General features: G+C 43.0%; 1 protein-coding gene across 1 annotated transcript; it reads right to left on the bottom strand.

The window, feature by feature from the left end:
• Positions 1-25,307: 25,307 nt before the first annotated feature.
• LOC129696755 (brain and acute leukemia cytoplasmic protein-like) lies at positions 25,308-52,129 on the bottom strand. The gene is made up of 3 exons (XM_055634899.1): positions 51,650-52,129; positions 34,151-34,332; positions 25,308-29,683 (listed from the first exon to the last, which is right to left on the bottom strand). The coding sequence occupies exons 1-3, from the start codon at positions 51,807-51,809 to the stop codon at positions 29,570-29,572; spliced, it is 456 nt and encodes a 151-aa protein (XP_055490874.1). The 5' UTR covers positions 51,810-52,129; the 3' UTR covers positions 25,308-29,569.
• Positions 52,130-72,089: the final 19,960 nt, after the last annotated feature.

The raw sequence follows: 72,089 nt of genomic DNA, 5'->3' as shown, positions 1-72,089 counted from the left end.
CTTTTAGGACCAAGATGAGAAAAACATTTTTCACACAGAGAGTGGTGAATCTGTGGAATTCTCAGCCACAGAAGGTAGTTGAAGCCAGTTCATTGGCTATATTTAAGAGGGAGTTAGATGTGGCCCTTGTGGCTAAAGGGATCAGAGGGTATGGAGAGAAGGCAGGTACAGGATACTGAGTTGGATGATCAGCCATGATCATATTGAATGGCGGTGCAGGCTCGAAGGGCCGAATGGCCTACTCCTGCACCCATTTTCTATGTTTCTACACACACATGGCACAAATGCTATTGCTAACTCCATCCTCCTTATCCATCCATCCTCCATCCTGTTTATTTATTGTGTATAGACACACTGAACTTCTATCTTACGTTTTGTATTATGTTTACATATTCTGTGGTGCTGCTGCAAGCAGTCATTTCATTGTCCTATCTGGGACACATGACAATACAACTTTCTTGACTCTAGACTCCTAATAATGGCCCTGTCCCACTGTACGAGTTCATTCAAGTGCTCCCTGAGTTTAAAAAAAAATCAAACTCGTGGTAAGCACGGAGAATGTACGTAGCGGGTTCGTCGGAGCTCGGGGATGTCTCTTGGTGGCTCGTAACGCTAACGGCAGGTACTCGGGAAACACAGTAAGCTCGGGAAGACTCGTGAAGATTTTTCAACATGTTGAAAAATGTCCACGAGAGCCCCGAGTACCGACGAGCGGTTTACCGTAAATCATCGAGTTCGAATCAGTGCAAACTCGGGAGAACTCTTTGAATGAACTCGTACAGTGGGACTGGGCTTTGAGTCCCTTTCCCTGATACATGCTCCTGTGGCCCCACTTATGCTTGATCACTGTCATTGCCTGAGCTTCTTGCAACAATCTTGCAAGTAATGACTCACCCACCTAGCACATCCCACACTTTCATGCTGAAATAAACATTTTTCACATCCTTTTTCCTTTCAGAGCTTTACATTCGATAACAGAGTCAAAGATCAACACATCACTGACAAACTGAAATGTAATCAGAAGGCTTGTTCATTTTTCACACTTGATTCACAAGGTGAGAACTGTATTATGTTTGTTTGAGCCATGGATACAAATCAAATGCTTCAAGATTCAAGCTTCAAGAGATTCAAGAGAGTTTATTGTCATGTGTCCCTGATAGGACAATGAAATTCTTGCTTTGCTTCAGCAAAACAGAACATAGTAGGCATTGACTACAGAACAGATCAGTGTGTCCATATATCATTATATAAATATATACACACATGAATAAATAAACTGATAAAGTGCAAATAATATCTAATGGGCTATTAATATTCAGAGTTTTGTCCGAGCCAAGTTTAATAGCCTGATGGCTGTGGGGAAGAAACTATTCCTGAAAGAATATTCTGTATGTTAGCAATAATTTCTTGATTTGTGTTTGATTAGTCAGAAATTTGTATCACTTCCTCCACCAGTTTCAATTTCATCATAGAGCCATATGGGACGGAAACAGGCCATTCGGCCCAACTTGACCAAGATGCCCCATCAATGCTAGTCCCATCTCCCGATGTTTGGGATACATCCCTCTACATCTTTCCTAACCATTTACCTTTCTAAATATCATTTGAATGTTGTCATAGTACTTGCCTCAATTCCCTCCTCTGGCAGCTCGCTCGTCTCATATACCCACAACCCTCGGTGTGAAAAAGTTGACCCCCAGGTTCCTAATAATTCTTACCGCCACGTCCTCTCATGCGTTGCATCTGTAGAAATGAGCAAGACTCAATGGGGACATACCAAATGTGGTTAGACCAACTCAGATTGATGATGATATTTACACCCATGAACTTGGTTGTTGAAGCTATTGGAAAAGTTTATTCGGGATGCTATTAGTAAACTTCTGAGGGAGCAGGATTAACCTACACTTGAAAGAGCAGGAGTTGATCAAAGTTAGTCAGTGTAGCTTAGTTGGTGGAACTAATCTGATTAATTTGAGTTTTTTGAAGAAGTAACAACATATATTGATAAGGACAGTGTGTTGATGTGGCCCTCTAGCCCAGTGAGTTTAGGCTGACCATCACACATGCATCCCTATACTAATTCCACCCTCTCCTATTTTATTCTTACCATATGCTCAGTTTCTATTACTCATCTACACACTAGAGGCAATTTACAATGACCAAGTAACCTATCAACCCACACATTTATGGAATGTGCGCCATCAGGGAGGAGGTACAGGAGCCTCAGATCTCGTACTAGTAGGATGAGGAACAGCTTCTACAATAATACAGTAGGATGAGGAACAGCTTCTACAATAATACCATCACATTGCTGAACTCGGAGTCCCGCCGATAGACTTCTCCAGTCTCTCCGTCCACATTGTTTGATTATTCTGTATTTTTATTTCTATATTGCACTATTACTACGGACTGACGCTAAACTGCATTTCGTTGTACCCATACTTGTATTTGTGCAATGACATTAAAGTTGAATTGAATTGAATTGAATTGAATGTGGGAGGAAACTGGGAGTAAACCTATGGGGGTCACAGACAGAACATGCAAACTCCACACACCAAGCAAGCCCTGAGGTCAGGATTAAACCCATGTTGCTGCAGCTGTGAGGTAGCAGCAAGTATCACTGTGTTCCCCATTAAAAAAAAAATAATAATTTCAAAATAGACTTTATTCAATTGATAAATATATACAATTCATGAACAAAAAATTCATCCGACATTTTCGGAGATTATACAAAACTTTTTCCGTACAATATTTTGACATTTGTCAAATTCCACCAAACCTGTCCCCCACCCCGTGCCACTCTGTGGCCCCTGTCCAAGTAATACATATATACAATGTGTGCACAGTTCGAAAATTCCATCCGGTATTATTGTAGGCTATAGAGATTGTTCAATACAGTTTATGTCTTTTAAATTCCACAAAAATGTCCCCCACCCGTGCCACTCCTGTGGCCCCCTGGTGTGGGATACCTTCCCTTAATATCATTTGAGGGGCGTCTCCACCATACCGTACTGTGCCCCCCATGTCCAGCAGCGGAAGGACCCTAGACTGTGGCCCTCCCCCACCGAGCCGTTCCCCATAAATTGAAACAAAAGTATCATCACAATTTGAATCTTAGCATCTCTCATGAGGTTACCCTCCATATATAAATTGTCCAACCATGTCTGTTCTCTTGGTTGCAGTTTAAATTTCAGCAGCAAATACTAACAAATCATAAATACTCATGAAGCAAAATTGACCCAGCATGAAACCAAAGCATGATGAACAATTGAGGGAGGTATCAATCCACTATTCTCACAGGATGACAACAACGTTTTCAACAGAAAACTTGCTTTATGAATTAATTTTCAACATAACAGCCCAATGAATGAGTCACACAATTGTTTTATCCAGACAAGGATACAACACTGAGGATGTAACTCTGCAGTAGAATGTTAAATACTACGTGGGATCTGATTTGAATTATTTCTGTACAGAAGTGGAGGTTTGCTTTGTCCAGCATTCACAGTCATGGGGTGACACCAGAGCAAGCGATGTCTGCGAAGGGCGCACAGCATCGTCAAGGACTGCTATCACACCAGCCACAGACTTTTTACCAGCAGGTTCAGGAACAGCTTCTTCCCTGTGGCTGTTACACAACTTCCCCCAGAAAAATTGCTCTATTGCTAATGTATGTACATCTATATCTATATCTATCTATCTATATCTATATATCTATAAAACTCTGGCCCCATCCGACCGACTGCCGTCCGGCGCCCTTCCTGCCTTTCGATTCGTGCCCGATACTCGCAGATGTCCAATCGGAATGGCCGATGCTCGCAGATGTCCAATCGGAATGGATTCATTTGCATGTACGGCTGCGGCTGCATTTCTTCCTTCGATTCATTGCCACGCCCAATCCAGATGCTCAATCTCCGAGATATTTTCCATTTCGGTAGAGATTTCGCTTTTCTTTCTAAGTATCCGCTCCTCATTTCATTTCTTCGTGTTGAAGTACACGTTTTTAATCAAACCCTTCTTTCCCCCCCCCCCCACCCCCAAGTATTTCAAAAAGAATCTGGCTTCTCCATTTACATGTCAGCTTCCAACACACTTCGAAACTAAGTTGCAAGACAGGAACATTCTGAACTTTTCACTGCTGCAGCAGGCAGGGAAGGTGCCATTGGATTTTTTTTTTTTTAAATCCACTGCTGAGGTAGGCAGGGCAGTGCTGGAATCTTACTTTTGGGAACGGCTTCAGTTCCATTGGAGGAGACGGGTGCATGGTGGAATATTGGGTTGGGGGATCACACCATTGGGGGAGCAGACCCAACGGGTCTGCACTTGGTCTAGTATATATATATTTTGCTGTTCCATTATTCTATGTTCGCTCTTCTGGGTGGGATGCTAACTGCATTTCGTTGTCTCTGTTCTGTACACTGCACAATGACAATAAAGATTGAATCTGAATCTGAATCTGAATCTGAATCTGAATCTAACCTGTTTGTCTTGAGTAGTGTCCCAAAGAGTCGTATCTTTTTCTGGTCACCGCTGGATTTTCAACATTTAAAAAAACAGAAGCCTACACAAAAAACATGGCCTCCCACATAATCATTTATATCAATCTTGTCCTGGCTGATACCGATATTCAGAAATGTGCACAAAAGGTCTCTATTTCAGATAAAGCCAATTTTCAAAAGTGCAACATGCTTTATTTTAAATTGTGTGAACACATTTTATTGACGTATTGCATACATCGAGCAAATTCAGTTTTATTACAGATAGAGTTTATAAATGAAAAAACTTTGGCACGGTGCAGAAAATATTTAACTAAAAACTGGAACCAGGGCAATTATAACCACCTAAACTAATCTATAAACTAAAATCTTTCACTGACCCAACTCTTTTAAACCCAAAACTACACGTCCAGTGGGAATGCTTTGATTTCAAGTTCCATTGTCAGTATATATGACAATTAAACATTCTTGACTTCTTAACTTCTTGAACATTTATTGTAAGTAGAATTTAGTCAATCTCTTCTCTCGACCCGAAACGTCACCTATTCCTTCGCTCCATAGATGCTGCCTCACCCCTTGAGTTTCTCCAGCATTTTTGACAACAATCTCTTTTCAAATTATCACTTTTGGCAGGGTTGGAGGTGGGAGGGGACTGTGGTTTGCAACAGGGAGATCCAGTAAGGTCTTGGTGGACCGAGCGTACATATTCAGCAAAATGGCCACTGGTACAGTAGCCCATATCGAGAAAGTTAAATAAAAATATATGAAAAAAACTAAAAGTGTGCATGTATAAAAAGGAATACAAATGATTAAGATAAAGTAAAAAATACCACTTACTTGAATTTATTCCCCTATTCAAGGGTGGTCCGATTCATATTGCAAACAACAGGCCCAGCATGGAATCAGAAACAGGCTGACCTGTGGAACAGAGTTATTCAGCCTTTCTCTACCTTACCACTAGCTAATGATCTGGCCTTATGTCTTAAAAATAGAAGGGAGAGATTCAGGAAGTCTGCACTGATCTGTTTAAGGGAAAGAAGGCTTTTGCATTGGTTGTTTGAGAATTATTGTTTAGAATTGACTGAGGGCCTATTTGGTTTTACAGACTCTGGAGGCTTTTGCTTTTGCTGAGAACAGTCAATTTATTTATTCACCTTTTAGAATGTGGGCCTCCCTGGAAACACCTGCATTTATATTCCTGGTGTAGGGGAGTGAACAGTCACTGCAGTTTTTCTAGTAAAAACAGTCCCACGGTGTTGTTGGGTAGAGAGTTCCAGGTTTCAACTACAACAATTCCCTTCTTCCCTATACTCCTGCCTTCTCCACTTCCTCTCTCCATCTATCCCTCCCTCTCCTCTCTCTTCTCCTCTGTCCCTCTATTCTACAAACCTTCTCCCTCCCTCTCACTCACAAGAACACAAAAGGATAGTAGTTGGCCATGTGCTACCTCAACCATGCCCCAATATTCAATATGATCATGATGAATCTACTCCAGGACTTAATTTCTCCTCTGTTGAGATTTGACGATTCAATTTGTTGTCAATAGCAAACACATTTTTGCTACAGATAGATATAGATATGCCATTTATTGTCACTATACATGTACAGTGAAACTGAAAGCTGCTCGTACTCAGTGCATACATACAATTTAGCACAAAAAACAAAAAACAGAAAAAAAAAAACAGAAGGGAGATGGGGGGGGGAATATATATACATATATCATATATACATATATACAGATGGAAGTCCGTGTTGGGCGGTGTAGTCAGTGCATGTGTGAATTTGAATTTATGGTAGATATAATTCTCGGAAAGCAACTATTCCTGAGTCTGTTTGTCCTGGATTTGATGCACCTATAGCGCCTTCCAGAGGGCAGCAGGTCGAACAGTCCAAACGCAGGATGGGAGCTGTCTTTGATGATCTTCTTTGCCCTGCTAAGGCAGCGGGAGGTGTAGATGTCCATCAGGGAGGGGAGAGGGCAGCCAATGATCCTCTGCGCTGTCCTGGTTACCCTCTGAAGCCTCTCCCTGTCTGCCATGGTGCAGCTGCCATACCATGCTGTAATGCAGTATGTCAGCAGGCTCTCGATGGACGAGCGGTAGAAGGTCAGCAGCAGGTTAGAGTCCAGGTTGTGCTTCCTGAGGACCCTCAGGAAGTGCAGTCGCTGCTGAGCCTTCTTGATGACCGCTGTCGTGTTGTCCGTCCAGGAGATATCAGCAGCGATATGGACACCGAGAAACCGGAAGGTGTTGACCCTCTCCACACACTCGCCGTTGATGTGTAGGGGGGCTAAGTCGGTGCTGTGCCTCCTGAAGTCGACAATGAGCTCTTTTGTTTTCCTGGTGTTCAGAGCCAGATTGTTTTCTGAGCACCAGGTTGTCAACTTCAGGACTTCCTCTCTGTAGGCTGCCTCGTCTCCCTTCGAAATAAGTCCGACCACAGTAGTGTCGTCAGCAAATTTGACGATGCGGTTGTTGTTGTGGGCCGGACTACAGTCGTAGGTGTAGAGACAGTATAAGAGGGGGCTTAGCACACAGCCCTGTGGGGAACCGGTACTCAACCTGCGAGTGGAGGAGAGGTGGGGGCCGAGTCTCACAGTCTGGGGCCGGTTGGTGAGGAAATCCTTTATCCAGGCACATGTGACAGTGGGGAGGCCGAGAGTGACCAGTTTACCTATGAGAATGTCCGGAATGATTGTATTAAAGGCTGAACTAAAATCCACAAAGAGCATCCGGACGTAGCTCTGCCCCTGCTCCAGATGGCTCAGCACAGAGTGGAGAGCTACGGTGATGGCGTCTTCTGTGGATCTGTTTTGGTGATAGGCGAATTGGTGGGGGTCGAGGTCTGGTGGTACATAGTCCTTGATGTGCTGGACGACCAACCTCTCGAAGCACTTCGTGATTACCGGAGTGAGGGCCACAGGACGGTAGTCATTAAGGCTGGTGATGGTAGACTTCTTCGGCACAGGGACGATTGTGGCTGATTTTAGGCAGGACGGAATAACTGCCTGGGCCAGGGAGAGGTTGAAAATTCTGGTGAAGATGGCAGTGAGCTGGTGGGCTCAATATAACTCAATTCCCTGATCATTCAAAAACAAATATGCCTCCAATTCAATAATAATTCCTCCCTCTTACCCCATCTCCTTTCCTCTTCATCTCTTCCTGTCCCATACCCCTTTCTTCTTCTCTCCTCTGCATCCCCCTCTCCCACCCTCTGCCCTCTTCCTTACCCCTCTCTTACACTCTTCTGTTCACCCCCATCCCATTCTTCATCTTTCTTTATGCGACAGTGACTCTGGGCCCATGAAATACTAAAATGAAATGAAAATAAAAAAATCCAACGGATTACCATATCGTGCATACTTAAAATAATGGTATGAGACGGTATGAATCTGTACCAGGGGTGAAAGGTCTACTATCCTTGTCCTTGCTAGTGTATTTATGACAGGTGCCATCCTCACCTTGGTGCCATTTATGTTATGTTGTGTCGTGGACTTTCTGTGTTTGTGCTTTTTTAAATTCAATTTCAATTTTATTTTTAATATGTTTTAGTTATTTATTATTTATTATTTATTTATTTATTTATTTTTAATTATTTTTTATGATGATTTTTTTTTGTGTTTTTTTTTTAAATTAAATTTTTTTTTTTTTTATGATACTGCCTGTAAGGGAAATTCATTTCGTTGTCTCAAATTGAGACAATACAAAGGTGGATGGCGGAGATCGTGAAGACAAAGTTCTGCCTTCTCAGAGAAAGCCCACAGTGCTAAACACAATAGTTTCAGAACTGAGCAAGCATTTTAAGTCGAGACATTCACATGGTGTTGCCGGCCATCACCAGTAATAGAAATGTAGTCAAAGTGAGCTGGAGGTAAGTTCCTTGGTAAATATATCTTCACTTAATGATTCATGTTACTTGTACTGTAATAGCTAATTGTTATTGTTTACACCACATGCCTTTCACAGTCCATTTGCCAGAGTTGGTGAGGTTATTATTCTGCTATTTTCTGAGAAATTCTGCAAAAAGTAAAAAGAAATTAACAGATTTCTAGTACAATGGAAACTATTATCGTGGACAGAAGCTATTCAGCTTGCCATCCCCTTTAATAAAGCAGTTATGATTATTCTCACATGTACTCTCTTAATCTATAAAACTGTAAAATTCCCAACTTCCAGCACCTGATCCCAACAACCCTCAGTTAGAAAGTTTCTTATGTTCTCAATTGTTCTATTCCAATGATTTTAGATCTAGTTTTTTCCTTTTTTCCTTTCCTTTCCTTTCTCTGAAATCCTGTTGTGTTCGATAGATAGATAACAGTTTTGATTCACTCCGTAATTTATTACACTACTAAATAAGGCACATACACTTACGGATCCTCGAATACCCCCGATTACACTCGCAAACCCCAAGTACAGGGCAGAGCACGTCGCAGGAGTTATATTCAAGATCACTTGGCACCGTTTGCAACAGGGCCCAAGGCTGAGGTTCCCTCCTTCAAATGGGCGTCCAACACCCATATATATATGCCATTTTTTATTAGTACAGACCGCACCACTGCCCCCTCCCCGAGCCAATCATAAGCCCCCCTTGTCTGCAACGTTTCTGCGCTACTAGCCACAGGGGGCGGAGGTGGTCGACCCAACTATTGGTGTTGTGTTTTGTTCACCAATGCAACCTTCCCCCCATAGAATGTCCTGGGAAAGGCTGTGTTCCCATGCAATGATCACAGGTGCAAGAAGATCAACTTGTTTTCGAGAGGCCATGGAATGTAGGGCTGCTAACTTAGCTGGTAATTCCATTTCACATTTTAGCTGAAATTGTCAGTTTAATCCTTATATTACATCGTACTACCTAATCTGAGGAAGGACATTCTTGCCCTAGAGGGAGTACAGAGAAGGTTCACCAGACTGACTCCTGGGATGGCAGGACTTTCATATGAAGAAAGACTGGATAGACTCGGCTTGTACTCGCTAGATTTTAGAAGATTGAGGGGGAATCTTATAGAAACTTACAAAATTCTTAAGGGGTTGGACAGGCTAGATGCAGGAAGATTGTTCCCGATGTTGGGAAAGTCCAGAACAAGGGGTCACAGTTTAAGGATAAAAGTGAAATCCTTTAGGACTGAGATGAGAAAAAAAAAATTTACACAGAGAGTGGTGAATCTCTGGAATTCTCTGCCACAGAAGGTAGTTGAGGCCAGTTCATTGGCTATATTTAAGAGGGAGTTAGATGTGGCCCTTGTGGCTAAAGGGATCAGGGGGTATGGAGAGAAGGCAGGTACAGGATACTGAGTTGGATGATCAGCCATGATCATATTGAATGGCGGTGCAGGCTCGAAGGGCCGATTGGCCTACTCCTGCACCTATTTTTTATGTTTCTATATAGTTTTGAAAAACTTAGATGAGATGACCTGTCAATTTCTTTTCGGAGCTGAACTGCTCAACTGCTTCTCAGAAGTGTAATTCCATATTGCTGATAATATTCGGACAAAGCTTCTCCACCCCACCTACCTTTACTGAATTGCATTGGTCATGATTTATACATTCACAATACGATCTCTTGGTTTATTCATCTACTTGATTTAAATCCCAGGTAACCTTTTGATATTTAATCACCTTTTATGGAGTTGCTCTTCCGATGTATATGTGTTTAGTTTAGTTTAGAAGCAGCGTGGAAACAGGCCCCTCGGCCCATGGAGTTTGCGCTGGCCAATGATCACCCATACACTAGTTCAATACCACACGCTCTGTAGAAGCCAGATAATCTACAAACCCATGCGTCTTTGGAAAGTTGGAGTAAACTGGAGCAGCTGGAAAAAATCCATGGGGTCAAAGGGAAAACATACAAACTCTGAACAGACAGCACCCTTGGTCAGGATCATACCTGGGTCTCTGGCGCTGTTAGGCATCAACTCCTCCACTATGCCACTGTGCAGCCCAGATGCTAAATGAATAATTCTCATCACTGTGGGGAAAGACATGAATGATGAATGATGAATCTCTTTATTGTCATTGCACATGGTACAACAAAATTTAAAAGTCAATCCCACGGTGCGATTCACAAGAGCAATATTAAATATATAAGATAAGGTAAAAATACATACATATAAATTTTTTTTTTAAATTACAGATATATAACAATTGGGGAACTCAGGGAAGTTAATAGTGTTGTCTTGAAAAGAGCCCAAATTGCAAGAGGAGGTACTGGAGGTCTTAAAATGCAATGTAATAAATGCAATATTTACCAACGGATATTAATCCTGAATACGGATTACTCTTTTCAAGATCTGGATTGTATCCCAAATTTAATTTTCTATAAATCCAAATGTTAATGTTGGAAATATGTACTATAATCTGAATGCTCTGTTACATAGTAACATCTGGTACGTATTTGACATAACCTCATTATATTTTACAGATAGTTAAAAAACAATGCAGCTTACATCTAGAAATTGATAGGATCTCCGTATCTGTTTGTCCAGATACAGCTGTCGCATGTTTACCAACGTCATTAAACAATGGCATTTTGCGCCTGAATTTGACTAATGCGTTAATTAAGCCTGTCTATAAACAACATGCTATCTACACCAAGTAACCAAGTTGGAAAATATAGACAAGAGGATTTTATATTTGGTTGCCTAGTTGAAAGCTTGTCAGCTAACGGACTGCAAATATTGAACTACTTCACTATGCTGATGCCATACCCAGCTCACTGTCATGGATCAGCCTTGTCCTGTGTCTGTCTCTGTTCCTGTTTGTAATATAAGCAAGTATGTATGGACCAGTTATAATTATAATTAATAACTGAGTATACTGTACAACATGTTCGAATGATATTTGATTTTCCTGGCATAAATAAGAGCTAATTAAGACAGAAAGGTTGAAAAGTCGTTGAGAAGTATAAGTGAGTGTAACAGATACACGACATTCAAAATTCTTTCTAAATTTTTAAAATTTTTAAAATAGACTTTATTCGGGTAATAAATATATAGAATACGTGAATCGTGCGAAAAATTCATCCCACATTTTCGGAGGCTATACAAATTGTTCAATACAGCGTTTATACATTTCTCAGATTTAACAAGACTGTCCCCCACCCGTGCCACTCATGTGCCCCCCTGGCATGGGATGCCTTCCGTTATTTTGAGGGGTGTGTGCACCATACCATGCCCCCCATGCCCAGCAGCGGAAGGGCCCTTCTTTCTAAAATGGGAAATAGGTTTGTATCATCTCCCATTAATATTGTGCCAACACCACCTTTCCCTTACTTAGTCTATTGAAACCCCCTTCAACCACATTAGACCCCATGGATTATTAATAAAATGAATTAAAACAACTATTATTTATTTATTGAAAAATTAATACGAGAGTTAAAAGAGATGTTTTTTTTTATGTGAAAGGTTTTTTCAAGAGTAAGTTGGGACATCTAAAACACAGGTGTTTGGCTTAGGAAGAGGCAGGACAGCGAATAAAAGGAAGGGAGGATTTAGCGGATGTCCTTGGTTGTCATCAATGCAAACATGGTTTCTCCCTTCTCTCCACCTCACACCCCCCCCCAGCCGTCATAGATGGATCTCTCACCCATGTCTCTTGTGTGACCTGGAGTTCTACTTAGTTTTTAGTTTTGGAGGTGCGTTTTTGGAGTGTGGGAGGAAACCGTAGATCTCGGTGAAAACCCACACGGTTACGGGGAGAACGTACAAACTCCGTACAGACAGCGTCCGCAGTCGGTATCGAACCCAGGTCTTCAGGCACTGCGAGGCAGCAACTCAACCACTGTGTCACCGTACCTCACTCTCACTCCCTCTCTTCCCAGACACAACCATAGATCCGATCTATGATCTTTGGACTCAATGATAGAGTTCTCATCATCTTGACACCAGAACTGATCAAAGGCTGCTGACAGCAACAAGCAGTAAAAAGGCCATGGGTGTACTCAGGATGGAGGCTGACACTTCTATTGTTCATGGAATGTGGATGTTGCTTGTAATGTTCGCATTTATTCCTCTCTCCAGATTGATCCTTATATCCTGTGGCTTGCTTGGGGTTTTCAGTGAGCAGTTTGTACCTGTATGTGTAGAAGGGTCTTGACTCAAAACTTCACCCATTCCTTCTATCCAGAGATGCTGCCTGTCCCGCTGAGTTACTCCAACATATGTGTGTATCTTCTGGATCAATAATCCAGACTCTGGATATTAATCTAATAGAATACTTCTAAATGTAAGTAAGACTGATATTGACATAAATCAATTGCTCTCCCACCGCTAGTTTGGGACCTGATCAGAGGGGCTCCCGCTGTCTGTTATGCCAAACAGGCTCAGAGTTGATATATTACCTCTATTTCTAGCAATGTTACAACATTTTGAGATTTTAAAAATCGTCTGCAATTTATCCCATCAGATAAAGCATAAAAAGAAGTTTAACTTGACACCTAATTCACTTTCATATCTTCAGAATTAAAAAAGTTATGGCCATTTTCTCACTCGGAAATTAGCATCTTGTTCCCTATTGCTTTTCCATTGACTTAACTCAAAAGCTGTGATTGAGGACAGTCAAAAGCCCATAACTTTCTTAAAAATTAAGAACAATGAAATTTTCAGTTATTATAGATTGAAGCATTCTGAAACAAATATAAAACATCTTACTTGGATGACCTGAAATTAAAGCTATGAAGATATAATTAGTTAGTTACCTAATTGTAGCTAATTACAAAATTGACCGTTGTGACGGAAATAGCAATAAACACCCAGACTGCCTTGAAAATTCAAAAATGTGATATTCTCAAGATCAGAACTTTAATATTATTGTATAATATGCTGGAAGTCTGTAACAGTTAGGTAAATAAATTACAATTTCTAGCAATAGACCAAGTCTTTATGGAGAAGGCCAGTTGCTAGCTGGTACATTGGCATCTCATAATCAGTGGCATCATCATACTCCTCAGATGATAACCAATAAGCAACTCTGTACACCTTGTTTTTCCTCAACTTTTCAATGTTGGCATTGTAAACTACAAGTCTTTGATCTTCAAACCACACATGACATGCCTTTCTGTCCACTTCTTTCCCATTAACAATGTCCTGTAGATTCCATTTCTTAAGAAAAGGATATATTTTTTAAATAGCCTAAGTATCCAGATAACAAACTAATCCCATTCACACAAGAATCCACAATATAACATGATTTTTAAATCTCACTGTCATGAATTTATATGCTAGATGGAAGGAATTTAATGTTTAATTCCCATAAATTAATCTAGAAACATTCACTCAATATAATCAAAATTATTATGTTTTTGCACAATACATGGGACTAAAACTGATATTTAGTATAAAAATATTGACTATGGATAGACAATAACACAAAATATAGAGCTTTTAGATGCTCTTTTGACATGATTGTTCAAAAAACGGCATTTAATTCATCTTGCGAATGGGTTTTTCTGGAACGCGATCGATTGGAACGTTGCATTTGCGGTGAATTTGAACCCCATATTGGCAGGAAAAACACTGCCGGTTCGTATGGGGCCCAAATCACATTTTCGCAACGTAAAATTTGATTAAAGCCATCCCAAGAAGCAAGTTTATATGTAAAATAGATGACTTACACGTTGTTTTGTCCCGTCATTGGGATCCGTCACATTGTAGGCGTTGAGGGCGTTAGAAGTTGCTTTTTATTTTCATCATATTATTAAATTGTCTCGTGATTAAAAAATTAAAAAATTCGGGAACGGAAGTCCGATCGATTTTTCATCAGTAGCTGGCAGCCCGAGTAAGTCGGCCTTGGACAGGCAGGCAAAAACGGCATTCTAATCCAGTCCCCCACCCCCCCCCCCCGCTCAAAGGTTCCAAAGTCGCGCACACGGCCAGTGGCAGCACTGCAGCACCGCTGAAGTTAAGTTTTGTAATATCGCTACTATTTCTCTTTGTCTGATTTGCCATATATTCCCTGTATTTTTCTCTTTTTATTCCTTTTAAATCATCGCAGATAAGAAAGAGAATCTGAAAAAATTACTGTATGATGAAGCATTAGACAAACCCAAAATCTGTTTGCTGGAAAATTGAAAATGTGATGTAGTAATAGTAGTATGTGGCAAAGAACTTGAAAGCATTAACAAGAAATCTAGGCAATCTCATGAGAGAGAACAATACAAGCTGCCAGCATCAGATGAAGAGGAGAGGGAGGGTCAGGATAAACACAAATTGTGGTGTAGATGTGGCATCAAATGGCCTGTTTCTTTGATGTTGACTCAATGTAACACCAATCAGGCCTCCCCAACCAGTCCTTGTAGCCAGTCACTTGCCAAGCCTCAAACTTCAACTCCGGACCGAGTCCATGTACCAACCTGCACCCTTATCCATTTGTTAAGATCATTCCCGAGACTCCTCCTACAGTGGAAACAGGCGTTTTCATGATTGAGTTTGGATCTGAGTTTCAAATCTGAGTTTGGAACAGGGTCCAGGGATGAATAAAATGCTAAGGTCGCACAAGGGCCATTTGAAATGGTCCATAGGCGAGAGATGACATCAGTGCCAAAATGGACTTGCAGATGATGGGTTTTATCTATGCAGTGGAGGAATAGCAACTCATCCAAACAATGTCAGACAAGCAATCTGATAACATGGGAAATGGAGACATATGTCCTGAAAAATGTCTTTGACCCGAAATGTTAACTGTTTCTCTTTCTCATCAGCATTTCCAGCATTTGCAGATTTCATTTCCTATTTCCAGCATAGGAGAAGCATCAGAGGTTTGCACGGTGCACCAAGCCAAAGGGTAACAATGTTCAAAGATATTATTATTATGGAGGAAAGAAAGATATTCAAATACTGAGAAGTTATAGGGCTGTCCCACTGTACGGGGTAATTCAAGAGCTCTCCTGAGGTTAATAAAAATCAAACTCGTGGTAGGTATGTAGAAAATACGTAGCGTCTACGTCGGAGCTCATGGACGTCTCGTAGCGGCTCGTAATGCTAACGGCAGGTACTCGGGAAACGCGGTGACTCATGTTTTTTCAGCACTGCGAAAAATGTCCACGAGAGCCCCGAGTACCAACGAAAGGCTATTACCGTAAATCAAAGTTCAAATCGGGGGAAACTCGGGAGAACTCTTGAATTACCTCGTACAGTGGGACAGGCCCTTAAGGAAGCTGATCATCAAGGGGAAATCATAAAACATAATTTTTGAAATCATTTTAAATGAATGAGATGGCCAGCTACTTTCAACAATAATCATCATCTCTAAATTTGAATTTGAACATTTAATAATGAATTGTAAAACACAGGTGAGAAGTTACCTTGCAGATGCTTATGTCAGCAAATTAATTATGTATTTGTATTTTTAATAAATGTTCTAATTGGCTGCCCACAACAAATCTTGATATCACTCGTCAACTTAATATAATTAACAAAAAAATTATGACATCGCAAAATGAGGCATTTCATTCTGAAATAAACACTAGATTATCGGAGGTGATGAAACCATCTTTTCCCAGAGTCTGGGTGCTGAATATAGGCAAAGCCATTCTGCAAATGATGCAGGACAATGAGAGAAATGGTTTGAAATCTGTTTTGTTGACATACTGTAGCGACAATCTTTAATGAGCTCCAACTGTCACAGATAAGGAAATTATGGGAACAAATATTTGGTCCTTTGATTTTTATTTACAAATATAATTTTATTTATTTAATACCCTCAGTCAAGATTGCATTTGTGGTCATAAAATTATTCACAATATAATGCAGTTGTACAGAGCCCTAGTGAGACCACACCTGGAGTATTGTGTGCAGTTTTGGTCCCCTAATTTGAGGAAGGACATTCTTGCTATTGAGAGGGTGCAGCGTAGGTTCACAAGGTTAATTCCCGGGATGGTGGGACTGTCACATGCTGAGAGAATGGAGCAGCTGAGCTTGTACACTCTGGAGTTTAGAAGGATGAGAGGATATCTTATTGAAACATATAAGATTATTAAGGGTTTGGACACGCTAGAGGCAGGAAACATGTTCCCGATGTTGGGGGAGTCCAGAACCAGGGGCCACAGTTTAAGAATAAGGGGTAAGTCATTCAGAACGGAGATGAAGAAACACTTTTTCACACAGAGAGCGGTGAGTCTGTGGAATTCTCTGCCTCAGAGGGCGGTGGAGGCAGGTTCTCTGGATACTTTCAAGAGAGAGCTTGATAGGGCTCTTAAAGATAGCGGAGACAGGGGAGAAGGCAGGAACCTGGTACTGATTGTGGATGATCAGCCATGATCATATTGAATGGCAGTGCTGGCTTGAAGGGCTGAATGGCCTACTCCTACACCTGTTGTCTATTGCCTATAATATAGAATTTATAAATCAATAAACAATGTTGTAGCGCCACGTCGACCCTGAAATGAAGGCGAGGAGCCAGGTGCTTCGGGAGGTATTTTTAATAGCGGTCTTTCTCCTTGCTAGAGGAAGATGGCACCTAAACCCTTGCCTTTGATCAACATGTCCCATCTACACTAGCCCCACTCAGACACATTTGGCCCATATCCATCTAAACCTGTTCTATCCATGTACGTGTCCAAATGTCTCTTAAACATTAGGATAGTCTCAGCCTTAACTACCTCCTCTGGCAGCTCGTTCCATACACCCAGCACCCTTTGTGTGAAAAAGCTACCTCTTGGATTTCTGTTAATTTCTGAAATATTAGTCATAAATTTGGTGCAGAAATGCTCAAAAAAAAATGCTCAGAATGCATCAGAGAGCATCTAAAACCCCTGAGCTTCCTGGACCGTGGCATCGAGGGACTTCACGCTTCGCGCTCGTGATGTGTGCAGCGCGGACATTATTTCGCATAAACATTTTTGTAATCCTGTCATGCCACCCCACTTTTTGAAAAGCTTCGTACGGGCCTGCGTTTGTTCTATTTTCTTTTCATTTTTGTCGATTCTTCTGCAAAGTTCTAACACTATTTGAAAACTGTGACATTTAGATTCTTGTGTAATAAAGCTTGCAAAATGTCCACACCAAATGTGTATCCCATTTTTGTTTTGACACCACCAAACAGCATCACGTGAGTGACTACGTGAAGACCCCGCCAGTACGCATGCGTGTCATATCGTCTATAGCATTGCGTGGTTCAGGTTTTTCATCTTCTTGCAGGAACCTCCACTTAGAGGTCCTGCTAAAAATCCGGGGCAAAGTCGGGACTAGGGGGAACCCCAGTCACGGGGATGCCTGCCCACCGACCAAGTCGCTCGGGAGACTGCAGAATGCGGGAGCGGAGGTGGATTCGCCTTTCGAGCCGCTGGTGGTGGAGCCAGCGGCTTCATTTAGGTGGAGAACCCGCTCGGGAGACCGCGGAACGCGGGGAGCGGGCGGCGGTGGATTCGCCTACCGAGCCGCTGGCGCTGGAACCAGCGGCTTCATATTGGTGCTGGTGGCACCTAGAGCAGATACCCCCCCCCCGACATTGCAAATCACACCTATCCCTTTTATAGGGACCGCGGGGATATCACGGCTGCAGTTACTGCGGGGATACCCAGCTCGCGGGGGCGGGGGGGGGGGGGGGGAGCCCTGACTGGAGAACATCGTGGAGAAGCCCTGCTATAGGGACTGCGGAGGTAAAGCTCGGGGGAGAAATACCCGACAATGGAAGCATTTCAACAGGACCACAGAGGGAACCCCATCTTTTTAGGCCACAGCCCAGGACGGCCTTCCTGGAAGATGCGCCAACCCCGTATTCAAGCTCCTCTACCTCCCAGGAGCAGGTGCAAAATTATGCACACATGGTTGAGGCAGCTCCTGGGTCGGGTTGCATAAGTCCTCCCATTCGGATGTGGAAGGATGAAGCTGATTGAGGCAACTCCTGGAAGTTCCCCATCCGGCGGTGTGAAGGTAGGGAGCCACATCATGATGTCTCCTGTCACGGATACAAGTTGGTAATATTTACACTGGTTTGAATATTTACCCTGGTTTGGGATAACATAAGATTAGTTTATACTGCACAACATGTATGGTTGGAGTAGCCTTTCAAGGCAGGCTCACAATTATGGAGATGTGGACTGATCATTGTCAACAGCCTCAAACCGCAAGTGCAGTATAGACATTTCTGAATAACTTCCATGTGATCATTTCGGCTCACAGGGTTCGGAGATAATTGAAATTTAACTGGATGAGGCAATGAGACACTAAGTGCGTTGCAAAATGGGCTAACTTCAGTTACCAGATTATTTACCAAATCACTACAATCAGTGCTTTGACTGCACAGAGCTAACAAATAACTGTTATGGCCAATCTGGATGATATTGAACATACTGAATTTTACTAAATTAGCCTATCAGCCACAAAGCTATATTTGATCAATTGGGGTTCTAACCCGTCCAGTTAAATTTAAATCATGCTGATACCCACTGAAACTATTGATTATTGGAATACAATCAATCCATTTATTTGTCTGGGATTGGGCTCTTTGACAAAAGATTAGACATCTGCTATTCGCAGCTGAAACTATCAAAGTCACAATGGTGGACAAACAGTATTCAGCATTGCTCCACTAAACCTCTCATCTGTAAATCTTCAGTCATTCACAAACTGATGCTATTGCTCAAAGATGGGGAATTTACTAATACCATCTCCAGTTACGGAGGCAGATGGGGTTAGCACGAGTTATCAATTGTTCAGTCATGGTATCAACTGCCAATGGACACCAGTTGTGTTCTGTGCATTAAATAGTCAATAGTCAATAGTCTATTTATTTGTCATTTGGACCCCTGGAGGTCCAAATGAAATGCCGTTTCTGCAGCCATACATTACACACAAATAGACCCCAGACACAACATAATTACATTTTACATAAACATCCATCACATAGCTGTGATGGAAGGCCAAAAAACTTATCTCTCCACTGCACTCCCCCCCCCCCCCCCCCCCCCCCGCCCCCCGATGTCCGAGTCAAAGTCAAAGCCCCCAGCTGGCCATGGCGATTGTCCCGCGTCCATTAAAGCCACGCCGGGTCAGTGGTGTTAGGCCCCGCTCCAGGAGCTCTTCGACCCCACAACTCGGGCGGGAGAAGTCGCCGTTGCAGGAGCCCCGAAAAGCGGTCTCCCTCCAGGGAGCCACGGGCTCCCGGTGCCGCCGTCCACAGACCTGTCGTTGGAGCCTCCGCATCAGCAGCAGCAGCGGCAGCGGCAGCAGCAGCAGCAGCGGCAGCAGCGGCAGCGGCAGCGCTCCTCCACCGCTCCACCCGCTCCGGTCTCGGCCAGCTCCGCGACGGTGAGGTGAGTCGGCACCAGAGTCCCCGGCTTCTTCCTGTTGGAGGCCGCTCCTCGTTGCGGCCCCAACGACATCTGAGACCCGACGAGAAAAGGTCGGGTCTCCAGTGCAGGGAGAGATTCAAAAGTTTCCCCCCCCCTCCCATCCCACCCCCATCCCCCACACACACACACCCCAACATAAAATAACAAAAACTACATAAAAACACAGACAAAAAATAATAATAAAACGCGGACAGGCTGCAGTGGCCGCTGCTGACCAGAGTCGCGCCGCCCACCGAGTGTAAAGGGTGTGTGAATATGCATAATCTGCATGCACAAGTCCTAGGTGATACACTTTGGTGGTGGAATATGTTAATCACTAAGGTACAATCAAATCAAAGTATCCAGTGATAGTTTTACCTAACCGCATTTAGCACTGGTGTATTATCATGCAAATCAATGACAACACAGAATGAATGTGCGATCACAAGGTATTTAATGACATTGTGAATCGATGGAACACTAACGATCGAGATGCTTGCATCCAGGCTCAATCACCAGTTGCAAAAATACGAAGCATATCAGTGGCGAAGGGTGCATCCTCGCTACACAAGGGAGGAATGGTCTTTTATGTCTTCCTCCATTTGGCCTCATAGGACGGGTCAGGCAAAATTCCTGCTTCCGGCTTTTCATAGTGCCTGCCTGGGTGATTTACCCATGGTTCCCGCTAATGTGGGGAATGAGCATAAAACCTTACATGGTTATTTCTGGGCACTAAGATGCTGGTTCAGTTGTGATGTTGAAACCATCCTCTGCATGATATAATCAATTCATTGACTTACAGACTCTGAGAGACCGTTCCTGCGGCTCGGGTTGTCAAACCTAAAGCATTGGGAGTGCTCACTGCAAATTGCAGGAATAGCATCAAATAGCAGCATTCCTCATAGGAGATGGGAAGTATTGTTTATGCTTCTTTACGTTTAACTCAGCACGGATGACTGACATCTTGAAATTCAATCTTATGGGATTATAATATTAAGTTAATATTCCATTTACTGCGCCTGAAGTACCTCCTCATCATTTGGCTGCGGTGAACATAAACCACTCTGTCTGGTCTCACCCTCTGACATCTAGATTATGAAGGGTATCATCAATGTAAAACCTCCCAGGTCTAGGGACACAGAGATATGGGTTGTTAACATTGTGCTACGTCACTTCGCCGATAGGCACCAGCAACATCCCTGTCCTTGGTCAAACTCACTTACTAGTGGTTATGCCATGGTGCTGAGTACAGTGCTACGGGTCCAGTCATTGCTGCACTGGATAGGATGATCATATCTGTGGCTATAATAAACATGTTTTGTTCATGATTAGTCAAGCAGAGTAGACAGGGACATAAGACCAAACTAGATGTTGCATATCCCAAGGACCTTGGGTTGCGTGTGATCACGCTTCTACACCAGTATGTCAAGGTCCTTAAGAGTCTTATAGACTCTGAGTAGCTATATTGTTAGTTACATAAACCTCGTTAGAAGGAATCACTACAAACCTTCTCCAGAGGATTAAATGGGTCTGGCATATACAGGAGTGAACATTGACATTTTGAGTCTCACTCCGCCAGGACCGCCGTACCTCAGCAGCAGGGTTATGGACCACATCCTAGCGGTTGCAGGATGGTCAAACTATTGATCTGCCCACATATTCAGATCAAACTCATTGCCAGATTGGGGGTCTTTGCCAACTCTATGTTAGATATGTTTCCTCCCGGTTGAGGGAGGTTACTATTGCACTATTGTTCATTAATAGCATCAACATGTCTATATCAATGTCATGTCTGAATGCAATATTAATGTTCACTCATCATTGGCCTACTGATGCAGTGTATGACGCCTGGACTCGTTTTCCACGGCATGAAATCACAGAGCTTTAAAATCTTCACGTAGTCACTCACGTGACTCCGAAGTAAAATAGTAAGATTAAACGAGAACTTACCAGTTTGAAGTTTAATCTTTATTTTATGAGGAGTAACGTTGATGGATTACGTGCCCTCCGCTCCCAGCCCTCTATCATAAAGGTCAACCGGTATTATGGTTCTCTTATCTTACTATGTTAGGCCATTTGGAAAAATGGGCTGAAAGATGGCAGATGGAGTTTAATGCTGATAAATGTGAGGTGCTACACCTTGGCAGGACAAATCAAAATAGGACGTACATGGTAAATGGTACGGAATTGAAGAATACAGTTGAACAGAGGGATCTGGGTATAACCGTGCATAGTTCCTTGAAGTTGGAATCTCATATAGATAGGGTGGTAAAGAAAGCTTTTGGTATGCTAGCCTTTATAAATCAGAGCATTGAGTATAGAAGCTGGGATGTAATGTTAAAATTGTACAAGGCATTGGTGAGACCAAATCTGGAGTATGGTGTACAATTTTGGTCGCCCAATTATAGGAAGGATGTCAACAAAATAGAGAGAGTACAGAGGAGATTTACTAGAATGTTCCCTGGGTTTCAACAACTAAGTTACAGAGATAGGTTGAATAAGTTAGGTCTTTATTCTCTGGAGCGCAGAAGGTTAAGGGGGGACCTGATAGAGGTCTTTAAAATAATGAGAGGGATAGACAGAGTTGATGTGGACAAGCTTTTCCTTTTGAGAATAGGGAAGATTCAAACAAGAGGACATGACTTCAGAATTAAGGGACGAAGTTTAGGGGTAATATGAGGGGGAACTTCTTTACTCAGAGAGTGGTAGCGGTGTGGAATGAGCTTCCAGTGGAAGTGGTGGAGGTAGGTTCATTGGTATAATTTAAAAATAAATTGGATAGGCATATGGATGAGAAAGGAATGGAGGGTTATGGTATGAGTGCAGGCAGGTGGGACTAAGGGGGGGAAAAAAAAAATTTGTTCGGCACGGACTTGTAGGGCCGAGATGGCCTGTTTCCGTGCTGTAATTGTTATATGGTTATATGGTTATGTTCAGTTCAATAACTGTTGTCTGTGATTTCACACCGCTGCTTTGAAGATTGACACGCATGCGTACTGGCGGGGTCTTCACGTAATCCCTCAACGTTACTCCTCATAAAATAAAGATCAAACTTCAAACTTTTAAGTTCTCCTTTAATCTTACTATTTCAGTTCCTTGCTGATAGCAGCTTTAGAAACAAAGAAACATAGAAAATAGGTGCAGGAGGAGGCCATCCGGCCCTTCGAGCCAGCACCGCCGTTCATTGTGATCATGGCTGATCGTCCCCTATCAATAACCCGTGCCTGCCTTCTTCCCATATCCTTTGACTCCACCAGCCCCTAAAGCTCTATCTAACTCTCTTAAATCCATCCAGTGACGACCTCCACTGCCCTCTGTGGCAGGGAATTCCATAAATTCACAACTCTCTGGGTGAAAAAGTTTTTTTCTTACCTCAGTCTTAAATGACCTCCCCTTTATTCTATGTCTGTGGCCCCTGGTTCTGGACTCGCCCAACATTGGGAACATTTTTCCTGCATCTAGCTTGTCCAGTCCTTCTATAATTTTATATGTTTGTATAAGATTCCCCCTCATCCTTTTAAACTCCAGTGACTACAAGCCTAGTCTTTTCAATCTTTCCGCATATGACAGTCCCGCCATCGCAGAGATCAATCTCGTGAACCTACGCTGCACTGCCTCAATCACAAGGATGCCCTTCCTCAAATTAGGAGACCAAAACTGTACACAATACTCTAGATGTGGTCTCACCAGAGCCCTATACAACTGCAGAAGAACCTCTTTACTCCTATACTGAAATCCTCTTGTTATGAAAGCCAACATTCCATTAGCTTTCTTCACTGCCTGCTGTACCTGCACGCCAACTTTCAGCGACCAGTGCACAAGGACATCCAGGTCTCGCTGCACCTCCCCCTTATCTAACCTAACCCCATTGAGATAATAATCTGCCCCCTTGTTTTTGCCGCCAAAGTGGATAACCTCACATTTATCTATATTATACTGCATCTGCCACGCATCTGCCCACTCACTCAACCTGCCCAGGTCACCCTGCAACCTCCTAACATCCTCTTCACAGTTCACACTGTCACCCAGCTTTGTGTCATCTGCAAACTTGCTAGTGTTGCTCCTAATTCCCTCTTCCAAATCATTAATATATATGGTAAACAGTTGCGGCCCCAACACCGAGCCTTGCGGCACTCCACTCGCCACTGCCTGCCATTCTGAAAAGGACCCGTTCACTCCTACTCTTTGCTTCCTGTCTGCCAACCAATTTTCTATCCATGTCAACACCCTACCCCCCAAAGTAAACGATTGATATGTGGTTATAAGATTATTTGGCTAAATTGTAAGAGCTTAACTCTCTGACAAGCAAATTTTAATATATTAAGTGTAGTTGTTTCAGCTGATTTGACTCCCCTTTGTAGCATAGATATCCTGATTGATACAATTGAAAGACATAGAGCTTCATATGGAAGAAAAAACCCCATTTTATTTAGCAATACAACATGTGAATAAGGAGATTGAAGGTACCTCGTAATATTTGAATCGTCCCACTGAAGGAAATGTAATCAAAACTGATACTATATACATAGTATGAACTACAGATTACTATCTAAATGGTGTCAAGTTGGGAAAAGGGGAAGTACAACGGGATCTGGGGGCCCTTGTTCATCAGTCTATGAAAGTAAGCATGCAGGTACAGCAGGCAGTGAAGAAAGCAAATGGCATGTTGGCCTTCATAACAAGAGGAGTTGACTAATTGAGCAAAGAGGTCCTACTGCAGTTGTACAGAGCCCTAGTGAGACCACACCTGGAGAATTGTGTGCAGTTTTGGTCCCTAATTTGAGGAACAACATTCTTGCTTTTGAGGGAGTGCAGCGTAGGTTTACAAGGTTAATTCCCGGGATGGCGGGACTGTCATATGCTGAGAGAATGGAGCAGCTGGGCTTGTATACTCTCGAGTTTAGAAGGATGAGAGGGCATTTTATTGAAACATATGATTATTAAGGGTTTGGACACACTAGAGACAGGAAACAAGTTCCAAATGTTCGGGGAGTCCAGAACCAGGGGCCACAGTTTAAGAATAAGGGGTTGGCCATTTAGAATGGAGACGAGGAAACACTTCTTCACACAGAGAGTTGTGAGTCTGTGGAATTCTCTGCCTCAGAGGGTGGTGGAGGCAGGTTCTTTGTATACTTTCAAGAGAGAGTTAGATAGGGCTCTTAATGAGAGCGGAGTCAGGGGATATGGGGAGTAGGCAGGAACGAGGTACTGATTTGGGATGATCAGCCATGATCATATTGAATGGCGGTGCTGGCTTGAAGGGCCGAATGGCCTACTCCTGCACCTATTGTCTATACTTGTTCTACTCTTTTCATGAAGTCCTAATACTTTCAATACAGTTTAAGCAACAATAATGAGAATAAATCACAACCACCATAGCTATTGTTAAAATAATTTTAGAAGTGTAGATGCAATATGTTTTAATAGCCTAAAATTGAACAAAGGGATATATTTTCATACTTAGCATTTATGTACATGTCATAATACAAAGTTGCGTAGAATTTATCAGGCACTGGGAGGTGAACAATGTATATTAAAACCTCTTGAGATAAATTCACATTGAATGCACACTGGGCCATATCGGGTCTGAAGAAAGGTCTCGACCCATAACATTGCCCATGATCAGTCTGAAGAAGGCTCTCAACCCAAAACATCGCCCATTCCTTTTCCCCAGAGATGCTGCCTGACTCGCTGAGTTGCTCCAGCATTTTGTGTCTCCCTCCGATCACCAATTGTTTTCTCGAACAGAGACTTTTTTATGCAAGATGCTATTTCCAGTAGGTATGTTATGATTCAGTTGGCCACCTGATACAGCTGGATCCTTTGTGACAGAATGTCTACTTTAATTAAAATTTCCAGCGTCTTGATAAAAAAATGATAATGGGACAGAAAGCTCACAAAGGGATAGGAGAGCATGGCCAAGTGAAATAGGAATCGACGTGAAAGGTGAGGTGAATAATGGATTAAAAGTATTATATATGAATGCACGAATGAAGTACAGTGGATGAGCTTGAGGCTCAGCTCGAGATTGGTAGATATGACATTGTGGAGATTACAGAGACGTGGCTGCAGGAGGATCGGGATGGGAACTTAATATTCAGGGTTTTTTACATCCTGTAGAAAGGACAGACAGGTGGGCAGAGGAGGGGTGAGGGGTGAGGGGTGAAATTCAGTCCCTTGCGAGGGGTGACATAGGGACTTGCGATGTAGAGTCGCTGTGGATAGAATTGAGGAATTGTAAAGTTAAGAAGACACTAGTGGGAGTTATCTACATGTCCCCAAACAGTAGCCAGGATATAGGGTGCAAGTTGCAGCAGGAGTTAAAATTGGCATGTAACAAAGGTAATGCCACTGTGGTTGTGGGAGATTTCAATATGCAGGTAGACTAGGAAAATTAGGTTGGTTCTGGACCCCAAGAAAGAGAGTTTGTAGAATGCCTCCGAGATGGATTCTTAGAGCAGCTTGTAATGGAGCAGACCGGAGAAAAGGCAATTCTGGATTTAGTGTTGTCCAATGAACCAGATTTAATAAGAGAACTCAAGGTAAAGGAACTGCTAGGAGGTAGTGGCCATAATAATCTGCAATTTGAGAGGGAGAAGGTTAAATAGGAAGTGGCAGTGATGCAGTTGAACAAAGGGGACTATGAAGGCATGAGAGAGGAGCTGGCCAAGGTGGACTGGAAAGGGATCCTAGCAGGAATGACGGTGGAACAGCAATGGCAGGAATTTCTGAGCATAATCTGGAAGATGCAGGATCATTTCATTCCAAAGAGGAAGAAAGATTCAAAGGGGAGTAGGAGGCAACCGTGGCTGCCAAGAGAAGTTAGGGATAGAATAAAACTGAAAGAAAAATGTATAACACAGCAAAGAGTAGCGGGAAGCCGGAGGATTGGGAAACTTTCATAGGACAACAGATGGAAACAAAACAGGCAATCCAGGGTGAAAAGATGAAGTACGAGTGTGAGCTGGCCAGGAATATAAAGAAGGACAGTAAAAGCTTCTTTAGATATGTTAAGGGAAAAAGAATAGCAAAGTCAAATGTGGGTCCCTTGAAGGCAGACACGGGTGAAATTATTAAGGGCAACAAGGAAATGGCAGAAGAGTTGAACAGGTACTTTGGTTCTGTTTTCACTAAGGAAGACGCAAACAATCTCCCAGATTTATTAGAGGACAGAGGATCCAGGGAGACAGAGGAACTGAAAGAAATTTGCATTAGGCGAGGAATAGTATTGGGTAGACTGATGGGACTGAAGGCTGATAACTCTCCTGGACCTGATAGTCTGCATCCCAGGGTACTCAAGGAGGTGGCGCCAGAAATTGCGGACGTAGTGGATGTAGTGTACCTGGACTTTCAGAAAGCCTTTGATATCATCTCACACAGGGGATTAATGGGCAAAATTAGAGCACATGGTATTGGGGGCAGGATATTGACATGGAATAAGAATTGGTTGGCAGACAGGAAACAAACAGGTTCCTGTCAGAATGGCAGGCAGTGATGAGTGGAGTGCTGCAAGGCTAGGTACTGGGGCCGCAACTGTTTAAAGTATATATAAATGATCTAGATGATGGGATTTAAAGTAACTAGCAAATTTGCAGATGACACAAAGCTGGGTGGCAGTGTGAACTGTGAAGAGGATGCTAGGAGGTTGCAGGGTGACTTGGACAGGTTGAGTGAGTGGGCAGATGCATGGCAGATGCAGTATAATGTAGATAAATGTGATGTTATCCACTTTGGCGGCAAGAACAAGGAGGCAGATTATTATCTCAATGGTGTTAGATTAGGGAAAAGGGAAGTCCAACGAGACTTGGGGGTCCTTGCACACCAGTCACTGATAGTAAACAGCAGGCAGTGAAGAAAGCTAATGGCATGTTGACCTTCATAACAAGATGATTTGAGTATAGGAGTAAAGAGGTTCTTCTGTAGTTGTACAGGGTCCTGGTGAGACCACATCTGGGGCATTGTGTGCAATTTTGGTCTCCTAATTTGAGGTAGGACATCCTTGCTATTGAGGCAGTGCAGCGTCATATGAGGACGTCATATGAGGAAAGATTGGGAAGACTGGGCTTGTATTCACTGGAATTTAGAAGGATGAGAGGGGATCATATAGAGATATATAAAATCATAAAAGGACTGGACAAGCTAGATGCAGGAACAATGTTCCCAATGTTGGGCGAGCAGAACCAGGGGCCACAGTTTAAGAATAAAGGGGGGGGGGGGGGGCTATTTAAAACTGAGATGAGGAAAAACTTTTTCACCCAGAGTTGTGAATTTGTGGAATTCACTGCCACAGAGGGCAGTGGAGGCCAATTCACTGGATGAATTTAAAAGAGAGTTAGATAGAGCTCTAGGGGCTGGTGGAGACAAGGGATATGGGGAGAAGGCAGACACGGGTTACTGATTGTAGATGATCAGCCATGATCACAATGAATGGCGGTGCTGGCTCGAAGGACCAAATGGCCTCCTGCATCTAGTTTCTATGTTTCTACTTTATGTATATCAATGATTTAATGTTATTCTCACACATTTCCAAATTATGTTTCAAAAATCACCTTCAAGTATATAGTGCTCAAATAATGTATAAAGAACCAGGGCAAATTTATTAATATATTGAATATCATACTTAAATACGTGCAATGCATTTTCAAAACCCTTCTGCAAACATGGGCTCCACATTTGTACAGATTGTAAATATAATTGATGACAATAATGGGGATTTATGTAATTGATCTATGCTAATTTATAATGAATTCAAAATTGCAAGTATATGGTTCAAATGCATGAATTAGCTTACATACATTTTTTTAATAAATCTTTTTGCAACATAATTGATCATATTTTTTCTCATAGATCCGGAGTGGCAACAGTATACATTTCTTAATACAGCTGATAAAGTAAATGTTTATAACAGAATTACCTCTCAGATAGGTCATCCCCTTATCAATAATTTAAATAGCTTCAATCTTTTTAGTGGTGCCAATGAGTATTCTTGTATGTAAACAAAAATAACTTCAAGATTCCCCATTAAACACAGCAAGTGGGCAAAACGAGTAAAGTCCCTAAAAATTTATAATTTAAATTTATAACTAAAACAAACTGGAAGCTTATGTGATGCACAGAGGGAGGGGGCGGGGGGAGGGGAGAGAAAGGGAGAGATGATGTAGGGGAGTTTAGTAGGAGGTTGCCTAAACTTGTAGAATTTAAGGTCGTACAATTCTCAATGGAGAATTCAACGTTCAAAATATTATTGTCTTTAAATACGAAATTTAGAAGATTAACAAGATGGAGCAGAAGACACGGTGGCATAAGTTTTATTAATTTCTGTTAGATAATATTTAACTCTCTGGGAGCGGATCCTGTTGAAATTGATTCCATCTACCAAAACGTTATGTGTTTGGGCAACAGAAAGAAGTGAAGAATAAGCAAAAGTATTTTAACAAAGTTTAAGGAGAGCTTATCTAGGTTGCTGAGAATTTTAATTTATTTATGATTAGCAAACATTTTTTCTTTTGACTGTGTGCAATAGATTTATAAGAAAACCTGCATGCATATTTCAGGTTCTTGTGTTGTTACATGTATTCAGAATTTGTTAAATGATACATAGGTTTTGGTATGTTGATTGCAGCTCTATTCTTTTTTGAAGAACTAATCATCGCATGAATCTTCGGATATTGGATATGAAGGCACAGTTCAGCTTTGAAGATTTCTTAGCATTTTAATTCTTCGTCTTCTTGTGGTATTTGAACTTTCATAAAGTGCAAAGAGCATTGATTTTTCTGTAAGATTATTTTCAATAAGATTAATTGATTTTCTTACTTCACGCAGCTTTCCATTTGTCTTCCTTCTGAATCAATTGAAGAGTTATTTTTTGTGACATGAATGTTGACTTCATTTGCTAATATATTGTTCCCATCACTGTTTTTCTTCTACGTCAGCAGAAAACACGTCAGGTTCAAAAAGAAAGAAGAAAATCAGATTACAATAAATAACAGGAGAGATATGTTAAAAATGATTGCTGCATGTTAAGGAAAGCTTCTGTCTAATATTGATAGATTTGACATTATATTAATATATTGAAAATAAAGTATATCTGACTAGGTTACACTTTGATCTAGTTTAAGGAGTCACAATATCTTTGGAATCAGAGGATTGTGTTTCACACAAGGCATAGAATAGCCTACAGATGAAAAAGTAAATCATTCCAATCAAATTCCTGAGCCATTTTGTGCAGTGGCCCTTATTGATGTGAATGGACATTCATTGTGCCTTGCAATTGCAGGACTAATATCGGGGCAGGCCCAGTATAGATCGTAGCCCCATACATAGGGACATTGCCCCAGTGGGGGATATGGTCGTGGAGGTGGGGATGAATAAGTCTGCTTGACAGTGTTAGATATTATTCTTGTACAAACTCCGATGCTTTGTCCAGCCCCATGCAAATAATGAGTAAAAATTGCATTTGGCTACATTTTTGTAGTAGCAAGGTATGGTCTGCAAGGCTCACTCTGAGCACAGGTTTCTCTCACAACCAACAGTTCAGGACCCCAATTTTCCAATAATATAGGGGCTCCACCCGATTCAGTGACCAGCCCCAGTAAATCTGATGCTGAAACAGGTGCAGGCCAGTGCCTGACCACAATTACTTGAACTATAAGGTAGTCAAGTTAAAATTGGTATTCAAGAGAGCAAACACATGCTGTTTCAAAATCAGCAGCTAAACCCTGGAGCAGTTACAGCATTGAATCCAATTGATGGCATATTCCACTGACATGGAACTACAACTTTGCATCTAACAGATGATATAGCTCATCATTAATTTGGTGACTGAATTACGTGGATGTTTTTATAATAATGGTAGAAAAGTATGAACTCATTTTAATTCATTTTTGATCATGAATAACTGCTGAACTGATATTAACACTTTGTTGACATTGCTTCACCAACCCAATGCCATAATAACAAGTAATTTTGAAAATTACTAATCTATTGATTGAAGAAAACTGTGCCTATGTGGGTTAGTGGGATTTAATAATTGATCTTTTGGTTCAATCCACAAATGCCAGAAAATCACTTGCCATGTCCATATAACCATATAACCATATAACCATATAACAATTACAGCACGGAAACAGGCCATCTCGGCCCTACAAGTCCGTGCCGAACAAATTTTTTCCCTTAGTCCCACCTGCCTGCACTCATACCATAACCCTCCATTCCCTTCTCATCCATATGCCTATCCAATTTATTTTTAAATGATACCAATGAACCTGCCGACACCACTTCCACTGGAAGCTCATTCCACACCGCTACCACTCTCTGAGTAAAGAGGTTCCCCCTCATGTTACCCCTAAACTTCTGTCCCTTAATTCTGAAGTCATGTCCTCTTGTTTGAATCTTCCCTATTCTCAAAGGGAAAAGCTTGTCCACATGAACTCTGTCTATCCCTCTCATCATTTTAAAGACCTCTATCAAGTCCATGTCTTCCCTCCCATGCCCACATTATTCCTCATGCTTCCCTGAAGGAATTCTCCTTAGTTCTTCTTATTTTTCATCCACACAATGCCCTAGACAACATCAACAATACAGCTTGGCATCATTTTCAGCATGTACAATGAACAATCTTGTCACCTCCATGATCCCACCGTATCCACCAGTCTTTAATTCAGCACTTTATCGAATTTTATTTGAAAATGTATTAACGTCATTCAATACTTTGCCTTTTTCCTACTGGACACATCCTCAAAAAACAACCCAACATAGTGTCCCTCTCATAAACAATGTTTATTCCGTCTATGCTTGTTTGTTAAGTGCCTTATCATCACCTGTACAATTGGACAGATTGTGCTTGATCTGGCCCAATGCTCACATATGCTCCCCACGTTAATCACTTGTCTGCATTTACTTGTGTTTCCAGGAGTCCGTCAAGTTTGAGGTGTTGCTATGGCAGTCATTCCAAGAAGTGGAGGGGTCTGTGAATGTTGACGAAGACTCAACATTCGACGAGGACTTAGATTTTGAGGACCCATCCCCAGACTGTGTTAGAAGATAAAACTTTAAATAGACTTAAATAATTTTTATGTTTAAAAAATCATTTAAAGTAACCTTACATGCTGTAAACTAATTTAACGTATTTTGCACATTTGTGACTGCAAAATGCATGAAGGTATTTGTCTAGGTCATCCAACAACAATCCTTGTCACCCAGTAGTAACTCTCTGACTTGCTAGACCTGCTTTGAAGAAGGCATACTGTGTATAAATCTGTGTGGTTTGCTGCATTTGGTAGCTCTTTAGCTGGATAGAAACATAGAAAATAGGTGCAGGAGTAGGCCATTCAGCCCTTCGAGCCTGCACCGCCATTCAATAGGATCATGGCTGATCATCCAACTCAGTATCCTGTACCTGCCTTCTCTCCATACCCCCTGATCCCTTTAGCCACAAGGGCCACATCTAACTCCCTTTTAAATATGGCCAATGAACTGGCCTCAACTACCTTCTGTGGCAGAGAGTTCCAGAGATTCACCACTCTGCGTAAAACATGATTTTCTCATCTCAGTCCTAAAAGATTTCCACTTTATCCTTAAACTGTGACCCCTTGTTCTAGACTTCCCCAACATCGGGAACAATCTTCCTGCATCTAGCCTGTCCAACCGCTTAAGAATTTTGTAAGTTTCTATAAGATCCCCCCTCAATCTTCTAAATTCTAGCGAGTACAAGCCGAGTCTATCCAGTCTTTCTTCATATGAAAGTCCTGATATGGATGTTGAAGAAATGAAATTCTTTTTACTTTTGGTAAAGGACATTGGTGATATTCAGATTCCACAGTGATGGCATAAGTACATGGCATGATGGGCAAGTGTCAAGCCAGGCAATGTCAGTTACTTGGTTCATCTTCTGACTTCGGGCCAAAATGAACTAAATAGATTTTGCTCTCTTGAATAAAGAATGTAGTGAACATTCTTACACATCATGTATTTCAATTGTTCCATGCGCTCATTTTCCATTCCATATTATGATGTACATAAGGAAATAATTGCATTGTGGAGAAGTTAGGCGGTCATTCCGCAAATTCTTCAATCTCCCTGTAAGCCCTTGCAACATTAAACAACTATAGACAGCACCAAATGTGTGCAATTGTAACCACAAAGAGTACAAATGTGGGCTGTGGGTAGGCTCCTTCCAACCTGGTTGCTCAGTGAGAAGAGAGTTGGAGTGCTGGTCCCCCAAATGGCTGTGTTGGCATCAAATATGTCTGCATGCTAATTCATACCATAATCTGCTTGTCCCGACAGAACTTAATCATTGTGCAGGAAGGAACTGCAGACGTTGGCTTAAACTGAAGATAGACACAAAATGCTGGAGTAACTCAGCGGGACAGGCAGCATCTCTGGAGAGAATGAATGGGTGACGTTGAAGGATCTCAATCCGAAACATCACCCATTCCTTCTCTCCAGGGTTGCTGCCTGTCCCGCTGAATTACTCTAGCATTCTGTGTCAGAACGTCATGCACAAATGCCCACCCTTCAATGAGAATATATTTTTAACATTTGAAACGTTAGCCTGCATCATATATCCATTTCAGGAGCCGAAAGGGCAAATGTACCACCCAGAAAACACGGTCTGGTGGTACCTTATCTCATCTTATCTTTGCTGAGCAGTGGTGTGCATGGACCAGGAGAGGGCAGAGTTGGGGGAGGGAGTGGATCCCTCTAGTTTGAATCTGTTGTGGATACATCCATATGTACATTTTTAAAACAGCCTTCCAAAAGCAGCCAGATTTGACAACCTGCCCCGCACCCTTGCTCCTGAGTACAATTTCTCAGGACTTTCCATGAGTGATGAGTGGACCATCCGGAGAAAAATGTAATTTCAACCGGAACAATGCTCAAATGTTTTCCCAAGTAAACTTCAGATCCTGCCCAGTGTACAGTTCACACTTATGTCCCTGTCCCATTTAGGAAACCTCTGGAGACTTTGCGCCCCACCAAAGGTCTCCGTGTGGTTCTCGGATGTTCCTGGAAGTTTTTGTCAGTCTCCCTACCTGCTTCCACTACCTGCAACCTCCGGCAACCAACTGCAACCTCCGGGAACCGCACGGACAACTTGGGTGGGGCGCAAAGTCTCCAGAGGTTTCCGTTCAGGTTTCCTAAGTGGGACAGGGGCATAACCAACTCATCCCTGTAGTACTGTCACTCATCCTAAAGAAAAATACAAGTTGTTCCTTATAAAACTATAAGGAAACACACTTAAAGCATTTAAATTGGACGTTGAAAAAATATATTGGAAAAATTGAAGGAAAACTGTTTGGGCTCAAATCTCCTTTGAGATATTCCAACTGAGCTGGAAAATAATAATTTCAGAGTTTGCAATCGAGTTTTTGTTAACATGAACCTACCTCGCCTGTTCTAAATATACGCCGTTTCTGTACTGAAGTTCCTGGGACATGCGTTAACTGTTGTTTTCCATTGTGTGTGTTTGTTCCAACAGTAGATGTCCTTTTATGGGCACTCACTTTTTCATGTGCATTAGAAGACACAGTGACATGGGTATGAGTTTGTGTGCTTCCTTCCGAGGTGTCTGTTGAAAAGAGGATCATTTTAGATTGTTAAACGAGCATTCAGTACATCAAACAAGAACACTGCTGCAAAACATCCTAAAGAGGCAGTTCAGTGGGCCATCCCTGGCATGAAGTTACTCCAGTCTGTGGAATTCTCTGCCTCGGAGGGCGGTGGAGGCAGGTTCTCTGGATGCTTTCAAGAGAGAGCTAGATCGGGCTCTTAAAAATAGCGGAGTCAGAACTTATGGGGAGAAGGCAGGAACGGGGTACTGATTATGGATGATCAGCCATGATCACATTGAATGGTGGTGCTGGCTCAAAGGGCCGAATGGCCTACCCCAGCACCTATTATTTATTGTCTATTGTCTATTGTCTATAACACTGCTGCAAAACAACCAATTTCACCTAAAGAGCCTGTTCAGTGGGTCATCCCTGGCATGAAATTACTCCAGCAGTTTAATTCATCGTGCATTTCGCAGGTTTATTAGTAACGACTTTCAGATTTTAATTATTCAGAAACCAAATAAATGTGTTTTAATCTTCAGTATTCAGAATTTACTTGAATGTCATTTTAACTGAGTACATACATACATACACAGATGAAACAAAAACATTGTTTCTCAATCAGTTCCCGTCAGTGCAGTTAATAAAAACGGAATAAATACATATAGCTTTAAAAAATAAAATGACCATATCTAAAATAGGCCTAAAAATTGAAATAAAAACCGGCATTCAGACCGAACAGTGGCTTTGCTTTGACAGGTGCCTAGCTGTCAAAGTATAGAAACATAGAAACATAGAAATTTGGTGCAGGAGTAGGCCATTCGGCCCTTCGAGCCTGCACCGCCATTCAATATGATCATGGCTGATCATCCAACTCGGTATCCCGTACCTGCCTTCTCTCCATACCCCCTGATCCCCTTAGCCACAAGGGCCACATCTAACTCCCTCTTAAATATAGCCAATGAACTGGCCTCAACTACCCTCTGTGGCAGAGAGTTCCAGAGATTCACGGGCGGGGTTAGATGTGTTGGTGTATGATATATGGGGAGGGGATACAGTCCGTTAACTAGTCATATTGCCTGTGGGAAGAAGCTGTGTAGCATCCTGCTGGTTTTGTAGCTGATGCTCCTGTACATCTTCCCTTGTTATATCAGTACAAGCCAGTGATGAGACCACAAATGTTGCATGTATTTTGATGGTCTTTTTTGATGAGAGGGCAATTCAAAGAAGATTCACTAGATCGATTTCTGGGGTGAAGAGATTGTTTTATGAAGAATGATTAAGTTAATAATAAGATTTTAGAAACTAGAAAATAGGTGCAGGAGTAGGCCATTCGGCCCTTCGAGCCAGCACCACCATTCAATATGATCATGGCTGATCATCCAAAATCAGTATCCTGGTTCCTGCTATTTCCCCATGTCCCTTGATTCCGTTAGTCTGATGAGCTAATTCTAACTCTCTCTTGAAAACATCCAGTGAATTGGCATCCACTGCATTCTGTAACAGAGAATTCCACAGATTCACAACTCTCATCTCAGGCCTAAATGGCCTACCCCTTATTTTTAAACTGTGACCCCTGGTTCTTGGCTCCCCCCAACATCGGGAACTTTCTCCTGCATCTAGTCTGTCCATTTGTTTTTAAATAATGTTATGTTTTTGTAAGATTCTCTCTCATCCTTCTAAATTCCAGTGAATACAAGCCCAGTCAACCCATTATCATTGAGAAGCATATCAAAATTAGCTGTTAAGGCTAAATGATTGAATATAGTCAAGACTGATTATTCTTAGGTCTATGGGGAACAGGTTCAGAAGTGTTAAAAAGATAAAAATCTAATCTAATTTTATAAGATGGGGCAGCAGGTTTGTTTGGGGGACTGTATGGTCTATTGTTGTATCCTTTATTTATGTTCTTATATTTGAACAGCAAAACTTTCCCGAGACTGAATCCCAATCCAACTCAGATAGCTGATATTCTATACGGATTGATTTAATTTTTCTAAATAGAGAATAAAACCATCCTTGTTAAAAGTAAACCTGTTTATTAGTGCAATTAGATTGAGATTCTGAAAGCAGGCAACTCATCAGATGGGTCCTGTAACTCATCTTCAAGTCCAGCACTGTTTTGCCGGTCTCAAGGTTTGTATGGCAACGATAAAATGTACCCAGAAGGCTGCCACAAGGATAAGAACATTTGAATCATCTGGTAAATACAGGTGCTAACTCACAGGCCTTCAACCACTGGAAGTGGAAGTATAACACCACCAGTAAAGAGAACACAGACCAATACACACAAAGAGAAACCATAGAGAACCCAAACAGAACCATACAGCACTCAGGCTCACAATTCCTGTGTTGACCCGATGTCAAGTGAAACTAACCCCCGCCTGCCTGCACATGATCCATATTCCCCTCCCCCCCACTATTCCGTGCATGGTCATGTCCTTGTCTTAATGGCTTTTAAAAGCATTAACCATATGTAATTCCATATCTCTTTTAAAATCACCCTGTCTCACATAGAAATATCCCCTCTAGTATTTGACATTTCTACCCTGGGAAATTTGACATTTGAATTTGACATTAGTATTTGACATTTCTACCCTGGGAAGAAAGACTATCTATTTACCCTATCGATGCCACTCGCAATTTTACAAACTTCTATCTTGTTTCCTCTGAACATCCAATGGTTCAGCCAAAACAATCCAATGTTGTATAATCTCTCATCATAGCTCTCATCCTCTAATGCAGGCAGCATTCTGGCACAGCAGCATGTAAACATCTTTGCATGTGGTGACAGAATGCTCTAGTAAGGCCCAATGGAGAGAAGCAACAATGGTTTCAGAGTCTGCAGAGGAATAGAGTGGACACCAAATGCATCAACCTTTGAGATGGAACGGTGATAGAAGTTTATGTAGATCTCCAACAGCTACATAGAATAACAAACCTCCAGCCTTTCAAATTCAAACTAACAATTATAGGACTAGTTATATTGATGCAAAAAAATCACACAAAGATATTTATGTATTTTTGGTCCCTAGAAATTACTGTTTGGATGCTGGCATTCTGTGTATTATTTTACAGTGTTCCAAATACCTGTGTGAAATTTGCAATTATTTTTGCATTGTTGATTGTATATTGGAGATAGCTATACGCTGAATCATAGATGGGGACCTCTGTGATGTGTGTCGTCTATTTATGCTTGTTACACTTTTCCCGTTGAGTTGATGTGTGGGCAAGCATCAAGAAGGCAAAAGGTATCCAATGGAACCAAGTCGTTAACTGTCCAGACTTCAGTCAGTCACAGGAGAAAGCTAGGACTGAAACAAATCCAAGTACTTGTTCAGAATCCCTGATTGAAGCCACAAATGCTCACTCTTTATGTTGCATTAGATTTGTCTCTCACACTGTATGCCGTTAAGTATATCTTGAAATGGTGCTCTGCAAACCAATCTTTCAGATTTGTTGACTTTCATTCTTAACTATCCCCTTTCTGTGCAATGAAATTAACAATCATACTTTGTAAAATCAGTAAGATTTAGCGGATCTATTGAGCAGATATCCCAGGAAGGCATTGATTCGCGGAATTGCAGTACTATTTGCTTAATCAAAACATTAACAATTCCAGTGAGTGCTTGTTATTACAGTTAAAGTGTCGAGAAGTAGACAATGAGTAAGGACACACAAAGTAAAAAGCTGCAGTTCTAGTCAGTCCTTTATGCTGCAGCAAGTGCAGATAATTTGACAGAAGTAGATATGTAAACAGAATAATATTTATTGAAGGCACCAACTCTCAACAAAACAGCAGTGGTTGCTCCAAAATGTAAGGTCATGTTATGTTGCGTTCTCAGTTCTCTAATGGCATCCTTTCACATAGATACTTTTTTTTCCCTTAAAAAAAGAAATAAACCCATACAAACCTCCAAATATTACACATAACACAATGTGTTATTGAAGAAATATTTACATACTTATGCATAATTATGAATTGAAACAATTAGAAATTCAACTGAGCAACAAATCGCTTCACCAACAAAAGTTGAACCATAGTTAATACCTGTACTGAAGAGTCCACTGCAGATGCCCACATTTCTTGCAAATTACTTTTGCTGCAGGTTGTATGTTGTTTATTTCATTCCAAATCTCTCTCCTCACCCACATGGCTCCATCTTATAACACAAATCCATACTCATCTGCAATCCCACTTTCTTAGTCATGCTCCTCTTGAATTTCATGTGCATATATTGATTGGTCTAACTTCCATTGCCATTCTTCACGTTTTAGTACAAAATCAAACTGCTGGAAGAATTCAGTGGATCAGGCAGCATCTGTGACGGCAGAGGGATAATCAACATTTTGGTTCAAGACCCTGCATCAGGACTGAATCTCACCACGAAATTCACATCGTACTTCCTGATCCCAGTACTTCCATAATCTCCCCCACAGCATCGTGTTAATCGTGTTAATTCCATCTATTATCTAAATGGTGGTCGATTGGGAAAGGGGGAGATGCAGCGAGACCTGGGTGTCATGGTACACCAGTCATTGAAAGTAGGCATGCAGGTGCAGCAGGCAGTAAAGAAAGCCAATGGTATGTTAGCTTTCATTGCAAAAGGATTTGAGTATAGGAGCAGGGAGGTTCTACTGCAGTTGTACAGGGTCTTGGTGAGACCACACCTGGAGTATTGCGTACAGTTTTAGTCTCCAAATCTGAGGAAGGACATTACTGCCATAGAGGGAGTGCAGAGAAGGTTCACCAGACTGATTCCTGGGATGTCAGGACTGTCTTATGAAGAAAGACTGGATAGACTTGGTTTATACTCTCTAGAATTTAGGAGATTGAGAGGGGATCTTATAGAAACATACAAAATTCTTAAGGGGTTGGACAGGCTAGATGCAGGAAGATTGCTCCCGATGTTGGGGAAGTCCAGGACAAGGGGTCACAGCTTAAGGATAAGGGGGAAATCCTTTAACACCGAGAGATGAGAAGAACCTTTTTCACACAGAGAGTGGTGAATCTCTGGAACTCTCTGCCACAGAGGGTAGTTGAGGCCAGTTCATTGGCTATATTTAAGAGGGAGTTAGATGTGGCCCTTCTGGCTAAGGGGATCAGAGGGTATGGAGAGAAGGCAGGTACGGGATACTGAGTTGGATGATCAGACATGATCATATTGAATGGCGGTGCAGGCTCGAAGGGCCGAATGGCCTACTCCTGCACCTAATGTCTATGTTTCTATGTTAATGATCCTGCACTGTCTGGTGACCAGAGGATCTTCACAGTATCTCCCACTTGAAACCATCACTTCCAACTCTGTAACTTGTGCTCCCACTTCAGACTTCTCTTCTTTCCCTTCACCTCCCCTTAGAATTAGGCAGCACCAAATTCACCCTTGCCAGTAAACACCAAACCGTCTGAATCACAGTCGGGGAAATATCTGTTGTAGATTGAATATTGTGTTTATGAGTAAATGGTCCTTAATAGCTTCTCTTTCTGGTCAGGCCAATCCTGTTCTAGCACTCCAGCAGAAATTGGATGCCATTTGTGTAAAACCATGCCTAACTTCATTGGAATGGGGGGATCAGCCACACTGCATTGAGGTGAATTTTCAACCACTGTTAGAAACTAGTTCTTCAGAGAGCCTTTGCGATCACAAACTTCAGCCTTTATTGTCAGCTCTGTACAGATGCATGGTCCAAATATCAACACTTCCAAAAACCTAAACCAGCGGAAAAGCTTTGGTTCCAACTGAAAAAAAAAATCAATGTGTTATCTCAGGCAGAGACAATCTGGCCAAATGCTGCACAATAATCACACCAACTCCTAAATATTTACCATTGGCATTCTTTGGTGTCACCTTCAGAAACCCCGTGCTGTGATGCCACTTTGGGCAAGTTGGATTCACCAGCAGTTCACACTGCTGTCTCCAGAAAAGTCTGATCTTTTCATCATCATTTCTGATTCATTCCAACCCAACAAAGTATTTGTTTTTTGTACAGGAAGGAGCTGCAGATGTATTTTGTGTCTATCTAAGGTATTTTTGTACAACTGCTCAGTCTGAAGAAGGGTTTCAGCCCGAAACGTTGCCTATTTCGGCACGGACTTGTAGGGCCGAGATGGCCTGTTTCCGTGCTGTAATTGTTATATGGTTATATGGTTATTTCCTTCGCTCCATAGATGCTGCTGCACCCGCTGAGTTTCTCCAGCATTTTTGTCTACCTGCTCCAAAGTAGCATTTTTATGAGTGAGCATGACAACCTTGTCCAGACCCACTCCCCAGGAGAATACTCCATTTGGCCCATTGTCCCCTCCCCACAGTCTTCCCTGCATCCCTACAACTTATACTTTCTATAGCCCATCAACTCATCCTTGATTTAATTAGTCACCATCTTAGACAAAAGGATAATGTTTAATAGTTAATTACTCCACTAGCACATCTTTGGAATTCAGAGGAACCTGATGCCCACAGAGGAAACCCACGCTGTCATGGGGAAAACGTTCTAGCTCCATACAGGCAATACTTGAAGTCAGGATTAAACTCAAGCCCTGGATTGTGGAGTAACATCGCTAACTGGGCTACCACTGTGTCACTCTCTCTTGAAGTAGCTTGAGAAAATCACTGTCAACAACGTGCAAAGGTAGAGTGCTCTGTTCCAGATTAGTCACTGCTTCCACATAAGGCAGATGGGAGAATGCATCTGTTACAGCATTCTGCTTTGATGTCTGGCACTCAGTGCAGCAGTCCAGTGCAACAATTCTATAGCCCATTGTAGCTCTGATACAGCTTCCATCACAGGAATGATAATAATAAAAATAATAATCAACTTTATTTCGGACTCAAGGTCCAGGCAAGGGGCAACATTACATTAAAAATGCATTGCATATCAAATATCATAAATATATATAAAATCTTGGTATATCACTTATAAAAACATCATAGTTTATATTTTAAAAAAACACCAAAAACCCACAATACTTAAGTTAAAAATCCAGATTAAAAGATGATCAATATCCTACAACGAGACAACGATACCAGTGTCTCCACAGCTGGGATTTGTAGCGTGTAGTGCTAACCCTTATGTTTGTCAAGGCCACAATAAGCACATTTTTAGAGTCATTTATCCTGCAAATGAATTTATACATGTGGTGTCTTAGGATAGCTTCTAAAGTACTGACTCCTGCAGCCACAAACATATTACTGGCACTACACCATCTAGGCTGCCTTAGCAGTGTTCTCATGGCATTGTTATATGCCACCTTTAGTCTCTGCATACTTGTCTTTAAATAGTTCGACACAGGTGCACAGTGTAGCGTGGTGTGCAGTATGCTCTAAATAGCGAGATCTTCACCACATCTGCACACGCACCAAATTTACGCAAGAGAATATTCGCCTGTACATACAGCATGCGTCGTTGCCTATAAATATCCTCATCATCTGTCATTTGTTCTGTAATAAAATGCCCTAGATATTTTATCTTATTACAGACACCAAGATTATTGTCAGACAATTTAAAATCAGGATATTTTAGACATTTATCCTCTTTGGTTCTACAGATCATAACAGCACTCTTACTAGCATTATATTTAATATCATGTTTCACACCATACACAGAACATATAGTAAGGAGCTGCTGGAGACCAGCGCTAGATGGACTAAAGACCACAAGATCATCTGCATACATAATATGGTTCACTAAAATATTACCAATCACGCACCCAGTGTTACAGGCTTTCAATTGTTTAGACAGATCATCAATATATAGATTAAAAAGGAATGACTGACTTTAGTCCAAGAGATACCATCAGATTTTCATGGTCCATAACCACAGTTAAATGTTTGAAGTCAAGTAAACTCCAAGAAGAATACATAGATTTTCTATTTGAACTTTGCAACATATCTCCACTGGAATTGAGCGTGCCAGAAGCATACTTCTGGGGTGATTCTATAAATTGGGCAATGGATGCATTCGCCCCATTGCAGGAGGCATCGTATCAGAATTATTTTTCCATGTCATATGGACAAAGTGAACTCATGACTATGCTGTGCTGCATATAGCGCATGTGACCTCTGTTGTTGTTTTAACTGCGAGCCGGGAATCCCCTTTGTCAACGAATTGCAAAGGGTTTTCACGGTGATGTACACACTTGGAGTGGTATTGACCTTTCCAATGGGTGAGTGAAGCTCTCTTGTATCATAGACATCTACCACCTTTACCATTAATGAAGTCTGCCCATTTTGATCCTATCTGAGTCTCAGCCGGACAACTTTGGATCGCATAAAATCACATATATTCCAGCTCTAGTTTGTGTTTCTGTCTTCTGCTAAATCCACTCTGGCACCTTCAATGGTTGCTGTTCTCTCTCTGTGCCAATGACATATAAGCTACAGCATCTGTACATGTTTGTTATTGAGCCCCCATTCCATTGCATGCAGAATGGTTCAGGCATCATGAGGTTGCTAATTCCATGAATGAATCTTCTGAGGTGGACTCTGCTCATTTTTCTGGGTTGTGTTTAGTATTATTCTGTGGGACCTATGCAATTGTACAGTTCTATCTGCCTGAAGAACCAGCGCTGGTAGGGTTGCCCACTCACTGTGTTGGACACTCACCAACATCACATTTTGTTCTAATTCATGCATGTTTCCTCCACCTGTAGTTTAAAGGCATTAAAACAGGTTCTGAATTATGATGAATGGGTTTGGCTCCACAATGAATGCAAAGATGAGCTTTGTACCCAACAATGCCTCTCTACTAATCTCTGGAGTGATATTTTATTGGGCCACAAACTTTTATAGGCTCACATGTGCCTCAACAGCCTATGCCCATTAGTACTGGTCATTAAGAACTTTTTCACGCAGAGAGTAGTGAATCTCTGGAACTCTCTGCCACAGAGGGTAGTTGAGGCCAGTTCATTGACTATATTTAAGAGGCAGTTAGATGTGGCCCTTGTGGCTAAGGGGATCAGGGGGTATGGAGAGAAGGCAGGTACGGGATACTGAGTTGGATGATCAGCCATGATCATATTGAATGGCGGTGCAGGCTCGAAGGGCCAAATGGCCTACTCCTGCACCTAATTTCTATGTTTCTATGTTTCTATCCTGTGTAATTGGACACATCCATTAGCCACTTTTACCCCACGCCTCAGTCCTGGACTGTGCATGACAATTTCTCAAGAGTTTGTGATACCTCCTTAGAGTACACCTGTGGAATGGAATTGTAGCTTACCATGTGGAGTTTGCAATCTAATTTGCCATTGGAAATACCCTGAATAATCCTTCATAGAATCATAGAAACATAGAAAATAGGTGCAGGAGGAGGCCATTCGGCCCATCGACTCTTCGAGCTAGCACCACCATTCATTGTGATCATGGCTGATCATCCCCCAACAATAACCCGTGCCTTGCCTTCTCCCCATATCCCTTGACTCCTAGAGCTCTATCTAACTCTCTCTTAAATCCATCCAGTGACTTGGCCTCCACTGCCCTCTGTGGCAGGGAATTCCATAAATTCACAACTCTCTGGGTGAAAACGTTTTTCCTCACCTCAGTCTTAAATGACCTCCCCTTTATTCTAAGACTGTGGCCCCTGGTTCTGGACTCGCCCAACATTGGGAACGTTCCTGTCATAATCCAATAATGGGGGATCCTCAAAGGTATCACTTGCTATCTTTGGTAGAGAATCATTTAATATAAACTGTAAAACACTGTTGGCCCATATTGAGAACAGCAATTCTAGGAGCTAGTCTTTTTCCATCAGAGCCGTGCATCATTTTTCTTCATTTTGAGGCCCTGTGACCAAATGTTCCTGCTGAGGCCAATGCCTGTAATGATGTATTGTGGGCAAAACTATCTATTATCATCCTTTTTTGTATGCCTGGCAGAATCATGTTGGAGTTACACCGTCTCAATCATCATTTCCTTACGTGGCCACCCCACATGCTCCCACCAACTATTAAATATAAATATTGTGACTAAATTATCTCAGCGGCCAGACTGTGTGCTAAAACATCCTGTGGCCGATGCCATTAAGCTGACCATGCATTTGGCACTTCCTCTGGTCCCTGACTCAACGTGGTAAACTTATAGCACTTGAAAATCTTCAGTGGCATTCCATCAAAATTCCATCAGGTGGACAAGCTGATCAGGAAGGCCGGCTCCGTGGTTGGGGCTGAGCAACTAACGGTCCAGCAGGTGGCAGAGGCCAGAACTCTGAACAAACTGGGTTCAATAATGACCAACCCCACTCACCCACTCCACGCCCTGAAGGTGATCAAGAGCAGCATCTTCAGTCAGAGACTGATTGCACCAATGTGCAGAACTGAGAGATATAGGAAGTCTTGTATACCAGCTACTATAAGGTTTTATAATGCACAAAAATAATTTTGCATTTTTTTAGTATTCATTCATTGTATTTTAACTTATTAAGTGTGGAAGCTATCTGAGGAAATGTGTGGTGTTATGTCTGGCTTGAAGCTGTTGTGGCACTGTAATTTCCTGTAAAGGATTAAAAAGGAAAAAAAAAAAAAAAGGCCATTGAAGATTTTACTCTGTCATTATGTGGATCCATGTCCATAGTTCATGGTACCATTCAGTAGATTCATATCCAATCCCAATATGACAAGAATATTGCGTTCCTCTACTTGCCTACTGCTACATTTTGCTGTTCTGGGACCTTTCTGGAGCCTAGATATTATTGCTTATCCCAGGATTTGTTTCTACTCATTCTATTTACAGAACAATTGGTTTCACCACATATTCAACATATCCACTGACTGTTATCTATAGAGAAGGAACCTATTCTTTATTTTATCTCTCCTCCAATTATATCCTGGATAGACTTGGTTTATACTCTCTAGAATTTAGAAGATTGAGGGGGGATCTTATAGAAACTTACAAAATTCTAAAGAGGTTGGACAGGCTAGATGCAGGAAGATTGTTCCCGATGTTGGGGAAGTCCAGGACAAGGGGTCACAGCTTAAGGATAAGGGGGAAATCCTTTAAAACCGAGATGAGAAGAACTTTTTTTCACACAGAGAGTGGTGAATCTCTGGAACTCTCTGCCACAGAGGGTAGTCGAGGCCAGTTCATTGTCTATATTTAAGAGGGAGTTAGATGTGGCCCTTGTGGCTAAGGGGATCAGAGGGTATGGAGAGAAGGCAGGTACGGGATACTGAGTTGGATGATCAGCCATGATCATATTAAATGGCGGTGCAGGCTAGAAGGGCCGAATGGCCTACTCCTGCACCTAATTTCTATGTTTCTATCCAAAACCCTATATCAGTACAGATTTCTTCATGCTGGTGCAAGCGTAAGTGGTTGGACAGAGGTATAAAGGTATCCTTACTGAGGCAACCACGCTTAGCTAAATAGCATTGTCTGCTAAATCAATGTATCAGAACTATACTACATGGTACACTCCGTTCTAAACATACCCTTGCAGTTCATAGATTGCAATTGTGAAATTAAAAAGCTATCCTGAGATTAATAAAGTGTATGAAAGAATCCATAGCTTTAATCTTATTCAGACCTTTTGTCATTTTTCTATGCTTTGATATCATTTCAAACAAAAGAACCTCCCTAATGAGAAGAAGGACTATGTGTCACATTTTTCGTTCAGTGCAGCATAAGTGTATTTCCATTAAAGTGTCATAAGCCTACACATCACTCAATGAAATCAGAAGGTGAAAACGCTGAATATGACCGTCTTTCAGTAAAGGCTAACCTATTCAGAACAAATACCATTTAATCCTGAACAGAATTGTATCAAGGAATATGAAATTAGCCTAACGTGAACACCAAAATATTTCAGTGAACATTAATAAAAAATGACATTAATAACATAAATATTATTCCACACCACTATTTCATCTAAATGAAAGCAATGTTATGCACTTAGTTACATCAAATAATTTATGAAACCAGGACTTAGCAATCTTATGTGTTTAAGAAGGAACTGCAGATGCTGGAAAATCGAAGGTACACAAAAATGCTGGAGAAACTCAGTGGGTGCAGCAGCATCTATGGAGCGAAGGAAATAGGCAACGTTTCAGGCCGAAACGTTGCCTATTTCCTTCGCTCCATAGATGTTGCTGCACCCGCTGAGTTTCTCCAACATTTTTGTGTACCTAGCAATCTTAGCTCAATTTCATGTTATCTTTCAGTTTCATACACAAAAGAGTAATATGCCATAATGGATGATAGGGCTTCTCACACTAGAATTAAAAATTATATACAAATAAAGCACCCGAATGTCACCCAGAAAGTAATTTAAGAATACATGGTTGTGTTATATAGTTTTCTGTTCAAGAATTTGACTTCAATTCTCACAAGCCCTTTAACTAAACTCGTCAACCATGCCTTTTTATCTTCTAAACATTTCAATTCAATTCTATGTTACAAAACGTTGAAGGTATTTTTCATTTTCACGTTACAGTCATTAAACAATGAAGCAAATTTAGCCAAGAATAGTTATACTTTGAGAATGAATTAAATGCAAAGATGACAAAAATTGGTATTCATTTAAAATCTATTAATTTGAATAACTTCATGTTTTGCTCAAATGTTTTGCATTTTTTTTGACTGGCGACCAAAATCATTGTTTAAAACCATTCTATTAATGTCAAAGTTTGAATAGTTTAATTATATTAAAGGAAATGCATTTATAATTAGGCTTTGAAGAATTACTTGGCTTATCCCAGATTTCTTCTTACCTGGTTTTTTTTTTCTGAAAGTGCCAGAATAACAAAACAATAAAAATCAGCCTCCACAATTTCAGATGACATGTCGCATCCTGACTGTCACTGTTATAAATAAGAACATATTTGACATGGAAAGGCATTTTAAATCCTTAGATGTTTGAAGGTCAGAATTTGATCAACAGATTCACTGGATCCTCTGTACCATTCTTTGCAACCAGCACTACTGCAAATATTCATATATTTTTAAAAGAAGTTGGAATATAATCTGCAAGGCAATGCAAAATGTGTGATGGTGAATCAGCAGCCTGCTTTAAATGTACCTGTTTCTTTCCACTGATGTCAAAGCAATAACAGCGTACAAGCTCATTGCTGACACATTGCCACCTCATTTGTACTGTCACATACACAATGGTTTCTACCTCAAATACTTCATGTAGGGATTTTTTAGAATATGCCAATAAAATAATTTTCCTAAACCATTTCAATTCTCCAAAATGGCAATTATGATTTCCCCCACTAGAATAAATGATCCCTTCTAGCTTTCTTGCTGGAAGAGGTAAAACTGAGTGGATTTGTTACTGTAGATGCATAGGATACATTATCAATTATTCTATGTTATATGTTATATGCAGATAACCATGGCACAACTCCCAAAGCTACCTAGAGACAATAGACAATAGGTGCAGGAGTAGGCCATTTGGCCCTTCGAGCCAGCACCGCCATTCAATGTGATCATGGCTGATCATCCCCAATCAGTACCCCTTTCCTGCCTTCTCCCCATATCCCCCGACTCCGCTCTCATTAAGAGCCCTATCTAACTCTCTCTTGAAAGTATACAAAGAACCAGCATCCACCGCCCTCTGAGGCAGAGAATTCCAGACTCACCACTCTCTGTGAGAAAAAGTGTTTCCTCGTCTCCGTTCTAAAATGCTTACTCCTTGTTCTTAAACTGTGGCCCCAACATCGGGAACACGTTTCCTGCCTCTAGTGTGTCCAAGCCCTTAACAATGTTATGTGTTTCAATGAGATATCCTCTCATCCTTCTAAACTCCAGAGTGTACAAGCCCAGCAGCTCCATTCTCTCAGCATATGACAGTCCTGCCATCCCGGGAATTAACCTTGTGAATGTTAACGTTGCACTCCCTCAATAGCAAGAATGTCCTTCCTTAAATTAAACTGCGGTGAGGATTTGCAAATTGTTCTGTATCGACAGTCTAATGCAACCAGTTATTTGAATTAGTTTTGTCAATAAGAAATCGGTTGTGGTGAGCTTGATAGTTTTTCTGGTTTGTGGCACATTAGAAGGGGAGATGAATTTCTAGTCAGTAATTAACACAGCCAAACGCATCTATCTGGCAATCAGAGTAAGGTAGCATAGCATCATAAGAGTAAAACAGAGGCACAAAGGGAATAGCAAATGGGATGATTAAAATGTTTCCTTGGCTTTTGTCAAGGTTCAATATATAATATGGTTTGGAATGTTTTTAGTCTTGCATTCATTGGCTGTATTAAAATATATTATTTTACATTAATTGTTTTGACTGGATATGGACATTGATGGCAGTACCTGCATTTATTGCCAATCCAAAATTGTACTTGAGAAGCAAACCGCATTCTGAAACTGCTGCAGAAGGTTTAGATTCGAGTTCCCAGATACTGCATGGTTACAGTCCCATTGACCCACTGAGGCAATGCTGACCATCGCACTCCCATCACACTAGTTCTATGTTGTTCCACTTTCTCATCCACTCTCTACACACTCGGGGCAATTTGCAGGGGCCAATTAACCTACAAAGCTGCATGGCTTTGGGATGTGGGAGGAAACCGAAACACCCAGAGGAAACCCACACCGAACGTGCAAACTCCACACAGACTGCACCCAAGGTCAGGATTAAAGCTGCATCTCTGGCACTGTGAGGCAGTAGCTCTACCAGCTGTGTTGCCCAGTGGTGTTGTGTGGGGGTTCTGAGATTTACAGCTAGTTCAGATGAAGGAATGGTAAATGAATCCGTGTTAATGAATGTGGTAGTTCGATGCGAGCATGCATGTAGTGATGTTTCACTGTGTTTCATTCTGATCATTTGTGCAGGGCTGATGATATGGGTTTGGAAGATTCTGTGGAAGAAATCTTGATCAGCAGCAGAAGGAAATGAAGATGGAAACAGGTCAAATGGGATTTTTATTTCTGTTTTATCTATACGCAAATAACATGGGCTTCATTAGTAATGAGATATTGTAATGCTCATCTCTAATTGACATAATCCTGAATTTACTCAAAGCAGCCACGTTAATAAAAGTGTTTAAAAATTCAATTACATCGTGAAAATGCAGTATCAATACGAAGTACCCATAGGCAGGTGCCGTTTCAGATTCAGATTCAGATTCAATTTTAATTGTCATTGTCAGTGTACAGTACAGAGACAACGAAATGCATTTAGCATCTGCCTGGAAGAGCGACATAGCAAACGATTTGAATAAATAATAATAAGTGTCCGGGGGGGGGGGGGGGGGGGTGATTGGCAGTCACCGAGGTTCAACTTTCAACATCCCACGCAATTTATTTTTTCTTTGCCCAATGGAATAATGTGACAAATAATAAAGATTGCCTTTTAATTTTCTATTAAAACTTCTTTCATTTCATCATTTTCCAAAGTATAATTGCTTTGCTGAGCACCAAGGAATCTTGGGACTTTGATAGCTCGCCCTTTCAATTCTGCATCCCACATTCATTCTGACTTCACTGATATTGCCCTTCTACACTATCCCTGCGAAAATCAAAGCTAAGTTGAGGAACCATCCTTTTGCTGAGGCACCTAAAAACATTAGAACATTTAAAAACAAGTATCCAGTAGTCTCTTAGACTGGAGGTGCCTTAACTTTTTCAATTGCATCTTTTATTTTTCTATTTGTCCTATTTCTTCTTGCTTGCTCTGCAACACAGTATGTAATTGCCCTTGCCTTATGTTCTATTTGCACCATTGTTCTTGCTCTAACATCCTTCCTTTCCACATTTCTACATTTACCTGCAATATGTTCGGAAATGTTAAGTCTCCCCATAAATGCTGATTTTTTTCTAGCATTTTCTCTTTCCATTAGTAGTTTGATCCATCTCATGGAAATATATGTTTGATATTAACCACAGAGCATTCTTACGTCAGTAAAACTCAGATAGCTTTTTTCTGAAATGTTTGTCCTGAATGTTATTATATAGCTTGAGCCCTGAACATTAACACTCGACTTCCTTTACACATTGCAAAAGCTTCTCTTTATTTTCGTGCTGGCATGTTGGAAAAAATGGGGATAAATTTGGTAATTTGCTGTTCAGGTATAAACCAATCTTTGCCGATCAACTAGCAATTGTTAATTGTGCCCGAATGATATGCGCTAAAGGGGGTATGGAGAGAAGGCAGGGATGGGATACTGAGTTGGACGATCAGCCATGATCACATTGAATGGCGGTGCAGGCTCCTACTCCTGCACCTAATTTCTATGTTTCTAATGAGAGGTTTTACAAGATCTAAATTACTAAACGTATTTAAACGATAAACCTGAGATATATGTAGTTAGAGATCTTCTAACTATCGAGTATGTCACAGAACAATGATCAATTGAAGAACGGCATTTTGAATACGCTGTAAAGAGCTTTAAAAAATCCTAAAGTATAACAAACGTTTGAAACATAAACATTGCAATCTGCAGCCTAGACGTTGTGTTGTCGTTATCACTATATTACTTAAATCTGTCAAGTTAGTCGTCAATGTCTATTTGAAAAAAAACTAGAACGTTTAGAGCCTAGGGTATGACCAATTTTTCAATATGATGGAAGGGACTTGTCAGACTACAAGTTTTTGCCTACATCCAAGTATGATCTACTGTGGCGGCGGCTGTCATTCGACCACAGTCAGTGATAATAATTCTGGAGCATTATTGCAGAAAAAGAACCATCTCTGCCGATAATCTGCACTAATAATCTGCACCACCCACGCAGCGGCGCCTTCAAACTTTTTCTCTTGTCAGTTTCGGACCCTGAAGATTCTACATGTGAAAGGCGGGCAGTAAACACGTCTGTGAGTGTTGCTATAGAGACCAGGACTTCAAACAAGCTCGTTTCTCTGCCTTTCTGTAATCTTTTGTTGAAAGAAATAGTCTCCCGATGGTGACTTGGATTGCAATGCGTTTCAGAATATATATGGCCAAAGACATTATAATCGAGATCTGTGCTTGTTCAATATTAACCTGACAACCACCGGCCATCCAATGGAAATACAAACACTACTCGAATGGACTGCTAGATTGTAAATCACGAAACTGGGAACTGGACTTGGATGTAGATTTGAAAAGGCAGTGGCCGTGAACATAAACAGGGCTTGGCTGCCAACACCAACACCAACCCCAAAACATCCTTTAAACAAGACGTGAATTCACCCGCCGCCCCCGCCCAACCAGACTAAAGCCATCCTTAACCATAACACTAAATGTAACGTTAAAGTACACCCACAGTGCCCCTAAATAAAGAAACTAAACACACAGCACTAAACCTCAAACAAAGCCAACCCCAGATGCATTTGTGATACCCCTGATGTTCTCGCTGCCCTCGACATACAGGTTGAAGCTTAACGCATATACATTATAACGCTGCTTACTGGAGTACACATGCACCGTAGCCTTGTCCAATGCATTGGATTCGACTGGCAAAGGCACATCCGTGTCGGTGTTGGCCAGCCACGTTGATTCCGTTTCCCTGGTCCAGCTTTCGTAGTACCTGGGCTCGATCGTATCAGCCCGACTTCCACCACAACCCATCCTTTGTATATTTATTTTCCTTCTCCTTCTCAAACCTTGCTGGTCGGTCCAGTTTGCAGATGACTGGGGAAGACGCAGCAGCAGCAGCAGCCGTGCCTTGTCGCTCTCAGTCAAGTGGGCGAATGGAGCAAGCTGGCGAACACAAACTACCGGGCGGCCAAAAGCCACCCGCTGGAAATCAAAAGGGGCTCATCGTCACCCCCCATAGTTGGAGGAGATGTAATGTTGCAGGAGAGTGTCTGACAGAAGCAGTCGGAGGCTTCAAACACACTGGCTGCTGCCGCTTGCTAATGTCAGCAGCCTGACGTCAGGCATTGCGTGTTCTTCAGGCGAAGCGGAGAGGGGCCATCTGAAAGCTCATGATATTGTGATCACACTCCTGCAATCTTACAGGGGTTGGCAAAAAGAGCAAGCTGACGCCATATGATGTCTTCATGGGACCAGTAACAGCATTAGATCTCATAGGATGGATTTCCTAACTCGTTTTCTGCACCATTGCTCAGAATATCCACAGCAATTCCACATATAATGTCGTTACTTGTCCCACTGAAGAATCTTATAAAAACCGGCAGATTGTTGTAATTGACAATTATTCTAAGAAAGCAGGTGCCTGATTATGCATAATGCATCAGCATTTTAATACCAACTAGACCAAGGCGGACCCGTTGGGTCCCATCCCCCTACCCGGGGAGGGAGGGGAGGGGGGGGGGGGGGGGGTTACACAGGAGGGCTGGTCCCCGCACGGTTGGCGCTCACCCCGGAGACAGGCGCCCCCAATACCCCTTTCCCCACAATCCACCCCATCACCCCTTCCCCCAATCACCCCTTCCCCCATCACCCCATCACCCCTTCCCCCCATCACCCCTTCCCCCCACCACCCCTTCCCCCCATCACCCCCCCCCATCACCCCTTCCCCCCAACCACCCCTTCCCCCCTTCCCCCCCACCACCCCTTCCCCCCATCACCCCATCCCTCCATCACCCCTTCCCCCCCCCATCACCCCCCCCCCCCCCATCACCCCTTCCCCCCATCACCCCTTCCCCCCATCACCCCTTCCCCCCAATCACCCCTTCCCTCCATCACCCCTTCCCCCCCAACAAATCACCCCTTCCCCCCATCACCCCTTCCCCCCATCACCCCCTCCCCCCATCACCCCTTCCCCCCATCACCCCCTTCCCCCCATCACCCCTTCCCCCCAATCACCCCCCTCCATCACCCCTTCCCCCCAATCATCCCTTCCCCCCAATCATCCCTCCCCCCTTCCCCCCAATCACCCCTTCCCCCAATCACCCCCCAATCACCCCCCATCCCCCCCTTCCCCCAATCACCCCCAATCATCCCTTCCCCCAATCACCCCCATCACCCCTTCCCCCAATCACCCCCAATCACCCCTTCCCCCCAATCATCCCTTTCCCCCCTTCCCCCCAATCACTCCCCTTCCCCCCAATCACCCCCAATCACCCCCATCACCCCTTCCCCCAATCACCCCCAATCACCCCTTCCCCCAATCACCCCCACCCCCCCCCCACCCCCCCCACCCCCATCCCCCCTCCCCCAATCACCCCCAATCATCCCTTCCCCCAATCACCCAAACCCACCCCCCCATCACTCCCTCCTCCCCCCTCCCCCCCCCTCCCCTCCCCTCCCCCCTCCCCCCCCTTCCCCCCCCCAATCCCCTTCCCCCCCCAATCACCCCCAATCACCCCTTCCCCCCCATCACCCCTCCCCCCCATCACCCCTTCCCCCCCATCACCCCTTCCCCCCAATCATCCCTTCCCCCCAATCCCCCCTTCACCCCCCCCTTCCCCCCCAATCAATCCCCCCATCACCCCTTCCCCCATCATCCCCCATCACCCCTCCCCCCATCACCCCTTCCCCCCCATCACCCCTTCCCCCCCATCCCCCCTCCCCCCTTCCCCCAATCACCCCCATCACCCCTTCCCCCCAATCCCCCCCATCACCCCTTCCCCCCAATCACCCCAATCACCCCTTCCCCCAATCACCCCCATCACCCCTTCCCCCCAATCATCCCTTCCCCCCAATCATCCCTTCCCCCCCTTCCCCCCAATCCCCCCATCACCCCCTTCCCCCCCATCACCCCTTCCCCCCATCACCCCTTCCCCCCCCATCACCCCTCCCCCCCCAATCATCCCTTCCCCCCCATCACCCCTTCCCCCAATCACCCCCATCACCCCTTCCCCCCCCCCCCACCCCCCCCCCCCACCCCCTTCCCCCCCACCATCACCCCCCCCCCCATCACCCCTTCCCCCCAATCATCCCTTCCCCCCAATCATCCCTTCCCCCCAATCACCCCAATCACCCCTTCCCCCAATCACCCCCATCACCCCTTCCCCCAATCACCCCAACACCCCTTCCCCCCCATCACCCCTTCCCCCAATCACCCCAACACCCCTTCCCCCCCATCACCCCTTCCCCCCCATCACCCCTTCCCCCAATCACCCCCATCACCCCTTCCCCCCCCATCACCCCTTCCCCCAATCACCCCAACACCCCTTCCCCCCCATCACCCCTTCCCCCAATCACCCCAACACCCCTTCCCCCCCATCACCCCTTCCCCCCCATCACCCCTTCCCCCAATCACCCCAATCACCCCTTCCCCCAATCACCCCCATCACCCCTTCCCCCAATCACCCCAACACCCCTTCTCCCCATGTAATCCGTTAGCCCAACGCGATTTCCCATCACTCACCCCATAGCCCCCAACTGCGCAGGCGTGGCTCATTTCCCTCACCTCACCAACACTCCGTCCCCCTCCCTTTTCTCTCCCCTCATCTCCTCCCCTTCCTCCACTTCCTCCTTCACCTCGCCCTCCCTCCGCGTGCCCCTACCATCAGTCACTCCTTACCCTCAGTCACTCCCTCCCACCCTCCATAACCCCTCTCCTCTCCCTATCCCCCTGTTCCGTTGGGCCCCGTTTCCCCAAACAATATTCCACCACTCATCTGTTTCCCCAACACAATCAATCCTTCCCATGTGGGGAGGGGGGGCAGTCGACGTTCATGGAGCCAATGAATGGATTCGACTTTTGAGCTGGCGTCGGCGCTCCCTTGAGCCAATCATTTGTTCCCAAGGGTGGTGAGGGGCAGTCGGGGATTCCCGGAGCCAATGAATGGACTTGACTTTTGCGTCGGCATCGGCGCTCAATCAATCCTCCGCACGTACAAGATACAAGACACAAGATAAATTTATTCGGCACATGTGCCAGAGTCGGCCCCCTCCTACCGGAGTCGGCGGCTCCCAAAGTCCGTAGGCCGCGCCGGGTGGAGACCGCCACAGCAGACCCTCTGCAAGGCGCCCCAGGACTCCACGATGTTGTTCAGCGCCGCCCGCGTTGGAAGCTCTCCGCACCAGAGCTCCACGATGTTGGAGCAACGGCCCAACGCTCCGGAGCTCCAAACGGCGACCCGGGTAGGCATCGCCCGCTCCGTGGTGACTCCAGCGCTGCGCCGCCGCTGTAGCAGCCCTGGTCCGGTTCCCGGTCCCCGGCAGGGGAAAAAGACAAACAAAAAGACAAAACAAACAAACAAACAAACAAGAAAGACAAACAAACAAACAACCAAACAAACTATAAACACAATCACATATTCTTTTACATATTAAATATTGTGGGCGGAAGGAAAAACGTTCAGTAAAGTTAGTCCCTGGTGAGATAGGAGTTTACAGTCCGAATTGCCTCTGGGAAGAAACTCCTTCTCAACCTCTCCGTTCTCACAGCATGGCAACGGAGGCGTTTGCCTGACCGTAGCAGCTGGAACAGTCCGTTGCAGGGGTGGAAGGGGTCTCCCATGATTTTATTTGCTCTGGAGTTGCACCTCCTGATGTATAGTTCCTGCAGGGGGGCGAGTGAAGTCTCCATAGTGTGTTCGGCTGAACGCACTACTCTCTGCAGAGCCTTCTTGTCCTGGGCAAAGCAATTCCCAAACCAGATGGTAATATTTCCGGACAAGAAGCTTTCCACAGCCGCTGAGTAGAAGCACTGGAGTATCCTCGGAGACACTCTGAATTTCCTCAATTGCCTGAGGTGGTAAAGGCGCTGCCTTGCCTTACTCACCAGTGCTGAGGCGTGTGATGTCTATGTCATATCCTCAGAGATGTGGACTCCCAGATATTTAAAACAGTTCACCCTATCCACAGGATCCCCATTTATCCTCAATGGAGTGTACGTCCTCGGATGATGTGCCCTCCTAAAGTCCATGATCAGCTCCTTCGTTTTTTTGATGTAGGGGAGGGAGGGGGTGGGGGGTTGTGGGGGTAGGCGAGGGTGTGTATGTGGGAAGGGGTGGTGTGGGTCCCCCCTCGCAAAACACAGAATACAGCCCCCGCTCACCAAAGATACTAGAGGAGCTCCGCTATAGGATCTTTACTGCTCACTATGCTCCTCTGACATGGCTGGTTTGTCAAAACAGTCTGACCAGTGTCTGACCCAAAGCATCATTCATGTTCTCCAGAGGCAACCTGACCCATGGAGTTATTCTATCACTTTGTGTCTTTTCTTTTATAAACCAGCATTTGCAGAATGCAATTCAATCCTGGTGTGTGCCATTAGTTTAGTTTAGTTTAGAGATACAGCGAGGAAACAGGCCCCTCGGCCCATCGGGTCTGTGCCGACCAGCGATCCCCACACATGAACACCATCCTACACCCACTAGGGACAATGTTTACATTTACAAAGTCAATTAACCTATAAGCCTGTACATCTTCAGAGTGTGGGAGGAAACCGAAGATCTCGGAGAAAACCCACGCAGGTCACGGGGAGAACGCACAAACTCCATACAGACAGCACCCGTAGTCGGGATCAAACCCGGATGTCCGGCGCTGTCTTTGCTGTAAAGCCCCTGTCCCACTTAGGAAACCTGAACGGAAACCTCTGGTGACCTTGCGCCCCACCCAAGGTTTCCATGAGTCGCCAGAGGTTTTGGTCTCTTGCCTGGAAAGCCTCGACCGAAGCGGGAGCTGCATCTGCTGACCTGTAGGATCATTGCTACTGACCACACACACACACACACACACACACACACACACACACACACACACACACACACACACACACACACACACACACACGTACACACACACACACACACACACACACACACACACACATCGCGAAGGTGGGGGCCAGGGACAGCGGAGGAGTGCTGTCTGCACGATGAAGAGGAAGGTAAACAGGTGCCACAGAGCACGGTGTCCTTTAGAGAGCGCTGGAGGGGGAGAAGAGGAAAAAGAAGGGGAGAGAAGGGGAGAGGGGAGAGAGAAGGGGTGAGAGAAGGGGAGAGAAGGGGGAGAAGGGGAGAGAGAGGGGGAGAGAGAGAAGGGGAAGAGAGAAGGGGAAGAGAAGGGGAGAGAGAAGGGGGGAGAAAGGGAAAGGAAGGGGAGAGAGAAGGGAGAGAGAGAAGGGGAGAGAGAAGGGGAGAGAAGGGGAGAGAAGGGGGAGAGAAGGGGAGAGAGAAGGGGAGAGAGAAGGGGAGAGAGAAGGGGAAGAGAAGGGAAGAGAGAGAGGGGGGAGAAGGGGAGAGAGGAGGGGAGAGAGAAGGGGAGAGAGAAGGGGAGAGAAAATGGGGGAGAGAAGGGGAGAGAAGGGGAGAGAAAAGGGGGGGAGAGAAGGGAGAGAAGGAAGGGGAGAGAAGGGAAGAGAGAAGGGGAGAGAGAAGGGGAAGAGAGAGGGGAAGAGAGAAGGGGAGAGAGAGGGGAGAGAGAAGGGGAAGAGAGAAGGGGAAGAGAGAAGGGGAAGAGAGAAGGGGAAGAGAGAAGGGGAGAGGGGAGGGAGAGGGGAGAGAGAAGGGGAGAGAGAAAGGGGAGAGAGAAGGGGAGAGAGAAGGGGAGAGAAGGGGAGAGAGAAGGGGAGAGAGAATGAGAGAGAGAAGGGGAAGAGAGAAGGGGAGAGAGAAGGGGAGAGAGAGAAGGGGAGAGAGAAGTGAAGGGGATAGAGAGGGGAGAGAGAAGGGAGAGAGGGAGGGGAGAGTGTGAGAGAGTGATAGACGAGGGTAGAGAAGGGGGGAAGAGAAGGGGAGAGAAGGGGAGAGAGAAGGGGAGAGAGAAGGGGAAGAGAGAAGGGGAGAGAGAAGGAGAGAGAAGGGGAAGAGAAGGGGAGAGAGAAGGGGAAGAGAAGGGGGAGAGTAGGGGAGAGAGAAGGGGGAGAAGGGGGAGAAGGGGAGAGAAGGGGAGAGAGAAGGGGGGAGATGGGAAGAGAAGAGGAGAGAGAAGGGGATAAAGGGAGAGAACGGGAGGAGAAGGAGTGGAGACGGTTTTAAGAAGTTTAATAAAGTTAGCGGGCATTTTACCTTCCGGCGGATCTTCTAGGTCCTGAAAACCAAAGATCCTACAGGATCCTACTGGATCTTTGCTGAAAACTCCAATGAGCCAATCAAAATGGCGGGTCAGTGAAGGAGATGGCCTTCGACTGCCTGTAAGTAAATAGTGACCCCACTCCACCGGCTTCGACCAAATGACAACCTATTTTTAGTCGAGGCCGGTTTTGATTTTGTTGAAATAATCGCAGGAACATAGAAGAATCCTCGACTACGTGGAAACCACTTTCCACCATTAGGGAGAGTGACCAAAACCTCCGGGAAACTCCAGGGACCTGACGGAAACCTTGGGTGGGGTGCAAGGTCACCAGAGGTTTCTGTTCAGGTTTCCCAAGTGGGACGGGGGCTTAAGGCAGCAACTCTACCGCTGTGCCACTGTGGCCGCCCTATGGTTCATTGGTTTCTGAGTGCCAGTGGGTCTTTCTACTGAGTTTAAAAGTGGCTGATATCACAAAATTGAATGATGGTACAATATATGAACAACTTGCTTTTAATTATTTTTAAAAAAGTGTTTTGATTCTACTCAAATAATCCAACTGGTGCATGGCAACATCATTGCAAGACCATTGGGCCTCTGATGTCCTCATCTACACAGCCTGTCACTCTCTGGTTAAAGAACACATTTGGTAATAGTAATGAGGTTTGTATTTTTGAATTTAGATTTACAAAAGTGAGTGTGTTTGTGCTCTGTAAAGTCTAGATACCAAAGAATAAATGCCGCAGATGCTGGAAATCTGAATCAAAATAAAATGCTGGAAATACTCAGGTTGTCAGCAGTTCATAATCCCCTTGGGTAGCTTATAATCCAATAGTATGAACATTGAATTCTCTAATTTCGAGTAATAACCTACCCCCTTTCCATTCCCCCCCACCCCCAGTGTATACGCATTTGTCTCTATTCACCCTGCATTTTCCCTTCTCCGTATGCTTATCACCCATCCCGGAGTCCCATATTTGCCTCTTATTCCCGCTTCTATCTCCTTCTCCCTGTCTCTTTTCACCCATATCATTCCCTCCCAAACCTCCCCAGCCATAGTATTTCTCTGAGAAGAGAATCTTGAGGCTTCAGAGATCTGAACTACCATCATCAGGAAGTCACAAAGATAAATATAGACAAGTACTCTTTGCACAGAGCACTTGCTAACCTGTCTTTTTGGAATGGAATTTCTGTGGGGGAAATAGACAATAGGCCATTCGGCCCTTTGGCCCTTCGATTCAGCACTGCCATTCAACGTGATCATGGCTGATCATCCACAACGAGTGGGAATATTCACTTGTTATACTTTCCATTGTGTACTGATTCTGCCAGCCCTTATGTTTTCACATCATGCCTATCCCATGAAAATACAGCAACTGAAATGTACAATTTGGCTGTCGAGTGGAAATCAACAGAATTAGAACTAGACTTCGACCAAATTATCAAAATTACAACAATATTCTTTCTTGAATGGAGAAAATAAAATTTAAGTAATCTTACCATTTGTGTTTTAACTATATGCGATCATGCCAACTTTTCAGTTTTCAGTGTGACTCATACATGAAAATGTATTTCAATTAACAGAAATTAAGTGCAGGTCTGCACAAGGATAAATCAAGAAGGCACATTAAAACATAAATGAACTGCCAAAGGATGTGGTTGAGGCAGGTACCATAACAATATTTGAAAGGAACAAGTATAGAGAAGGTTTGGAGGGATATGGGTCAAAAATGGGCAAATGCACCAGAATATTTGGGCACCTTGCTTGGCATAGACGAGTAGGGATAATATGCTTAGTTCCATGCATGACATAAAAGCAGAATATCATTACAAAAATTTAATGAACAAGTGTAATTGCAGGATATTTACATGTATAAAATTGTAGCCTGGAATAGAATTAAAATCATTTTTTTCTTAGACTGTTTCAAGATAATTTGATAGCTTTCCAGTTTTGCGGGTCCTGAGGTGACTGATAAGAACATTGAGCTCTTTACTTGTGCTCTTGCAATGCCTGACTGTGTAGCACCATGTGGATTACACCAATAGTGTTATGTCTGGCGGCTTTTTCTGTTGTCTTTCTTTTCTTTCTGTTTTTTGTTTTGTTCTGTTTGTTTAAAAATGAATTAAAAAACTCAAAAATAATAATAATGAAAGCATTACAACATTGATTTATTAAAAATATTAAAACATAAATTAAAATAAGAACATTGAGGACCATAAACTCTTCCACAGAAAGGAGAGGTGATGCCGAATAAAATACAAGCATAGTACATTGCACAAATTCAGGATAGGCATAGTTACACACATTACATATTGGTTTCCAAATAGGTGTGTCTTTCTTTACATTTGCTTAATGCCGTGATTATTGGTATTGATATTAATATTGGTTTATTGTTGTCAGATGTACTGAGATACAGTGAAAAACTTTGTTTGCATGGTATCCAGTTAAATCATTTAGTACAATCAAGCCTACGCTAATGCAACAAGTAGTGCAAAGAGAAACGTACCAGAGTGCAGAATAAAGTGTTAGCATTACAGCTTTACAATTACAGACAAATTCCAAGGACTGCAACGTGGTAGGTTGGGAAAAGGACCATTCAGTGTCTGATGAGGGGGAAGAAACTGTTCCTGAAACTGGTTGTACAAGCATTCAAGCTTTTGTATCTTCTGCCAACAGGAGAGGGGAGAAGAGGGAATGACTCGGAATGAAAACGTCCTCCAGATTGGAGATTTGGAGATTTGGTCTCCAAATTTGAGGAAGGACATTATTGCCATAGAGGGAGTACAGAGAAGGTTCACCAGACTGATTCCTGGGATGTGAGGACTGTCTTATGAAGAAAGACTGGATAGACTTGGTTTATACTCTCTAGAATTTAGGAGATTGAGAGAAGATCTTATAGAAACTTACAAAATTCTCAAGGGGTTGGACAGGCTAGATGCAGGAAGATTGCTCCCGATGTTGGGGAAGTCCAGGACAAGGGGTCACAGCTTAAGGATAAGGGGGAAATCCTTTAAAACCGAGATGAGAAAAACTTTTTTCTCACAGAGAGTGGTGAATCTCTGGAACTCTCTGCCACAGAGGCCAGTTCATTGGCTATATTTAAGAGGGAGTTAGCCCTTGTGGCTAAAGGGATCAGAGGGTATGGAGAGAAGGCAGGTACGGGATACTGAGTTGGATGATCAGCCATGATCATATTGAATGGCGGTGCAGGCTCGAAGGGCCGAATGGCCTACTCCTGCACCTAATTTCTATGTTTCTATGTTTCTATGTCCTTTGATTATGTTGGCTGCTTTCCTGAGGCAGCATGAAGTGTAGATGGTGTTGATGGTGGGGAGGCTGTTCTGTAGAACATGGGCTGCATCTACAACACTCTGCAGTTTCTTCATCTGCTGATGTTGGTTAGAGTCATTAGAGGCCTTTAAACTTCCTTAGACTTCTGAGGAAGCTGAAGCAAAGTCTGAAGAAGGGTCTCAACCCGAAGCTTCGCTTATTTCCATCGTTCCATAGATACTGCCCTACCCGCTGAGTTTCTCCAGCATTTTTGTCTACAAACAAAGTACACAATTTGACTTAGATTATAACTTTCGTTTCTGAAACACTACCTATTCAGTTTACAAGCGAAGTCAATCAATTTAATGATTTCAATAAGAGTTCTGAGTATTTGATACCTTTTCCAAAATACTTAAAACTAAATTGGACCCAGATATAAAACTGATCATACTAGGTATGTCAGAGGCCTGTTCTAAGCCAACGATATTTCAAAGACGTTTCCTCAATTACTGCCTAATAATGGCGAAAAAATTAATACTTAAATTTTGGAAACAGACAACAGTCCCCACGGTGAAGATGTAGATTACAGATATGTCCTAGACACTACACTTGGAAAACATTAGGCTTGTCTTGGCGGAAAAAACAGATCAATTTTTTAAGACATGGACACCCTTTGGGGGGGGAGAGGGAGGGGCATGGTTTTTCTTACTAAATGAGAACTAAATGAGAAGAAAAAGGCTTTCAGGGTGGGTGACAGGAATAAAATCAAAGAAATTCAAAGGGAACTGAAGGTGAGGATTAAGGAGGGGAAAGAAGCATATAGGCTCAAACTGGAACGACAGCTGCAGCAAGATGGAGTGAAGCAGGTATGGGCTGGAATGAAAAAGATCACGGGGATGAAGCAGAAGGTCGGTACACTGCCTGATGGTGAACAGAGTCTGGCTGATGATCTGAACAGATTTTTCAACAGATTTGACTGCCCAACACAATCTCAGCCTCCCCCACCTGGTCTGCTGACCCTTGATGCTTCCTCACCACCTCCCCTCCCTCTCTCCAATACTCCTGAGATGTCATCTGCACGGGGTCCCCCCTTCCCACCTACTACTACACCACCAGCCCCACCTATGACTCTTCATACTGCTCAGGTCAAGATGATGCTGGACAGACTGAAGCCAGGGAAAGCAGTGGGGCCCGATGACATCAGCCCAAGGCTACTGAAGACTTGCTCCTCAGAGCTGTGTGGTATTCTAACACACCTGTTCAACCTGAGCTTGCGTCTACAGAAGGTCCCAAGGCTGTGGAAAACATCTTGCCTGGTACCTGTCCCAAAGAAGACCCATCCCACTCACCACAATGACTACAGACCAGTAGCGCTCACTTCACATATTATGAAGACATTTGAGAGACTTGTCCTCTCCTACCTCAGGACTAGTGTGTCAACTCAAATGGATCCTTTACAGTTTGCATATCAGCCCAACATCAGTGTCGATGATGCCCTTATTTACATGCTGCAGAGGGCGTACACACATCTGGACATCCCTGATGCATCTGTAAGAATTACATTCTTTGACTTCTCTAGCGCTTTTAACACAATTCAGCCCCGACTGCTAGGGGAGAAGATGGAGAAGATGAAGGTGGATCCATTAATGGTACTGTGGTGTTTGGATTACCTTTTCCTCAGACCACAGTACGTGCGCCTACAGAACAATGTCTCAAGTACCATCCTGAACAGCACAGGGGCTCCACAAGGAACTGTGCTGGCTCCATTCCTGTTTACCATCTACACAGCTGATTGTCAATATAACACCAACAGCTGCTTTTTGCAGAAATTTTCAGATGACACAGCTGTTGTAGGCCTCATCAAAGGGGGCAATGAGGAGGAGTATAGAGACACAATTAACAACTTTGTGGAGTGGAGTGCACACAATAATCTCCATCTCAACACCAAAAAAACGAAGGAGATAATTGTGGATTTCAGGAAGGGGAGGAGGAGGACTCAACCAACACCAATCACCATCAGGGGCACTGAGGTGGAGGTGGTCGCCAACCACAGGTACCTTGGTGTGCAGCTTGACAGTGAGCTGGACTGGAAGAGTCATATGGAGGCGGTGTACAGGAAGGGACAAAATCGACTGTATTTTTTAAGGAGGCTAAAGTCATTTAATGTCTGCCAACCCCTACTGTGCAGTGTCTACCATTCAGTGGTGGCCAGTGCTCTGTTTTTTGCTGTGGCCTGTTGGGGAGAAGGCGCCCGAATAGCGGACAAAAACAGACTGGATAAGCTGATCAGGAAGGCCGGCTCAGTGGTCGGGGCTGAGCAACTAACGGTCCAGCAGGTGGCAGAGGCCAGAACTCTGAAAAAACTAGGTTCAATAATGACCAACCCCACTCACCCACTCCACGCCCTGAAGGTGATCAAGTGCAGCATCTTCAGTCAGAGACTGATTGCACCAATGTGCAAAACGGAGAGACATAGGAAGTCTTGTATACCAGCTGCTATAAGGTTTTATAATGCACAAAAATTTTAACTTATTAAGTATTGAAGATATCTGTGGAAATGTGTGGTGTTATGTCTGTCTTGAAGCTGCTGTGACACTGTAATTTCCTGTAAAGGATTATTAAAGGTTATTATTATTATTATTATGGTATATCTCCATCTTTTCTTTTCTTATTCCTCTTTCTCTCTGCTACACTGCTTATTTGGGAGCTTAGGGGCCTATTTCTCGTTCTTTTCTATTTTATCCCTTCACTTTTTGTTTCTTTCTTTTCTTCCTTTCCTTTTGTTTTCTTTTATCCTTTTTTTTTCAAATTAGGTTATAAGGTTAAAAATGAAGCTGTACAATAATTTTATAATTGTAGATGCCGAACGTTTTATCCTTGTACAATTGCTTCGAAAAAATATATATGAATAAATAAATAAATAAATAGACAAATAGACAAATAAATAAATAAAAACAGGTTCTGAGTTCTCTACCATCAACTTGTCAGATCAGGAGTCTTAGAGCCCAAGTCTTGGATGATTGTGGTTTGAAATGCAGGAAATTGAAGCTGGGGTCCTCGAGTCTGAATAGTCAAGGTGATGTACAGGTATATTTGGTGTAGTGTGTAGTTGTAGGCTGAACAATGAAGAGCATGGCTTGGGGATTGCACTGGGAAGACCAGACTGTCTGGTGAGTACGCAGCTGCAATCACTCTTGGGCCAAAATAGCCCAAATTCTACTGCAATGCTCCTTGAGAATCACATCATCCATTGATCATTGACTCAGACATAATGCCAGATTGCAGTCGGGACTCATGCCTGGAAGTGCCTGGTCAAATTTCCAGACATAGAATAATCATATCATTCTGAAAAAAAAACACTTATTTGCATAATGGTGAAGTGACGAAGCAGACATCTGTAGGCTCTTGCAATGATACACAGAATTATCTGAAACCCAGTTACTCTTTAATATAAAAAAATATAAGAGATTGCCTTTGCTTAAAACTTGGGCAAAAGCCAAAGTGCTGGAGGAACTCAGTGGCTCAGGAAGCATGAGTGGAAGGAAATGCATAAGTAACATTTTGGGTCAGGAATGAAGAAGGGCCTGATCCGTAAGGTTCTCTGTTCATTTCCTCCACTATTGCTGCCTGACCTGCTGGCTTGATACTGGACCCTTACCTGTTGCAGTTAAAGATTTGGGAGAGAAAATTGACAAATCCACTTACCTATCTACACCTGTAGAGAGTTGTTGTTACAGCATATGAAATGTTAAATGTTATTATTTGGGAAAATCAGTTCCAATATGACCTTCACTATAATTATAATGTGTCTACATTTTTGTTTTACCCTATGTTTTATGGTGCATGTCAAACTTTTTAGGTGTGGATTTTTGTAGCATATGCTCACTCTTTGCTCAATGTCCCTTTGGTTTTGGGCACCATATCTGAGGAAGGATGTGCTGGCTCTGAAGAGGATCCAGAGGAGGTTTACAAGAATGATCCCATGGAAGTGTAAGTAAACCTATGATGAGCGTTTGTTGGCACTTGGCCTGGACCCGCCGGAGTTTAGATGAATGTGGGGGGACCTCATCGAAGCATACAGAATAATGAACGGCTTGGATAGAGTGGATGTGGAGAGGATGTTTCCACTAGTGGGAGAGTCGAGGACCAGAGGTCATAGCCTCAGAATTAAAGGTCGTTCTTTTAGGAAGGAGATGAGGAGAAATTTCTTTAGTCAGAGGGTGGTGAATATGCGTAATTCTTTGCCAAGGAAGGCTGTGGGGACCAAGTCAGTGGATATTTTTAAGGCAGGGATAGATAGATTCTTGATTAGTGCGGGTGTCAGGGGTTATGGGGTGAAGGCAGAAGAATGGGGTTAGGAGGGAGAGATAGATCAGCCATGATTGAATGGCAGTAGACTTGATGGGCCGAATGGCCTAATTCTATTCCTATCACTTATGACCACCAGATTCAGGGACAGTTTCTTCCCTGCTGTTATCAGGCAACTGAATCATCCTACCACACCAGAGAGCAGTCTTGAACTGCTATCTACCTCATTGGAGATCCTCACACTATCTTTGTCATAGAGTCATAGAGTGCTACAGTGTGGAAATACCGGCTAACATGTCCTAGCTATAGCAGTCCGACCTGTCGGCATTTGGTCTATATCCCTCCAAACCTGGTTGCATTTCCAAGCAAGCCACTTGGTGCGATGCAATGTTCGAAAGTAAGTGTTGCATGAGATTGGTATCATCCATTCATCCCTGACTCAGATGTTATGTCAAATTGTAATCGTAGCTCATGCCTGAAAATACCTGGTCAAATTTCTAGTGACTTAAAATAGACATTGTAACATCACTCTCGATAAACATCAACTTTATTTGCATAATGGTGAAATGAGGAAGCAGACACCTAAATCACCTGAAACCTACTTACAGTTCCACCATCGATTTTACGGCACCCGTGATTCCAGAGCCTTTCTGGATTATCCGTTTTGTCGAAGCAACAGAAGTTATGCTCTCTGTGAGGAGTCCAACGGTACCACAACAGTTTGACTGGGCCACTGAGATATCGGCCCCCAACGTCAGCCTCAGTGGTCAGCGATGGGAACACATCTGCTGGCTCCAGCTGGGCCAGAATTCCAGAAAAGCAGGAGAGGGTAAATTCAACCCACCGATTGGTCGCAGAAGTTGGCTATGGGAGCCTCAGAACTGCCTTACTGGGTCTGGGTGCCACGTTTTCAGGGGGACTTCCGGGAGAGGGGGAGGAGGGGGGGGGGGGGGGGGGGGGGGGGGGTGGGGGAGGGAATTCAAATGCACTTTTGTAATTTTGTCCAGATCAAAAGCCAGACGACCAATTGCCAGAAAATTGGTGTTGGCCTGCACTTCTCTGAAAAAGATGTATTTCACCATTATGCAAATGCTGAAATCTTGAGCAAAAAGGAAAGTGCTGGAGGACCTCAATGGGTCAAGCATCATTTGTGAATGGAAATGAATACATAACGTTTTGGGCCAAGACTTAAGAAGGTTCTGGCCCCAAATCGTGTCTGTCCATTGTCTTCACCGATTGACTCCCACCAGCACTCTTTTTCTGTTTTTTTTTAATCATAATTTTATAAGATTGAATCTCTTTTAATTGAAGGGTCACTGATTTGCTTATTTCGTTCCTTAATCCTGTTCTATGAATTTCTGTGCAATTCACCTGTTGCACATTTTCTATAAGATTTAAAGTCGAGTTCTAGCATTACTTGATACTGGATACTTACCTTAAAGATTTTGGAAAGAAAATTGAGCAAATTCCCCCTATCTATCTATCTACTCGTGCAGAGTTGTTGCTGCAACACATGAAATGTTAATTGTTATTACTGCAGCATGTATTCACTCTAAGGTCAATGCTCAGAATATAAAAATGCTTTGGTTTTGACAGACACATGAAGAAACTCACTCTTATAGTTAAACATGCAGATATAGGAAATAGCAGGGTTGACCTATATGGCCACTTGATATCCAGAAAGACCAGAGATGATCATCTTCCCTGCAGAATTCCTACATCATGAAAGCATAAGAAATAAGAGCAGATGTTGGTTGTGCAGATGTTCAGGCATGAGCCCCATGGAATAATTCATGGGTGATCTGATCCTTGACAGCAACTCTACTTTCCTGCCTGATCCATATGAATTCCTTGTCATCCAAAATTTACCAGAGCCATGAATTTATTGACAGACTATGTATGCACGCCTCCCTGAGTGAGAACATTTGAAATATTAAGCAACATTCTGAGAGAAATTAACAACTATTCACTTCAGGCTTTAAGGGCCTGTCCCACTTGCATGCGATTACGTGCGTTTGGCGCGACCAAACGGAAGCGGAGTTCACGCTAAGTTCACGCTAAGTTTGTGCGTGACGTCATTTGCGTCATGCTTGCCAATCAGCTGGGCAGGAGGCGGGCCGACTGAATTTGGGTGTCGCACGCCGTTGGGCGGTGACGTCATCACGCAACGCGACGCGCTAGGCGTAGGCCATCAAGACGCTGCGTACACAGTCAAGATGCTGCGTACGACCACAATGCACCTGTGTGCCGACAGGCCGTTGGTGCACAAAGATTTCGGCTACTGCCAGAATTTCGGAGCACCGCGCGATGTCGGAGCCCAGCCCCGCACAACTCTGCGCTTCTAGGTGGGACCGGCCCCGCGCGGCCATACGGTGCCCGTACACCTCAAGCCACCACGAGGTCACGTAATTTGCGAGCCAAGGTCGCGTAAGCGGGACAGGCCCTTTAGTGATCAAACCCTTAATTGAATCAATGTTATTGACTCCCCCATCAGGAGACACACCTGGAGTGTCTCCAAATCTGAGGAAGGACATTATTGCCATAGAGGGAGCGCAGAGACGGTTCACCAGACTGATTCCTGGGATGTCAGGACTGTCTTATGAAGAAAGACTGGATAGACTTGGTTTATACTCTCTAGAATTTAGGAGATTGAGAGGGGATCTTATAGAAACTTACAAAATTCTTAAGGAGTTGGACAGGCTAGATGCAGGAAGATTGTTCCCGATGTTAGGGAAGTCCAGGACAAGGGGTCACAACTTAAGGATAAGGGGGAAATCCTTTAAAACCGAGATGAGAAGAACTTTTTTCACACAGAGAGTGGTGAATCTCTGGAACTCTCTGCCACAGAGGGTAGTCGAGGCCAGTTCATTGGCTATATTTAAGAGGGAGTTAAATGTGGCCCTTGTGGCTAAGGGGATCAGAGGGTATGGAGAGAAGGTAGGTACGGGATACTGAGTTGGATGATCAGCCATGATCATATTGAATGGCGGTGCAGGCTCGAAGGGCCGAATGGCCTACTCCTGCACCTAATTTCTATTCTATGTTTCTATGACATGTCTTCATGGCATCTATCTGTCAAACCTACTCTGAATTTAATGTTTCATAGAGATCGTCTCTCCTTTAGGCTCTTGATTCTCTTATTCTATTAAAAAAAAATCCATTGTCCTTGAAATAACACAAAGACTGAGACCACACTGTGAGGTATGCTATTCCAAAGATTCACGAGCCTTTGAAAAATGTCCTCCTATTTCACACACGAAAACCTTGACTCAAGCCAGAGGTCGAGTGGACACATTGGCTTTCGAGGTTATTAAATAATAGTGAAAATCTATTCTTAAACCAAAACATAAAAAGCTCAGCATGTTCGGCAGCATTTGTGGAAAGAGAAATTGTCAATGTTTCTGATGAATGGTCGCGGACACAACATTTTGACTGTTTCTCTTTCAAGCAATGCTGACTGGACTACTACTAGCCTTCTTTTTATCCAAGGTTTTCTGTTTTTGTATATAATTTATTGATGGTCTTACAAAAATGTTAACAGTTGAAAGATCTGAAATATTTAATATGCTGTTATTTTGAATAAATGTGCCTTTTCGCAAATTATTCCCTTTAATTAACAAAAACAGTTGATGAGAAATGAGATTTGGTTCTTATACGCAGTGGTCAGTTTTTTTAATTGGATCTTTGATGACCAGGCTGAAGATAATCTAGATAATATCAGGAACCTGCAAACAGTTTCATATAAGGAGATAATTTTCTTAAATGAAAAGAACATCTAAATTTAGTATTGCTGGGCGTATAGAGTGAATTGTACAAGACCACAGTGAAACCACAATTATCGAGTTATAATACAAAGTATTTTGAACTGGATTGCAATATTACTGAGTTGGATGATCAGCCATGATCATATTGAATGGCGGTGCAGGCTCGAAGGGCCGAATGGCCTACTCCTGCACCTATATTCTATGTTTCTATGTTTCTATATTATGTACACTTTATTGATTTATATTTGATGATCTGGGTTTGTTGCATTCTGTGATATTTAGAGTTTGAAATCCCATTCCTTTTCTCCTGATCATTGTTTAGACAATAGGTGCAGGAGGAGGCCATTCAGCCCTTCGAGCCAGCACAGCCATTCAATGTGATCATGGCTGATCATCCCCAATCAGTACCCCGTTCCTGCCTTCTCCCCATATCCACGGACTCCACTATCTTTAAGAGCCCTATCTAGCTCTCTCTTGAAAGTTTATAATCCCCCATCTTTCTTCGGTTTTCACAGAGATTGGAGGGAATCATAGAAACATAGAAAATAGGTGCAGGAGTAGGCCATTCGGCCCTTCGAGCCTGCACCGCCATTCAATATGATCATGGCTGATCATCCAACTCAGTATCCTGTACCTGCCTTCTCTCCATACCCCCTGATCCCCTTAGCCACAAGGGCCACATCTAACTCCCTCTTAAACATAGCCAATGAACTGATCTCAACTACCTTCTGTGGCAGAGAAAGTCCAGCTACGGACAAGAATGGTGGAAAGCCAACCAAATGTAATCATACAAGAAGCTCCCATTGTTGCTTAAAGACAATTTTTATGGAGCATTCAACAACATGTATCAGTACAGATTTTATTTGGACATTTGGCGAAATGTTTCCTTGGATTGATCTTGTGCCTTCTTATAGGAATTCTAAAATATGCACCAGCCTGCACAGGGGTAACTGCTGTCATAAGTTATGACACATACCAATGATGGCTGAGTCATTGGATGTAATTCACATTGTGCCTCTCGTACCTCTGATTTCTACTAAGTCTAGTGTAGCATACTACTGTGGCCAGTATCCCAACAAGAACACATACACTATAATGCAAAATAAACCAGCATAATGGGGATTCAGATTCAGATTAAATTTTAATTGTCATTGTCAGTGTACAGTACAGAGACAACAAAATGCATTTCGATCAGGTGTTGGGGCTGTAAATGCAAATTTGTGGTCTTCATACATAAAAACTGATAAAGCTACCTCTCCCAACATGTTGTGAAGAATCAAAGGGATTTTTTTAAATCATTTTTTTTAAAAACAGGTTGTGAGCTGAAGGAAATGCTGGAGAAGCTATTCATACAAAGGTACTGCTTCTTCTTCTTGCGTATGGCGTGCACAGCCTAAAGTTGTAGGACAACTTGCTCCATTTGATCTTATTTGATTGTGCACGCCAGGTTAATTGCATTCGTCGAAGCAGGGCGGACCACGTGAAGGTTGCAATCTCCCACCCCATACAAAGGCACAAACAAGATGGACAATGCACCAACCTCAGGAAATAAAAAGAACGATCAGGGCTTTCAGAATGCTTTTTTTGTTTTTTTTTTGTTTATTTTATTAGAAGTTAATACAGTACAAAACAGTACAGTGGAACCTAATTTTAGGTGCCAACTATGTCATACCGTAATCCATTCTATGTACAACCTCTAGTTTTATGTTATGAAAAGGAAGTAAGCAAGCCAAGAAAAAGAAAACAATAGAAAGAGGAAAAAGTGGAAAAATAGATGGTAGAGAGTAGAAAAACGTGAAGTGTGTATATAAAAAATAAAAAAGAAAGAGAGAAAGTGGAAAGTAGAAATAGAAGAGAAGGCCCCTTAAAAGAGAATTTTTCAAATCTGTATTCGGAGATGTAGATCTATCCGCGTCATGAACTGAAATCAGCAATCTTTACGGTACCGCTGCATCACATGATTCCAAAAAGTCGATGAAAAGAGACCAACTCCTTAAGAATTGGTCATATTTATCTATTAGTCGGAGTCTCGTTTCTTCAAGGCGTGCTATGTCCATCATATTCCTAATCCACATTTTAACAATTGGTATGGTTGTATTTTTCCAAAATTTAAGTATCAATTTCTTTCCAATTATTAACCCATAATTAAAAAAAAATTTTGGTCTTTATTTAAATTGGTATCTTCTCCTATTATTCCAAATATAATCCATTCCGTTTTGGGTTCTATTGTGGACTTGAAAAGCTTTGTAAATATATCAAATATATCACTCCAAAATTTATTCAACTTTGTACATCCTACAAATGAATGTGTGATATTAGCGTTTTGAAACAAACATTTATCGCATCTGGGAGTGACGTTTGGATAAAATTTCTTGCGTATGGCGTGCACAGCCTAAAGTTGTAGGACAACTTGCTCTATTTGATCTTATTTGATTGTGCACGCCAGGTTGATTGCATTCGTCGAAACAGGGCGGACCACGTGAAGGTTGCAATCTCCCACCCCATACAAAGGCACAAACAAGATGGACAACGCACCGACCTCAGGAAGTAAAAAGAGCGACTAGGACATTCAGAATGCTGATGCAGCAAAAATGTTTTTGTATCCAGGCAACAATGCATGATAATGGTCAA

Source organism: Leucoraja erinacea, chromosome 4, assembly GCF_028641065.1.
Source record: "Leucoraja erinacea ecotype New England chromosome 4, Leri_hhj_1, whole genome shotgun sequence".
Lineage (NCBI taxonomy): Eukaryota > Metazoa > Chordata > Chondrichthyes > Rajiformes > Rajidae > Leucoraja > Leucoraja erinaceus.
The sequence above is the reverse complement of the archived record's forward strand: the minus strand, read 5'-3'. Positions and strand labels throughout refer to the sequence as shown.

Coding starts and splice junctions, on each gene's coding strand:
- LOC129696755 (XM_055634899.1), bottom strand. CDS start 51,809: ATGGGTTGTGGTGGAAGTCGGGCTGATACGATCGAGCCCAGGTACTAC. Junction 34,333..51,649: donor TACGGTGCATGTGTACTCCA/GTAAGCAGCGTT, acceptor TCTTTTCAACAG/ACACCTCGGAAGGAAGCACA. Junction 29,684..34,150: donor GTATATTTAGAACAGGCGAG/GTAGGTTCATGT, acceptor CTGCTGACGTAG/AAGAAAAACAGTGATGGGAA.